A 71,347-nucleotide genomic window follows, 5' to 3' on the forward strand; every position below is an offset into this window, starting at 1 on the left:
GTTTCCAAGGTTCATTCGGGTTGTAACGTGTATCAGTACTTCATTCCTGCTTAAGGCTGAATAATATTCTGTCTTATGCTATGGCACATTTTGTGTATCCATCCATCGAGGACATGTGGGCTGTTTTCATCTGTTGACTGCTGTGAATAGCACTGCAATGAACATTCGTGAATAAATATCTGTTTAAATCCCTGCTTTCAGTTCTTCAAGGTATATACTCAGAAGTGGAATATCTGGATCACTTGGTAATTCTTTATTTATTTTTTTGTAGGAATCACCAAACTATTCCCTAATTTTTTTTTAATATTCCCTTAATTTCTCATGTAGCAGAAAGAAAAGAAAAATCCTTACAGATAAAATGATGGTCTCTTTTTGTCATTTGAGGAATAGGATTGATCTCTGTAGTAGAACTGTGTTGTTGGAGAGGACTCTTGAGAGTTTCTTGGACTGCAAGGAGATCAAACCAATCAATCCTAAAGGAAATCAGTCCTGAATATTCATTGGAATGACTGATGCTGAAGCTGAAGATCCAATACTTTGGCCACCTGATGGAAAGAACTGACTCAATGGAAAACACCCTGATGGCTGGGAAAGATTGAAGGCAGGAGGAGAAGGAGGCGACAGAGAATGAGATGGTTGAGTGGCATCACCGAATCAATGGACATGAGTTTGAGCAAACTCCAGGAGTTGGTGATGGACAGGAAAGCCTGGCGTGCTGCAGTCCATGGGATTCAGTCCATGGGATTCGAACAGGACTGAGCGACTGAACAACAGCAACTGTAGAAGATGGCTGTTTACAGAATGACTTTGATAGGACATGGCTGACTGTGAAAGGTGAGATCCCTTTCAGGTAATCATCAGGAAAAGGAGCTAGATGGTACTGGGCTGGTAAAGTTGCAAGAATATTGTCTTCCCTGGGTGGTGCTGAGACAGAGGTCCAGGGCCCTCAAAGCAGGAAGAGAAGTCTCTGGAGGTGGGTGGGGGGCAAGTTCTGCACCACCAGGGTCCAGATGTCTTAAGATAAAAGATGATCAATGAGATCTTTGCCAATGAACCTAAAATGCCTTGTAGTTGGCTCTGAATCGCTTACTTGGTCTGCCCTGAACTGTAATTCCCCTCCATTGTCTGAAAACCTTCAGCTAAAATCTGTTCTGTGCAACAGAGTTGCGAGAGTGGTCCTGTGAGCAAATTCGAGGGAGACAGAGGTGGAGGAGGGGCCCTCCAAAGTTGGGGGAGATGGGCTGCACCCCATGTTTAGTGGGAGCAGGAACTCAAAGTGTGGGGTGGCTGTGAGGCATGTCAGAAATCCCACAGAAAATGAGGCGGGGGCTGCCGCCACTTGGAGTAGAAGTTGAAGGAAAAGACAACTGCAGACAATGGGAAGACCTGGGGCTTTCTGGACCATCCCAAGAATATGATACCTTTGAGCAGAAAAGCCAGAGCCACCTGAGGTGAAGCCCCAGCCTCATTTGTGAGCAGAATCTCAGCGAATGTTCTACCAGGCCACAGACAGAGATTCACCCTCTTAGAGACAAGTTTTGGCAAAATGCACAGCCTGTGAAACAGCTCTGTGGCTTTCAGGGAGCTGGGTGACCTTGGAGCAGCTTCGTTTAGATCTAAATTCCTGTCACCATGAGGAACATCCCCTAGATGAGTCACTCCAGGGCGATGCGGAGCAGGGACTGGCCTGGGAAGGTGAGCTTGCTCAGACAGACACACCTCACACTGAGACGGGAACGTGCACAGGGCTGTAGCTTCAGCAAGGCCACCATGGTTATCAGAACCCTGACTCTGATGACTGGACTGGGTCACCTCTGTCCAGAGATGCATCTGTAGAGACACAAGGGAAGTTGCTTTCATCAAGACTGTAAGCAACGAAAGACTTGTTGCCGTGTATGAACCAGCACTCTGGAAGAAGAATGAGGTGTGGTTCTCATTCATCTCCAGTTACACTTTTACACAACAAACTGAGACAAATCCTGTGTTTCTCTTAGCTAAGGGTCTGGGGATAGGAGCCCATGTGATTAAGGGATTACCCTTGGGGCTCCTTGGACTGATCCCTCTTCTGCAAGTCCTGCCTTGTTCTCATCCCACATGGTCTGCTCCGCTCTGGTCATTCACAGCTGCATCAGGGCCCTTGCCACTAAGTCTCTGTCTCTGCTGATGTAATAGGAAAGGAAAACAAATGATACAAAAAATAAACCTCTGTAGGCGTGTGTCTGCATTCGAGAGATGGAGGGTGTGTGGACAGGGTGGGGAAGGGAGGAAGCAGAAGGTAAATGGCTTGATTGTTTAGGAAAACACCTGTTTGGTCATCAAAGGTGAGCCTCCTAGCATCGTCTAGGAGAGCTGAAGTAATCTGTATAATGAAGTGGCAGGAATTAGGGGATTCCCTCAGGCATCAGGGCTCCCCCAGTGGCTCAGCAGTAAAGAATCTGCCTGCAGTGCAGGAGTTGCAAGAGACATGTGTTCAATCCCTGGGTTGGGAAGATCCCATGGAGGAGGGCATGGCCACCCACTCCAGTATTCTTGCCTGGAGAATCCCATGGACAGAGGAGCCTGGCGGGCTACAGTCCATAGGGTCTCACAGAGCTGGACACGACTGAAACGACTTAGCACGCACTCATACCCCAGGCATCAAGGGAGACTTGTGTCCAGTTACCAAGAATAGGATAAAAGGGATCAGATTAGGCTCCAAAAATGGCCAAGATCAGGATTTAAGGACAAAAGCAATTCCAGTGAGAAACTCTCCATGCTAGGCAAAGCTGAGGATCCTCAGAATAGTGGTACCTCTCTCAGACTCTACTTTTGCTATTTAAATTGTGGTCCATAGAAGAGCAGTGTCAGTAGCACCTGAGAGCTTGTTAGGAATGCAGAATCCCAGGCCCCACCCCAGGCTTCCTGGACTAGACTCTCATTTCAAAGATCCCCAGGCAATTTATAGGTACACTGTTTTCATAAGAGATGTTTTAGAACATTGGTCTGCGGTATGGACAGAGGAGCCTGGCAGGTCCATGAGATCGCAAAGAGTCAGATGTGACTGAGCAACTAAACACACACACACACACACACACACACTGCAGCTTCAGCTGTGCACTGGAATTACCCAAGGAACTTTTAAACATGCTGACAGCCCACCACCAGAACTCTCAGATGATTCTAATATGTAGCAAAATCTAAGAACCACAGCCTTAGAGGACTCCAGTCTGGCTGTGCCCCTGTGCCTCGTGGGAGGCATCCAGGGGCCAGTGGTGCCCTGATAAACAGGCTCTCCAGGGAAAAAAGTTTGTTTTGTAGATTGAAGTGTTTGCCGGTTTCTATTGTGTAAATATTCCCCCACACAATAGCTGACTTCCAGCTACCAGTTCAATGCCCTGAAAGTGGAGTTAGGAAGATTTGAGTCTCAAGAGCCTGTGCTCACCTGTGCTCACTCCTCGGCGTGGGGCCAGTGGGGTATGTCCACACCAGGGCTCTCCCCCTCCTTTAGGACCTTGGAATTCCCTGGTCTTATGAGGCCAAAAAGGGGTAGTATAGAGTTTAGGGTAGTATAGAGTTTAAACATGGGCCAGAGTGTTCACAGCTGAGGTCCCTAGTGTGTGGGATGTAGCTGGTGTTAGGAATGATGTGAGAGACAAAGTGAGGGCTGGGCCTCCAATTCTTTCTTGCCCCATCCCTGAAAATGTGGGGGAGGGCCTGCAGGCTAGGCATGCCCCATTTTGAGTTTGCAGCTCTTTCCTGAGCTCTACTATGGCATGGTGACCTTCCATTATCACCAGCCATCCCCAATCCTTAAGAACACACTTAACATGCTGGTTTTGGCTTAGGTGTGCTTTGGGGAATCAGGGGGAAGATGGTGCCCTTGCCTTGGGTGAGGGAAGGGGAGAGAAGACCCCACATGCTGGAGGCAAGAGGACAAGAAGGATCACGAATTTAATTTAGGGAATATCCAGAAGGATATGACTCACCCTCCACCCCCCAGGAGCCCTTGGAAATGTTGGGGAGGTACTGGACTTCCCACCGGATGCGGGAGATGGAGTTAAGGCATTTTATTTATGTGTTACAGGAAGGCTGACTTCTAAAGTCTGGAAGACTTAGGAGGAAGAGTCCAGAGCCTGCAGTTGGATTGCAAGGGTTAAATTCCCAGCTCTACCATGGACTAGCCAGTGGCTTTGGAGAAGTGGCAGATATCTACCTCATCACCCCGGAGAGTGTTGGAGGAGCCAGTGTTCTCTCAAAAGGCAGAGAGTTGGCCAGATCTGGGGCAGGAAAGGGTCAAGGAGGGCAAAGGGCCAGGAGGCAGTCATGCTGGGAAGCCCAGAGGGGACAGCCAGGGAGGAGCTGAGACGGAACAGTCAGCAGCCTCAGTGAGAGGAGCCTCATGGGAAGACAGACCCTGAAAGAAGGGCTCCCAGACCTGACGAAGGGAAGTGTTTCATGAAAGGGGGCCAAAGACAAACATCACCTCCTCCCCAGGTTGCTAGCACCTGCCTTCTGCCTCTCACCCAAACGCCGAGCAACATTTCCTTTGAAACGGTCCAAGTGTGAGGGCTTGAGCCCCACCAGTTGCTGGAAACCAAGCCTCTCAAATGTCAGAAGGCTGATATTTTCACCATGTGCGCATGCGTGTGTGTGTGTGTGTGTGTGTGTGTGTGTGTGTGTGTATGAGAGAGAGAGGTTGTCTTGTGGGTTGTCAGGGTCTTGTGGCTTCCTTGTCAGCATCAGTGACAGTCAGAAGCAGGTTCTTTTTGCTTGTTTCCAACCCAGAACTAGGCCACCTTCAGGGAGTCCCAGCCAGCAACTTCCTCCCTTAGACTAGCTTCCCTCCCCTCAGTGGACGTGCCCCTCTCCTGGAGGGGCCCCCCGAGAGAGATTAGTACCCCATTCTGTTCCAAGGCCTGTCTTAGTCTTCAAATCCTTTCTATGGTTGAGCCCAGCGTGAACCTGAGCCTCTGTCCTCACCAATGTGAAGACCCACAGGCTCTCCTCTATCTCTAGACCCTATGCCTGAGAGAAAAAGGGATAAATGCTGAAATGCTCAATAATTCCCAAAGAGAGACTGAACTGAAAGAGACTGAATTACTCTCACTGGCAAGCATGTGGTCTCTTCCCCGTAATTTAGTGGGATGGGAGTTCATAAAGAGAGATAGGAAAGCTGTAGAAAAAAGGTTGTGGGTTTTTGGGGGGTTTTGGCATAATCTAAAAGTTAAAACTCTTTCCTCTCCCTCTTCCTCTCTCTTCCTCCCTCTCCCTCTCTCTCTCCCTCTCTCTCTCACACACACACATAAAATTTACTGGCCTATTGTTTTTAAGATGCAATTCTAAGAACATCTTTCTTACAGAAAGCACTGCTGTGCCTGTTTACACTTACTTCTATATGCAACCTGCCAACCAAGAAAAGCTGAAAGGGAAGATATTTTAAATTAAAAGAATACATAATTTTTCTCCTGCCTGAAAGGTGTAAGCATCAAGGCAACAAGCTGTGCGAGTGAGGATTAGTCTGCCTGTACAATATACGTAAGCTTTCATGTGGCCTGAGAGGTGAAGTGGTCAGTCTGTCCCCAGAACAGAGCCCAGAGCAGAGCTGGCAAAAGCCCTCAAGAAGTACGTGGTTTGACCTTTGGTTTTTGCTCAACTGGATCCTCACCTGTGGTTGGATTCTCTGATTTGCAGTGAATTCTCTAACATATAGTACACCCTTATTTAATTGTTAGCATAAGAATGTCTTATTACTACATACGCATTTTTAATATTATTTACTATTTTGTTGAGTTTTTTTCTTTTCCAGTATTGACTGATCACTGACTCCTGGTATACTAATTGAATGACACATTATTTAATATTTATTATTATAACAGTAGCTAATATTTATTGAGCACAATGCCAGACACTGCACAGAGATCACTTTATCTAATCTTCATAATAATCTCAGAAGGCTGCTGTATAGGCAGTTGGTGCCTGGCTGAGAAAGCAAAATCAGCCCTGGTCCCTATCCACTGAGCTCTGTGTTCACACCCCAGGAGGAAAGGAGATGTTTTCTTTACACAAAAGCAGCAGCCAGAATAGGTGCATTTGTTCCCTTGATCACCAATGAAAGAGATATCTTATCCCATTATCCAGATTAAGAAACTGAGGTGCAAAGAAGTTAGGAATTTCCCTGAGGTCACACAGCTGGCAGGAAGTGGTCAAGGGACTAGTCCACAGCCAGACTTGCAGCCCAGGCTCTTATCCCAATGCTGTTGGTGTAATGTCTCTTTCCACTCCCGGGAATGCTCAGTCTTAGTCTGTGAGTGCCCAGAAAACAGGTATTTACATCCCCATGGGCTGCCTTAGGTCCTACAGAATACACCATGTCAGTGAGCACATACATGCGGGGCATTCTTGACACTAAAAAGAATGATTGCTCAGATCTTTAGGCAGAGACCTCCAGCTACCACACCCAGTTGCTTTAGACTGGAATTTCACAATGCAACAGGAAGAGAAGAGGCAATGAGAACTGTCAGGGAGACAGTACCCTGAGGAAATCAACCCTCTAGATTCTCTTTTCTAAGGTGTGCCCAGTTCCGGTGACAAACAAAAGCTTAGAGCCTGGAGGTCAGGCAGCTGGATGGGAAAAGCTTAACAAGAACCGCCCAGCTATCTCCCTTGCATCCACACTTCACACCTTTGTGAAGCCTTGAGAGATCAGTCTATCCATAAAATACACCTGCCTTCTAACTTTGCGCCTACAGTTTCCACCATCTAATGCATTTCTCTGGGTTCTAGTGCTCCTACCCGCCACCACCGCCCTCCAGTTTCTTCCTGCTTGCTCCCTGATGCCTGAAATTCCTTTAACATGGAACAAAGGCTTTCATTTCATAGAGAGCGATGAGGCTTAAAATGCAAGCACCCCTCAGAGAAGGAGCACAATGATTTAAATTCACACCGTGTAACTGAGGTATAAATGAGTGATCAGGTTTTTTTTTTTCCTGAGAGCACCTTTTTATGAGGGAAAGGCAAAAGAAAGAAAAAGTATGCTAGAAAAAGCAGTGTTGAAGAAGGAAGGGTAGTCTAGAGAGGGTAAGGGGCATGAGTCTGTGGCTTTAGCATCCACCTGCCCCAGTGGGTTCTGGATAGCATGGTGCGGGGAATAGATGGGGCCTTCTCAGGGAGTTGGTGCTGGTTTGAAACCCAGCTGTGCAGCCCTAACATGCTACCCGACTTCATGCATCCTAATTTTCTCACCTGTAAAATGAGGGAAATAAAACCTACCATGCCCACCTGCTTTGGGTGTTATTTTATTTTATTGTGATGGAATAACATAACATAAAACTTACCATCTTAACCATTTTTAAGTGCACAGTTCAGTGGCATTAAGTACATTCATGTCATTGCGTAACCAGCATCACTATTTATTTCCAGAACTCTTTTCATCTTGCAAAACTGAAACTCTGTACCTGTTAAACAATAACTGCATTCTTCCCTCTTCTCAGCCCTTGATAACCACCATTTTACCTTCTGTCTCTGTGAATTTGATCACTCTAGGTACCTCAGCCAAGTGGAATCATACGGTATTTGTCCCCATATGACTGGCTCATTTCACCGAGCAAAATGTCCTCCAGGTTCATCCATGTTATAGTACATGTCAGAATTTCCTTCCTTTCCTAAGGCTGATTAATATCCCATTGTAGGTGTATGCCATACTTTGTTTATCTAGTCATCCATTGATGGACACTTGGGTTGCTTCTACCTTAGCTGTAGTGTATAATGCTGCTATGAACATGGTGTACACATTTCTCTTTCAGACTCTGCTTTCTTATCTTGAGGATCTCTTTGAGACCCTCACTTCTTCTGGGTGTATACCCAGAAATGGAATTATTGGGTCGTATAGTAATTCTATTTTTAAATTTGTGAGAAATTGCCATACTATTTTTTACAGAGGCTGCACAATTTCCAATTCCTGCCTATAGTGCCCATAGTTTCCAATTTATGTATATTCTCCCTGAAACTTGTTACTTTCTCTTTTTTTGTAGTAACCATCCTAATTTTTTAAGTTGAGATATGCTTGATTTACAATATTGTGTTAGTTTCAGGTGTCAGCAAAGTGATCTCTATTTTTCTGTTCTTTTTTCAATTCTTTTCTGTTACAGTTTATTACAAAATATTCAATATAGTTCCCTGTGCTATACAGTAAGCCCTTGTTGTTTATCTATTTTATATATAGTAGTGTGCATCTGTTAATACCATGCTCTCAATTTATCCCTCCCAGCTTCCCTTTTTGGTAACCATAAGTCTGTTCTCATGTCTGTGGGGCTATTTCTGTTTATGATACAAAAGAATTGTATCATATTTTAGATTCCACATATAAGTGGTATCATAAACTTGTCTTTCTGTCTCATTTCACTTGGTATGATAATTTCTAGATCCATCCATATTGTTACAAATGGTATTGTTTCATTCTTTTCTATGGCTGAGTAATATGCCATCACATGTATGTACCACAACTTCTTTATTTGTTCTTCCGTTGATGGACACTTAGGTTGCATCCATGTCTTGACTACTGTAAACAGTGGTGTTATGAACATTGGAAGGCATGTATCTTTTCAAATTAGTTTTCACCTTTTCCAGATATATGCCCAGGAGTGGGATTGCTGGATCATATGGTAGTTCTATATTTAGCTTTTTAAGGAACATCTATACTGTTCTCCATAGTGACTATACCAATTTATATTCCTACCAACAGTGTAGGAGGGTTCCTTTTCCTCCACATCTTCTCAAGCACTTATTATTTGTAGACTTTTGATGATGGTCATTCTGACCAGTGTAAGGTGATACTTCAATGTGGTTTTGATTTGCATTTTTCTAATGATTATTGATGCTGAGCATATTTTCATGTGCCTGTTGGCCATCTGTCTGTCTCCTTTGTAGAAATGTTAAATTAGTTCTTCTGCCCTAACCATCCAATTTTTTAAATAGAACCTGAATAAATTCCCCATGTACATATTCAAAAGTCAAACAATTGAGTAAATCCAACTAGAGAAGACTTGGAGAATAATGTAGGATTATTAATTACAGACTTCCTTGAAGGGTGGAGGATCCCTCCTGCTCTCTCACTACCACACTGAGTCTCCTCCATCTCCTCTGCGGACCTCATGCTACTTCCTTATCATCCCTTTCCAAACATCCCTCTCTCATCTGACTTGCCCTGCTGTGTCCAGCCTCCGCAGGAGGCAGAGTCTGGCCTCTATACACTTCTCTCTCTTGGAAAGCAGTTGTCTGGAGTTCTGATGAGTAAATCTCTTCATTTTGTTAGACAGATAGTGAAAATCACTTGGCACACTGTAAATAATAAATGGTAACTAATCTTCTAGTACGTACCTTATAAGGGTATTGTGAACGTTGAGTAAATAAATGCACACAGACTTCTTAAAACACTTAAGTGCTATCTGAGGTTAGCTGTTATTATTGTGTTGGTCATATTGGGCAACGAGGTTTGTCAGGACTTAATCTCTTTTGAGCAAGAGATGCTGCCAACAACTTTGGGTCCAGGTGACCACTTTGCGGAAAGTCACCTTGAAGCAGATAATCTTTGGCTTTTCCAGAACTTTAAAGTGTTCCCTTTTAAGTATGTAAATGTAAGGTGAATTTGCACCATCGCACTGGGGAAATGAAATGACAGAGGTTTTGTAGGCTGACAAAATCTTATACCTTTCATAGGAGAAGGTACAAGGGTATAAGAACAAATCTATACAGGGCTCAAGGAACCTTTATTTATTTTTTTTTTTTGCCACACGGCATGTGGGATCTTAGTTCCCTGACCATGGATCAAACCAGCATACCCTGCCCTGGAAGCACGGAGTCTTAACCACTGGACCACCAGGGAAGTCCTCAAGGAACCTCTTAGAAAGAAAAGGAGTGAGAGAGAATCCTTTCCTCATGAGAGTCTGTGTTACTAACAGGACCTCTGTGCTAGATTTGTGAGGTTCTGACTGAATCAGCTGACAGAATCTGAAATGGTTGTAGAGGGCAACTCTCTGAGAAGAAGGGCCCCCTGAACTGGTGGGACAGGGTCCCGGGGCTCAGTGGGGGTCGGGAGGAAGGCAGTGAAGAATTCTGGTTTCTGCCTGCCTCTGGCAGCCCCTCTGAACTAGAAGCATTCCACCACAGCAGTGGAGAAGAAGTAACCAGTGACTCTACAGCCATGTCTGGTGGCTAGTTTATTTGGAACTCTGTATTTCCATAGTTTTTCATTTCTGAAAGAGACACAAGAACCTGAGAATCTTTCAGTTTGCGTGCCTAGCACCCAGCACATGTCCGGAATGAGGCAGGTACTCACTGAAGATCGTGGGACTGGAGTAAGCCAGAAGGGCAGGCAGGACCAGGCGCTGGGAGCCGGGGTGTCTCTTCTCTTCTTGCCTCGGTCCTGGAACCGAGTTGTGGGGAGAGTCACCAGTGCTGGGGACTCTGTGAGTGAGGACCATCCTCTGGGAATGAAGGACAGGAGTTTTCTTCTCTTCCTCATGGTGTGTCATAATTTCACTCCGCCTTTTAAGCACTTCAAATCATAGCGTTTAAAAATGGAAAATCAAGGCTTATCCAAGGAATGAATCTTTTCCCCTTTGCCTCTCTTTTCATGGGTTAAAACCGTAGTATAGCGAGTCCTGAGCGTTAGCTCCAAATGATTTTGCTTACAAAGGTGGGAAGAGCTGGCTTTTATCTAATTTTGCAAGAATACTGAGTGACTCTAGAACCTGGCAAACACCAATCCTGCCTCCTGGACCAGAACAAGAGGGCTGGTCCGCCTCCTGAGTACTTTGCCTACTGTGTATACAGCAGCCGGCATCACATAAACGCAGCACCATGGTAACTGGCACAGTCTCAGATCCATCCTTTTATTACTTACACCTTTATTCCCCCTCTCTTAAATTGTCAAGAGTTGTAGAAAGAAAGAAAGTAAGTTCTGTATGCTCCACCCAAGCACATAGAAGGGCAGACTTCAGCAGGGTGACCACCTATTGGAGGTAACATCCACCTATCGGAATTCTTCTCCACAGACTAGCTGTGTGACCTTAGAAGTGACTCCCTGTCTCAAGCTCCAGATTCCTTAAAGGTTAAGTGGGAATGACAGGAGTAAACTCATCTCCAAGACTTTTTGGAGGATTAAATACACTAACAAGTACTGTATGGTAGTCGCTGGGTGAAGAGTTCCTCTTCAGCGGGGGCGGCCAAAGGGCAGTTTGTATCAGCCTGAGAACACCAGTGGGGTCTCCTGGGGGGCTAGAGGTGTTCATTTCCCAGGCGCTCCCTGACATTTCCCCTGTCACCCATATTTGACTAACTGCCACAGGCATGTTCAGACAGAAGTTTCTAGTGTTCAGGACCTCCTCTCTAAACAGTTTACATCCTCAGGCTGCTTTGCAGTGGGGCCCCAGCAAGGGCTCCTAAGTAGGAACCATTAACTCCTTCCTCAAATGCTGCTGTTCTGCTCAGGATAAACTGAGCCAGAGGAAGGCCCAGCTACCAGCAATTACGAGCGGCACTACAGTGCTTGCTATCTCCCCGCAGGGCCCTTTGGCTCACATCTAGGGAAACAGTTGGTGGGAGAACTAGAAAAAAAGATTCCTCTTGTTCTTTCTGATGGGCTGTATTCCAAAGGCAGTAGTTGACAGGAGCGTCTTCTGGGCTTTTCCCAATCCATTTAGAGGCATCTAAAAGAAATGAAAACTGTCTTCACCCCACCGTTTCTTTGCTCTCCCTCTTTTTTTTCTCCTTTTGTCGCTCTTTTCTCATCTCCTAATAGCGATAGCTTTCTCAAAGTATCCTGGTACCAATAGCTCCATACAAAAAAGCACTATTTTCCCCTAAACTAAAAAAGCCTATTATAATAATAATTTTGAGGCAGAAAACTCAAGGCCAAGGTAATAAGTGCAATTTTTAAATCTTTTTTTTTTTTTTTAATGAATGAAGTACCACACACTTGTGGGGGACGGAATCCAATATAGGTATGTGGGTGTTTGTGTGCTCAGTCATGTCCAGCTCTGCGACTCTATGGACTGTAGCCCACCAGGCTCCTCTGTCCATGGAATTTTCCAGGCCAGAATACTGGAGTGGGTTGCCGTTTCCTCTTCCAGGGGCTCTTCCCCACCCAGGGATCGAAACTGCAACTCTAGTGTCTCCTCCATCTCAGCTTTTTTACCGCCTTTTTTTTTTTAACTGCTTTTTTAACCACTGAGCCACCAGGGAAGCCTCCAATATATGTATAGTATACATATTTTATGCAATGAATAGGATAAAAGCCTTCTATTCTCACACATTCCCTTAACACTCTTCCCTGGAGGTGATCACTACTTAATAGTGTGATATGCATTCTTTCAGACATTTCTGTCATTTTTTGGTCATTTGGCAGTGATGTCGTGCTTGCCTACTATGTTCTGGGCACAGTGATAAGTGTTAGAAACAACAATGAATAAATGTATATAGATACACATACAAGTATTTATCTGTCATATCCATCGGCAGAAATGAGATGACCAGGCAATGGGCTGACCCTCAGGACCCAACTGGCAGGCAGAGTAGCAGGAGCAGGGTACACCTGCCCACACCCAGCTGGCCAATGGGTAACTGAGTTCACACGCTGGCCACCACAGCTCCCATTACAGTCTGCCGTCCTGGTCATCCTGTTTCTAGTGTCTCCTTCAGCAATTAATTCTGTAGGCACCGATTAAACAAGAAGGAAAGATGAAGAAATAAACTTGAGGACATGAAAAATGCAGCCAGAGGAAGACTGTGTGTGTGTGTGTGTTTTTCTTAAAAATAGTCACTTTTTCATGTCAGTGGATGGGGTAAGGAATGTGTGTGTTGGGATGGGGGTGGGGAATGGGCAGTGAGTCCTCCCTTTGTGAGTAAGAGCAGTAAATGCAGTTAGAGACAGTAAGAAGTTGTGCTCCATACTCCTCCCCACGATCTGCCCCACCCCAGTTTCCTGCTCTGGAGCTGCTAATGAATAACCCATCTTACCACCCCTCCCCGGGCACCGTCTCAGGCCTGGGTGCTTCGACAACCCTGAGGTTCAGGGGACATTCCTCAGCAGTTACTTAGCTGGGTGATGGAAAAAAAAAATGCAGCCTAATTGGCTAGTGGCCTTTTCTAGTGAATGAAGGAGGTTTCTGTTTTAAGAAGTAAAGTGACTTACTTCTCAGCGGCTGTTGATTCACTGCCCACAGGGAGATTTTTGAGCAGAGGCTTCCTAGCCTCGGTAGAAATTTGCATACAACTTCCACTTCCTGCTTCGGAGCCTGTTCCACGGCTTACCTGGGCCGGGAGAGGGTGGAGGGAGGCCTGGAGCCACCCAAGGTAGAGTGGCCCCAAGAAGGAGAGAGCGGGACCACCCGTGGCCGGTCTGTCTGTCCTTGGCGGCTCTAAGGTAAGTGGTTCAGTTGTCACCTGACTGACCTTACTTCTTAACTTCTGACCCATTTTCCAAAACACTGTTTTCTCCTTTACTGAAAGTGCCGTCTCACTTTTCCTCCGCCTGCCTCTCCCCACCTTTCATTTGTTGGTTCGTGTCCGGAGAGACAGCTCCGGCTGAGAACATGACAGCTACGTGTCGGCTGTGAGACAGGGCCAGTGGTTTAGTATTTCAGACGGGAGAGCGAAGATTAACTCTTTGAGGAATAGACACACACACACCCACACATCCCTGTGTTTGAAGACTTAGTGTCCCCACAAGTTTTGATGAAGACAAGCCTCCCCTCCCTCTTCCTCACCCCCCTTCTCCAGGGAGGGAGCCGGGGAAGGCAAAAAGGAAGACTTTGGCTTCCAGCCCCAGACGCGTCAGTGGCAGAGGTGGAAGGAGAACTCCTGAGTTTTCTTGATCCCTCTTTCACTCGGGGGAAAAAAAAAAACCAACACCCTGTTCTGAGCCAGGAAGTCCAGCCCTGTTTCGTGCTGGCTGTGGCTCTGCCAGCCCCTCTGCCCCAGCCCTCCACCCTCCCACACCACCCAGAAATTTGCTGGCACAGACAGCCGGCCTGAGCCTTTAGGAAAAACAAGGAGAGAAGTGCTATTATTTGATCTTAGAAGCTTATTGAGCTTCATGTGACTGTCAAGTTCAAGATGGTCTCTTAGTGTAGGGGGATATTTTTAAATGAACAGGAAAAAAAAAAAATAAAAACAGAGGACCTGAAATTTGGTTTCAGATTCTCCCTTCTCTGCTTGATGACTCTGTGACTTAGGCAATTTACTTTTTTTTTCCTTTGGCCTGGATTTCTTCATCAATAAAATGTGGGTGGGGGTGGTGAGCTAAGAAGATTATGTTGAAATTCACTTCTAAGAAAATAAGGCTAGGGTGATGAGAATCCCAGAGGGGTAGCCATAGTGGGCGGTCTTAGAAGATATGTGTTTTGTTTACTGATGATCCAAATATATTAATCTTACCTCTCCTACTAGATAGTCCCTGGAGGAAAAGGACTTAATCCTTCTTTACCCACTAGCACTCAGAATACTATCAAACACCTCAGGGGAGCTCAGGTTTCTTCTACATAAACTGCTCTGATTCGTTTCACTCATCTACAAAAAGTGAAGCCTTAGTCTGGGTGAAAGGCTGTGGGGGTAGGGGTGGGTACTGGCCAGCCACATGGCTCTGTGGGAGAGCTGCCTGGAATTTAGGTATTATTTTTGACTCTAGTTAAATAGGAGAACACAGGGGGTTTCTTGAATTAGTTTATGTCCCATTTGGGTTACCCAGGAAGAAATGGCCTGTGCACTTGCCCACAGAGTCCAGGCAGCACCAGAGAGCTGGCACACAGGCCTGGCTCCAGAAGGCTATGTTACTGACTTAGCTGGAGCTGGAAATGACTCCTTGGCTAGACCAGTCACTTTGTGTGGGGCCTTTAATGGGAGGTGAAAGGAAGCTGTGAAGCACATCCTGATACCATGTAAGGGTGATGACTAGGATCGGACACGTTATTAGATGGTGGACACCCAGAATTTTTAACCTTTTCCAAACCACTACTTTGTTTGAAAAAAAAAAAATCATTGTTTCTTTTGAGCTAATTCTCTCCCTCCATACAGTTCACATGGGCCCTGGTTTAATGGGATGGGCTGACTCAGGGCTTTTGGTATTGCTCAGCTGTTTCTGTGGAATATGAAGGCCCTGGTATGGTCCTCATCATGCTTTCAGATGGCTCTCTCTCTCATCCTGGGATGAGAGGACAGGAATTTCAAGATGTTTCACCTGTGATGTGTTACTGATTTTTATTTTCAAATAACATGCAGCATTATCTGAAATCAAGCCAATTGTAGTTTGCTGTCAGCCAGGCTTTCTTTGACCCAGAAAGACCACCCACAGACATTCTTCATCTTGTGTCATTTGTGATGGAGCAGCCCCTGCTTTGCTCCGTGCTTGGGGTGGGCTGACTAAGCGTGCAGTCTAGGCGTGTTGGGGAGAAGACTGTTAACTCAGGGATACTCACTTTGGGAAGGTTCAAAGATGGAAAATATTTAAGCCTGCTTCTCTCAAAATTAAGGAGCTAGTGACTTTCAAATGCTCTGAAAATAAGGAGAAGGCAGTCATAGCTGCAGAAATTCAGAATCATACTTGCAGGCACACAGAAAGATCAGCTGTGCGGGTAGTTTGGCTAAATTAAATCTATGTTTTGAAGAGTTGAAATCTCGGAAATATCCTGAATTCGAATCATTTTTCCACGACAGACAATTTTTGATTAGCCTTTCAAAACACATATGAATTGCAGGCAACTGCTGCATGGGAAAAAAGAGCACACGAATGAGGCATATTAAACTTTAAATTCCTTTCAGATTCAATGAAATGACCCCCAATGTTTGATCATATTTCCTTATCAAAACAACCCTGCAGTCCTTCCGTGAGAAAGCATCTGAGGATTAGAGTCAAGCAGCTTCCCCCCACCCCCCGCCCCCACCGGCCTCTTCTGTTCTTCTAGTGCATTGTCACCGAGGTATTTTTAGTTCATGAAGCCCAGGCTGTCCTTCTGCCTCAGACATTCGACATTCTTTGCGTCTCTTGCCCAGCAGGCCTCCTACTCACCCACATGTGTGTTGATGCCTGAGAGTTAAGCTCATTCTGTACCTCTGTGCATGTGTGTATGCATGTGTGTGTGTGTACACACAGAACTTCCTGGAGACTTGAAGCTATAAACTGGGTGAGGGAGGACGGTGAGCTTTCATCCCCCTCGTGACCTGTGAAGCTGTGCCAGTCTGGAGTGATTTCCTGATAAGGCAGCTGAGATCAAGTCGTTTGGATGGGAGCCCCCAGCCCACCTGACCCCCTTCCTTCACCCTGAAGACCCAGGCTGGCTGAGGTCTGGGCAGCTCCTCCAGTGATGATGGGAACTTGGCTTTTCCCACCTCACTGTTTCCTGCACTAACAGTCCCAGTGTTTTTCCTTCTTCCTCTCCCAGGTGGGGTTCCCAGGTCTCCCTCCCACCGCCCTCCCTCCTCTGTGCTGTAGGTCCAGACTCTTCCGGGCTCAGCAGCTCCCCTCCAACACTCTTGCCTTTTACCTGCACTCATTCTCTCCCTCCCCTTCCAGCTGCCCCTTGTCTTACCCAGCAACCTGTCAAAATCACAATTTAAGTGAGCCTCTGTCCTCCACCAGTAAAGGACAAATTTTTTTAATGTTTCCTTCAAAGTTTCCCACTCTTCTGGCTTCTCTTCCATTTTTCTTTCCTCCTGTCCATCCTTTCTTCTCCCTCCCCGGATTTTTTCCTTTCTGCCCCTTCTTCTCCTTCACACTGGGGTCTGGACTGAATTAAGAATCACAAATGTGTGTTTAGAGAAACCTTATCTGAAACAAACAAACAAAAGAACCCATGGGCTGGTTTGAGGTTGTTCTCTAAACGGTTTTTACCAGCTTCCAGCACGGTGGAGTCAGTCCATTCCCATTAGCCGCGTCAGCCAGCTGAGCAGCTCAGAGGAGTTCCAGAGCGAACTTCTAATCAAGTCGGGTCACGCTGCACTGCCTTCAGCCTGCTGTGAGCTGTACTGTGCAGGACACGAACAAGGGCCAGTAAACGTTCCCTCATCTCCAGCGCTCACCACTGCTTCCAGTCTTCTGGCAAGCCAAGTGGAAGAACTTCTCTGTCTGGGAAATTCTGCAAGTAAACTTGGAAATATTTACTCACTGGAATTTGAACCTGAGCCACACAGTTTACTCAAAACCAACTTCTACTAAGCCAACTGATGTTGGGAAAGTTTGCACGCATTTGGGTAGTAAATGAAGAATGTTAATGAGTTTAAAGTTTTGTTGTTGTTTTTTTTTTTAATCCAGAACTTTCAGACACTTATAAAAAAAAATTACTCCCCAGAGAATGAAGTAAGACCTTGAGTATCTGTGATTGCAAAGATCTGATCCAAATTGGATCTGAGGCTCTTCCTAGCTGTAAATTTATATATTTATTAATATATCCCCCCAAAATATTCATGCTGTCTGTCTCTAGGGCCCTTCAACCCTATGGTTGACCCAAAGAATGCTTTAAAAAAAAAATCCTAGCAGTTGGTAAGAGCAAGACTTGATCATTTAGGAGCTGGTAATGTGGTTTATTAATTACTCAGGCTGCTCACTCCTGCCCTTCCTCTGCTTCTTGCTCTGCTATTTGTCTTCTTCCAGGGACATAACACCTTCATTAAATCCCATCCGTCCTTGCCTCAGAGGCATCCCCTGGAAAATATCCCCTCTCTAGATGCATCGCCATTTATCATCACCCTTTGTTTGTGCTCTGTCAACAAGTTTTCAATTTATTTTGAATTCAGTTTATGATTAAAATTTAATGAGATCCAATCAAGTGCTTTTCTCAAATCAAGATGCCTCGGCAGTCTTACCCATCTCCTCTATTGCAGTGGCATGAAGGAAAGCCATCACAGGTTTCCAGCCTGGCCATTCTTCATAAAACACAGGTGGCAGGTATCCATGCCTCCTTAGCTTCAAGGTGAATGGTTCTGAAACCTATTTATTCCAGAAGCTTCTAAGATTTACTCAGCTCCTGCCATCCCCTTTCTCAAAGCTGTGAAACTCCATGCTTCCAACCAAGAATCAAGAGGGTTCAGTGCACAGGCTCTGGTGCTGAACTGCCTGGATTTGAACCCTAGCTCTGCTCTTTACTAGCTCTGTGGCCTTGACAAAGTCACTTAAGCTCCCTGTGTTCCGTGTCCCCATTCTTAAAATAGGGCTGACGCAGTGCCTACGAATAGGGTGTCTGTGAGGGTGAGTTAATACATCCAAAACACCTGGAACAATATTTGACCTGTAGTAAGCATGTGACAAATATTAACAATCATTGTTAGAAAGGGTCAGCTTTCTTAAGTATATCCATTTCATTAAGTTTGTATTGATTTATCAGCATAATCTATATCAGAGGTTGATAAACTACAACCCTTGAGCTGAAGGTGGCCCATGGTCTGTTTCTATACCTGTCTGTTGCTAAGAATTTATATTTTTCAAGGATTGTGTACAAATGAGCTAACTAAAAAGCAGAGTATGAGACAAAGACAGTTTGTGGTCCACAGGGTATGAACATTTACTATCTGGTTCTTTACAGAAAAGGTTTGCCAGTGCCTGATCTATGTGGTTTAATGGAAAGAGTTTGGAGATCTATAGGCTGGAATTGGCTGTGACTTTGAAAAAGCTACCTAATGTGCCTAAGGCTCTCTATAGTAGGAATGGTAGTGATACCACATATCCCTCCTCTGACCCAGCTGTTTCAGGACCACATGAGATAATGTATACCAAATCTGTATACCGAATCTGCCGGAAATACACATGTTGGTTAAAAAGATACAGATTCCATACACTTTGTTGTTGCTGTTCAGTCACTAAGTCGCGTTTCTTTGCAACCCTGTGACTACAGCCCGCCAGCTTTATGTAATAGTTTTAGCATCTAAGTATAAAAGAAGCAAACATGGTCTAGAAAAACAGTTCCAAAGCCAACTATTTGTTGTAAAAATAATAACAAAATAACCTTTGTTTTTGGAGAGCTTGATATGGGCCAGACTCTACAGTCAGAACTTTATTTACACCTTCTTCTTTTGCGAGGGTATCTTCTATTGCGAGGAGAAGGCAATGGCACCCCACTCCAGTACTCTTGCCTGGAAAATCCCATGGACAGAGGAGCCTGGTAGGCTGCAGTCCGTGGGGTCGCTAAGAGTCAGACATGACTGAGCAACTTCACTTTCCCTTTTCACTTTCATGCATTGGAGAAGGAAATGGCAACCCACTCCAGTGTTCTTGCCTGGAGAATCCTAGCGACGGGGGAGCCTGGTGGGCTGCCGTCTATGGGGTCGCACAGAGTCGGACACGACTGAAGCGACTTAGCACTTAGCGCTTCTATTGCGAGGGTATCCTCGCAATACCCTCCTATGGGGCAAATGCTGTTATCTCCCCTCCACACACTTTACAGATGAGAAAAATGAGGCCTAGAGAAGTTCAGTAATTTTCTCAAGGTCACACATCTAATCACGCCACTTCAGTTCAGTTCAGTTACTCAGTCGTGTCCAACTCTTTGCAATCCCATGAACCGCAGCATGCCAGGCCTTCTGTCCATCACCAATTCCCGGAGTTTACCCAAACTCATGTCCACTGAGTCGGTGATGACATCCAACCATCTCATCCTATGTCATCCCCTTCTTCTCCTGCCCTCAATCTTTCCCAGCATCAGGGTCTTTTCAAATGAGTCAGCTCTTCCCATCAGGTGGCCAAACTATTGAAGTTTCAGCTTCAGTCATGCCACTAGCAGAGAAAAAAATCTAATCATAGGGTGCTTGACTCTAGAGCCTGTACATTTAAGTCCTGCATATTTTCCATATCATAGAAATATGTATTGATTCAGGATAAGCCTGTCTGGATGGCAGAAGCCACAGTTAACTGTGAACATGGACATCAGATCTGAATATGTGTGACTTGTGTCCTATGCACAGCAGGATTAGGGTCTAATCAACAGACCTACAGAAAGAGAGGCGGACATGATGGGAGGAAAAGAAGTTTTGGATGAACTATGAGATGAGAAAGGCGTGACTATGAGATCAGACAGATTGATAATTGGAGGCAGGATGTGCTGGAGGAAAGAAAGTTTGCTGAGAACAGACGTGAGCAAAGACTTGGAGGCAACAAGAGAGAGAGAGACAGACAGAATGAATGGGAAATTCTGTGAATGGGACACCAGGGAGCATTGCCACAGGGGATGTCAAAGCTGCTGATGTCTTGATAATTATTTGTGAAACCGGGCTACTCAGGAAGGAGAGAAAGTAGAAAGGAAGCCAGAGAGACTGGGACAGAAAAACTGACAGATTTGAAGAAAGATGCTGGTCAGAATCTAAGGGCTAGAACCACAGCTCACAGTCCAAAGTGCAGTGAGATTCCAGAGAAGGAAAACTGCTGTCTCTTGGGTCAGATCAGATTAAGAACCAGACTTGCGTGCATCACTGGTTCACCTGGTTGTGTGCACCTGGCGGCAGGGAGCGGCTTTCCAGGTGGCACTAGTGGTAAAGAACCCACCTGCCAATGCAGGTAAACATAAGAGACTTGGGTTCGATCCTGGATTGGGAAGGTCCCTGGAGGAGGGCATGGCAACCCACTCCAGTATTCTTGCCTGGAGAATCCCATGGACAGAGGAGCCTGATGGGCAACAGTCCATGGGGTCACAAAGAATCGGACACCACTGAAGCAACTCAGCACACACGCATGTGGACCTGGGACTAGTCTTCCATTCCTAGCTTGTGCCACTCCAAGTCCACTCATCCCCACTGTGGACAAATGTCTTCACCCTCTGTTAAATGGTCTTTTGTATTTTAAGTAACAGTTGTACTCTCTCCTGGGTGGTCTCAGCGGTGCCTCTCTCTCACTGATTCTTAATCTTTGTGGACATCAGAATCACTGGTGGAGCATTTCCTTTCCTTTTTTATCTTGTAAGTAGATATACAGGCACTTGGTACAAAACTTAAAAGGTAAAAAATGCTCTGAAAAGCAAGTCTCCCGCTCGCCTCCGCTCCCAGTCACCCAATTCCCTTCCTGGAGACATCCTCTGTTCCAGCTTTCTGACCACCCAGTGTGGGCACAGACAGACTTAGATCGGACAAAGGGTAACTCTGCGCACTGTCCTGCTTCTTCCTTTTTTAACTTCACGATAAATTTTGGAGATAGTTCCAAATCAGTTCACACAGAACTTCCTCAGTCTTTTCCAAAAGATGCAGAGTGTTCATTGCAAGGACAGACCATGGATTTAAAAAAGCAGAAGCTTTTTGGGTGGGTGAATCATTTGCAGTCTTTGTTGTTACAAACCTTGCTGCATTGCCTATCTTCAGAGCCTCTTTGTTTTTACAAAATAAGTGCATCTCTCTATAGAGGAAATTCTTGGAAATGAAATTACTATGTCCAAGGACATTAGATTTAAAAATCCCAATAGTCATGGCCAAATCGTACAGATGACACTTCCCCTGGTAAAATATGAGAGGACCTATTTCCCTGTGGGACTTGGTGGTGGTGGTTTAGTCGCTCAGTCGTGTCTGACTCTTGCGACCCCATGGACTGTAGCCCGTCAGGCTCCTCTGTCCGTGGGATTCTCCAGGCAAGAATACCAGAGTGGGTTGCCATTTCCTTCTCCAACCTGCGGGACTTAGACAGAAACAAAAGGGAGCCCTGGCCTTACCTCAGAATCTCAAAGGGTGGGGCCTGGGCATCTGAATTGTGAGCCTCTTAGAAAGCGCTTTTGAGTCAGAAACTCTTCTGAGGTCCGTGGGTGGCCAGCCTCTCCCTTTCCCCAGCGATCTGAAACCATGAGCTAGACTTGTCTGTTGGCTGCCTCCCCAGCAGCCTCAGCCTCTCCCGGCTTTCCGAGCTCAGTGTCGTGCTGATGAGCTGAGACTGTCCAGAGCACGGCCACCAATGGGGTTCAACAGGCCCTAACTGGGAGGTCTTCTGTCCCCTTCGGGGTCAGAGACTTCTCTAGATCATGGCTAGAAAACGGCTTTTTTGCTTAAAGCCAATTTCCACCCTCTGAGCAAATCTGGAAAACTCAGCAGTGGCCACAGGACTGGAAAAGGTCAGTTTTCATCCCAACCCCAAAGAAAGGCAATGCCAAAGAATGCTCAAACTACCACACAATTGCACTCATCTCACACGCTAGTAAAGTAATGCTCAAAATTCTCCAAGCCAGGCTTCAGCAATATGTGAACCGTGAACTTCCAGATGTTCAAGCTGGTTTTAGAAAAGGCAGAGGAACCAGAGATCAAATTGCCAATATCCGCTGGATCATCGAAAAAGCAAGAGTTTCAGAAAAACATCTATTTCTGCTTTCTTGACTATGCCAAAGCCTTTGACTGTGTGGATCACAATAAACTGTGGAAAATTCTGAAAGAGATGGGAATACCAGACCATCTGACCTATCTCTTGAGAAACCTGTATGCAGGTCAGGAAGCAACAGTTAGAACTGGACATGGAACAACAGACTGGTTCCAAATAGGAAAAGGAGTATGTCAAGGCTGTATATTGTCACCCTGCTTATTTAACTTATATACAGAGTACATCATGAGAAACGCTGGGCTCGATGAAGCACAAGCTGGAATCAAGATTGCCGGGAGAAATATCAGTAACCTCAGATACGCAGATGACACCACCCTTATGGCAGAAAGTGAAGAAGTACTAAAGAGCCTCTTGATGAAAGTGAAAGAGGAGAGTGAAAAAGTTGGCTTAAAGCTCAACATTCAGAAAACTAACATCATGGCATCTGGTCCCATCACTTCATGGGAAATAGATGGGGAAACAGTGGAAACAGTGTCAGACTTTATTTTTTGGGGCTCCAAAATCACTGCAGATGGTGATTGCAGCCATGAAATTAAAAGACGCTTACTCCTTGGAAGGAAGGTTATGATCAACCTAGATAGCATATTTAAAAGCAGAGACATTACTTTGCCAACAAAAGTCTGTCTAATCAAGGCTATGGTTTTTCCAGTGGTCATATATGGATGTGAGAGTTGGACGGTGAAGAAAGCTGAGCGCCACAGAATTGATGCTTTTGAACTGTGGTGTTGGAGAAGACTCTTGAGAGTCCCTTGGACTGAAAGGAGATCCAATCAGTCCATCCTAAAGGAGATCAGTCCTGGGTGTTCATTGGAAGGTCTGAAGTTGAAGCTGAAACTCCAATACTTTGGCCACCTGATGCGAAGAGTTGACTAATTGGAAAAGACCCTAATGCTGGGTAGGATTGGGGGCAGGAGGAGAAGGGGACGACAGAGGATGAGATGGTTGGATGGCATCACTGACTCAATGGACATGGATTTGGGTAGACTCCGGGAGCTGCTGATGGACAGGGAGGCCTGGCATGCTGCAATTCATGGGGTCGCAAGGAGTCAGACACGACTGAGCGACTGAACTGAACTAAACTGAGGGAGATGGGAACACAGGCTGTGCCAGGGTTACAACCATCTGGACAGCGTATAGAAGAGGTCTGGAATAAAACAGGGGAAATAGAAATGTTAGGAGAGGTGGGGTACTGAGTTAATTTTTTTTAATGTCTAGTTATCTTTTTTATTACAATATTGACATTAAAGACCAAAAAATAAAACTGCCACTTCCGACCCAACCCACCTGATCTGCCCATGGCTCTCTGATGTGGCATTGTATTCTCTGTGACACCCTCAGGAGGGTGGCGGGGTTGTTCTATCAGTTCTGGCTGAGGTCTAGGGCCGAAGGGGCCCTTGTGGTGACAGCAGGCCTGTCCCCCCTGCTGCTGAGGATGTAGGAGGAGACCGGGTACTCCGTGTCTGAGCAGAGAGAGCAGACACCCCATCATGCTGTGGGGTAGGCTCACTGTTACTCTGCCAGCAAGGGTTCAGGTCAGTCCCGTCGTGAATGGGACCTCTTCAGGCCTGGCCTCAGGGCCTGACACTTAGTGGAGCTTAATATACATTTGAGAGGAAGAGGGAAGGGTACCCATATGGTCTAATTTCAAGAACTCTGAGGACTTGGCCCACCAAATCCTCCCGTCACCCTTCATGGACCTGACTTCCTCACAATCAGGGATCCTTCCAGCTACATGGATCTGTCTCCTCTCTAAAACGGGCACTGATCCTTCATTCATTCAACAAATAGTTATTGAGCACTTGCAAGGTACCAGGTATAATTCTAGATGATGGGAATACAGCTGTGAACAGAAGAATCGAAAATCACACCCTCATGAAGCTTACATCCGGCGGGGGAGAGGAGAGACAATACACAGGAATATTGTACTAGGTATTAGAATTGATAACGTCTCTTTTATAGTATATACAATGGTGACAACCACTGAGAGAAGGATAAAGCAGGAAAGGCAGACGGAGTGAGAGGAGCATGTAAAAATTTTAGAGGGTGACCAGGGAGCCCTCATGGAGAAAGTGAGAGCTGAGTAAAGACTTAAAATAAGAAAGAAAGAAAGCCATGCAGATGTGTAGGGGAAGAGTGTTCCAAGAAGAAGAAATGGCAAGTGCAAAGGCCCTCGATTTGTATTAGTTTGATTTCCTGTACTAGTCGTTTTCCTTCAGCTGGATTACAAACCACTTGAAGGTAGGAATAATGTTTTATGTTTCCAGAAATAATTTTATTTACCTTTTACTAGATACCCTCTTGGACCTCTTGAGTTATGTGTCACTTGTAGGTATCAACTGTAAAAGAATTTTAATTGATCTTATGCTTCAGAAGAGGGGGTTCACAGTACAGTGTCAGACATACAACAGGGTTCAGTAATCATTTGCTGTTTGAATATTTGTAGTGACAAATTTAAAACATCGGTGTTCACTGTGTTTGTTAAAAATTACTAATCCCGTAGTTTTCCTGAAAGGCTGTTCATTGCCATGCCAGGTTTATTCACTGTCATCCAAGGAACCACTTGTTCGTTTTCAGACCAGTTTCAATTCTAGAATTCCCTCCCTAGGACACAACTTCAGAATCCCAGTTATGTGACCACACTCAAGAGATGACCACACTTGTCACCCTTTTTATTAGCTTCCTCCAAGTCCTTGAAATCTCCTCAGCTGGAAGAGAATTTGCAACTTTTTAAATTTAATTTTATAATTTTTAGGGAAGCACTTCAGGGAGAATGTAAACAATTATACCTGAAGTGTAGAAAATGAAAATGAATCGCATACCAAGAAACAGCCGGCAGTATTTAGTTCTCTTGCTGGCTGGTTCTCTGGCAGCTTCTCCACCCTCCCCCCTGTCTCCCTCCCTGACCCCCATCATTCAGCTGTGGGTCCACAGATGCTTGCTGAAGATTATGTAACATGCAGCCAGTCCTTTGGAAAATACTTTTGCTTCCTGATCAGCTGAAGAGCATGTTGTATGGCATATCCAATTTCAGAGCTGTAGGAAAACTGTAAGAAAGAAAGGAAAACAATGGTGAACATTTTTAAATACTCAGTAGTTGAAATATGTGTGTTTGGGGTAGGTCTAATCAACTGATAGTAGTTGAAAGGTGTGTGTTTTTCCATGGTCTAATCAGTTTAGGTAATGAGGTCTCTTCTCTGCAGAGCCATGGGGCACGAAACACACCCAGACTAGACAGCAACCTAGAAAGCCCGCAGCAAGGAGGGAGGGAGGGCTGACAGGGATTTGCAGCCTGAGGGAATTTTCTCTTGTGAGAAAGTGGTACAAAGGTTGTTTGGGGCAGATGGGTAAGTTTGACACCAAGTGAGGGTCGGAGAAGTGTTAGCGGACATTCATTTGGCAGAGTGCAAGGAAAACTGGGGCTTTCCTGATGGGTCAAGTGGTAAAGGATCTGCCTGCAATGCAGGAGACTCAGGTTCAATCCCTGATCCAGGAAGATCCCCTTCAGCAGGAAATGGCAACCCACTCCAGTGCTTTTGCCCGAGAAATCCCATGGACAGAGGAGTCTGAGGGGCTACAGTCCACACAGTCGCAAAAGAGTCAGACACACTGAACACACGTGGCAAACTGACATCTCTTTTTATAGGCCAGGAAGAAAAATGTGGGAAACCACTGATCCCACTTCTGCTCTGTGGGGCAGCGTTTTAAAATGCATGTGACTTCCCTAGTGGTCCAGGGGCTAAGACTCCAGGCTCCCAGTGCAAGCGGCCCAGGTTCAAACCTTGGTCCTGGTCAGGCAACTAGACCCCACATGCCACAGCTAAGACCTAATGGCAGCCAAATAAATAAAGATATTTTCTAAAGTATGTTGCTTAAAATGCATGCTGTCATGTTGCCATTGGGTCAAGAGAAGGGGAATTCCTATTTTTCCAACTTGTCTTAGAGCAGTAACTGATGGGCATTGTGCCTCGGGGCACAGTAAGCCCTCAGTGAGCGTTTGTGGTTGAAATTCTACATGGATGAAAGAGGAATTTAAAGATCCAGCCACCAGCACCACTCCTTTTCTCTGTATGGCATTTGAGGCATGTTATGTATGAGGCCTTCAGAGAACAGACCGCTGGGGTCTTTTCTTGTGACTCGTTCACTCCCACTGTCCCTGCTCTGGCTCCCCATCCTCACTTCAGAGACACCTTTTCCCCTGACCTGTCTCCTTCCTTCCCCTGGAGCCTAAGTATTCTGGGGCATCATTTCAACCAATCTAATGATAAGGGGAAGCCAATTTTCTTTCCCATTCTGTCATGTTGGTTGAGAGTTCTATTTCTATGGGTAAAACAGTATTCCCTGGGCTGTGGGCTGACTGCTGTGGGCTAAAGGCTAGTTTATTGAGCCTTGTTCATGGAGCTGCTACATCACAGGCCAGATGGTCGTGCAGGCATCATGCAAGAGGGAATTAAGTCCTCCAAATAACCTATAGCTGTAATTGGAAAATGTCACTGTGACCTTTTTTCCAGCGCTTTTTAAACTCAGGCTTTAAAATTCTTTTTTTATTTTATTTTTTTAATTAGGCAATAGGTCACATGGAGCAATAGTTTAAAAGTTCAGAAGGTGAAATTTCTCCCTCATCCTCCTCTCCCTCAGCTTAGCCCCATTCTCAAAGGTAACCAATGCACCAATGTCTTGTGTGTCCTCCATATACATTTTATACGTGTGCAAGATGTGCACGCACACACACACATACTCACACATTCCCTTCTCCTAACTTTTTCCCACAAAATAGCAGCACCATTCACACATTGGTCTGCACCTTGCTTTTTTTTTTTTCTTATCACTTAACTGTATATTTTGGAGGTCATTCCACATCTGTTAATGATGTTTCTTTCATCATGGATTCCAAACACACACGAAGCAATCCACGTTCTGATCATTTCTCTTTCCTCGGAAATTCACCATTGCTTTTCATCTGTGTCTTCCCCTTGCTGCTGTATGACTTCTACCACACGATGATCCAGTCACATTCTTTGAACAGCCTTCCAGAAAAAATTATCTTAATAAGTCTTAGTGCCTTTCCCTGGAGGATAAGCGAATGATTTTACGTGACTGGGGGCTCCGCCAGCATATTGGTGTCACACTACTATTAATTTAAACCACATCTTGAATGGGGTCCCTTAAGGTCATGAAGTGGGGACTCCAAGAACTGACCTGACTCGAGGTTGTGGCATGTTTTCTTTTGTTCCAGACACTAGAATGAACCGAAGCATTCCTGTGGAGGTGGATGAATCAGAACCATACCCAAGTCAGTTGCTGAAACCCCTCTCAGAATATTCCCTGGCAGAGGAGTCAGAACTGCCTGCTCCAGATGCAAGGAACACGGCACCTAACAACTTGTCTGCATCCCCAACTGCTCAGTCTTCGTCCAGAGACTTTCCTCAGGCTCACCCACCCCTGCAACTATCAAATCTCCAGCATCCTGTGTCCCCGAGGGTCACCTGCCTGCGCACTAAAGTCTTAGCAGAGGGTGAAGACAGCTTGTGGAGGAGACACCTGGACCCCAGCAAAGACTTGTCCTCAGGCTCCTCTGCAGTCGGGGAGCCCGAGACTCAGTCTGTGGCTGGAGCCCTCCCCCAGGAGCATCAGTTTTCCCTTACGGAAAAACGTAATCAGTGGCTGGGATCTTGGCTTTCAGCAACTTCTCCTGACACTGGCCATGACTCTGACAAATCCGACCAAAGTGTACCTAATGCCTCAGCAGACCCCCAAAGTGGTAGCCCAGAGATGGTGCCCCGGCCCCATAGGAGCCGAGCAGCCCCAGACCCACCTACAATAGACACAGGATATGATTCACAGCCGCAGGACGTCCTGGGCATCAGGCAACTGGAAAGGCCCCTACCCCTCACCTCCGTGTGTTACCTCCAGGACCTCCCCAGACCTCTCAGATCCAGGGAGTTCCATCAGTGTGAACCTCAGAGATACCCAGCGTGTGCACAGATGCTGCCCCCCGAGCCCTCCGTGCAAGCTCATTGGAACTATCACTACTATTGTCCTGGAGACCCCGACCACCAGGTGCCATGTAAGTGAGTTATCCTCCTCTGGATGTTGTGGACTGGGTAACTGAGTAAACGGGAATCTCGCGTCAGTGTCTCGCATCGCTAGACCAGCACGGGCAGGTCAGAAGGCAGGGAGGGCATTCTGCTTCCTATGGGGCCCTCCATGTGTGTTTGGATTTGCCAGGGGCTGTAGAAGAATGCTTTATCTTGGCCCAGAGCCCATCCCACTTGAAACCTGCCTCTCTAGGAAATGTTAAGAAAAAAACAGACTGCTCTCTAGGGTAACTGAAGTGAAGCTTACCTAGAGGCAGGGAGCCATCCCAAATGACTTCTAGAAAATTTTGTTGTCCAAATTCTTGGGCATTCTTTACATGCTTGTTCTCCACCTTAGATTTTTCAGAAAAAGAGGCCTTCAGTCAAAAAAAATCAGAAGGTGCCTAGAATGTCCTTGAGACTTCAAATTCATGGCATTACATGAAGGTCCCATCATTCCTGTATTTCTGTTGCTTAAAGCCCTTTGGAGGTTGAACCATCCACACCTACCCTATGATCTAGCCACGCTCAAGGACTGGCAGCCCCCTAACATGTCGAGCTATTTCATAGACTCCTGCATTGTCCACATTCTTCTCTCTACCTAGGATTTTTCCCCTTCTTGTATACATTTGGACCAGTTCTATACCTTTTAACTGTTTCCTCAAGTTCTAATGGGTATACTGTAAAGTTTGCCCTTCCTCATTCACTGAAGGGTAGTGTATTTAGTGTATGCAGCCATCACTACATACATCTTTTAAGACTTAGCTCAGGTGTCCCTCTGACAGCCTCCCCAGATCACTCCCTTCTTCAGGCTCTCTGTTTCCTTATGCTCTGCCTGTTGGCATACCTAATGCCAGTATGGCATCTACTTTGGGCCTTTTTTACTTCTCTTGTCAGACTGTAAGCTTTCGCACATCAGCAAATTATGTATTTTCAATCCATAATTCCCCAGCATTTAGCACAGTGACCAATATATACGAGACTCTCAACAAATTATGTCCAATGAACGAATAAAATGCGTCAGTACAGTAAGCATCTCTGAAAGCGATAAACTCTTAGACTGAGGTAAAAGGCCCATTACAGTTCTTGATGTCAAGTCTCCATGAGGCTGCTGGAAAATAGCAATAGGGCTTTACAGATGAAACCCTGGCTGGGAGGCTGGGAGATGCAATATTTTTCTTAGCAAATAAACACCGTATCAAAAACAGTTTGAAGAATCTGACCAAATCTGATGCCTAGCATTAAAATAAATTATGGAAATAATCACAAATCCTATAATCAGTCACAATTTATTTATTTGTACATGTACATTTAATATAAAACTTCCTAAAGCAAATTCAGCAACAGGGTAATTCATAGTTTAAAAAAAGAAAATGTGAGGTAAAGGAATTTAACTTAGACGATGCCAGAAAGAAAACAGGGAAGAATGAATGTGAGTTAAGAGTGAGGCTAAGAGATGAGGCAGCAGCAGGGCTTTGGGAGAAAGAGCCCCTGAGATCTACAACTGGGACTCTGGTGTTGGCATTGGTTGCTGGGCGGTCAGCTGACTGTGAAGCAAGAACACCACTGATGTTCTGAGTGCCCAGGAACAGGGTGAGTGTGCTGGTAAAGTTCCTTAAGCATAAATCACTGAACCTTGGCAGGGTCAGGATTTGCATTTTTTTCTCAATGATTTTCAGGTTAAAAAGGAATCCCACAATACTTTTTTTTTTTTAAGATTCTACTCCCTGCATTTAAAGATAATTTTTCTGATCATCATAATAATATTTATTCACTTTCAAAACTCAAATATGCCCCAAAGCCTAATTCATGTTTCTATCACCCAAATATAATTCCTTATTGGGGTTTGACATATTTACTGGGTTTTTTTGCATGTATATATTTAATATGATATTAAAATAACTTCAGTATAATTTTTTAGCATTGTTTCAAAATGTTGAATAGTATTTCATCAGATGGATCTGTCAAGTTATTTTTAAGCTATTTTCTGTTGTTAGATATTTTAGTTTCCCATTTCTGATCCAATCAGCAATGATACGATACATCACGTACCTACGTTTTTATCTGCATTTCTGGTTAATACCTTAGATTAACGTGTGTAAGTGTGAATACTTCATCAAGGGCTTTGTGATACTAAGTCCCAAGCAGTTGCCTTAAACCACTAACAAGAGAAAGCCTCACTGTGATAGAGAAAGCATGGACTATTATCATTTGAGGGTCCCAGGAAGGTCTTCCCACTTGAAGATGATTTTCCTGTTGAACCCTGAAATGTCATCATTAGCAATCTAGTCCTTGGAGGTAAGCATTGCCCTCCCTGGGCAGGCTCTGTTAAAATGCAAACTCTCCCAGTGTTCCTGCTGGGAACGCTCTTAGTCTCTAACACCTGCTTTCTTTATTTGATTGCCTTCCCTTGTTCTCCGTATTATTTCCTTCTATTGACTTGGGGAGGAAGGGAGGGCCCTAGGATCCTGGGAGTGAAGACAAGCGATGAAAGGCAGAGAGGAGAAAACTGGGACAGGAGAAAGGACTAATTCATGGACGGAGTATAAACAGCCAATAAGTGTATGAAACCAAGCTTCACATTACTGAATTTAAGAAATGCAAAATTTTTAAATATATATTTTTCCTAATTAGATACACAAAAATAAAAAGTCTGGGACAATATCTAGTGTTAGTGGGGTTATGGGAAAATGAACGTTCCCATCTACTCTTTTTTTTTTTAATATATTTTGTGATTTTATCTATTTACTTTTGGCTGTGCTGGGTCTTCATTGCTATGCTAGGGCTTTTCTCTAGTTGCAGTAAGCAGGGGCTACTCTCTAGTTGTGCATGGGCTTCTCATTGCAGTGGCTTCTCTTGTTGTGGAGCACAGGTTCTAGGGCACTCAGGCTTCAGTAGTTGCAGCTCCCAGACTCTAACAGGCTCAATAGTTGTGGCTCACAGTCTTCGTTACTCTGCGGCATGTGGGATTTCCCAGATCTGGGATCGAACCCGTGTCTCCTGCATTAGCAGGCAGATTCTTTACTGAGCCACCAGGGAAGCCCCCATCTACCCTTGATAGGAGTATAAATTGGTACAGTCTTCCAGGAGGCAATTTCACTATCAAAATTTTAAACGTGTCCTATTTGGTCTAGCATCTCACTTGTAAGAATCTACTCTATAGACACATTCAACTAGCATGTAAAAATACATGAATGAGGACATTTATTAAAGCATTGTTGCATTAGAGTAAGAATAAAAAATCTAAAATGCCTATCAATAAGGGGAAATTATTGTAAATAATCATAAATAATTATAAAATTATGTTATAAAGGATATAAATTATTGTAAATAAGTTGTGATTTATTTATACAATAGAGTATTAGGCCTGTTACTACACTTTGACATAAAAAAGATTAAAGGAGAAGCATGCTATGTGGATCCCATACATGCTATTTTTTTAGCTATATATGTTTAAAAACGGCATTAAAAAGACTGGAAGATGGCCACAACCATTAACAGTGATCGTGACGGGGAGGGGAATAAGGAATTAGGAGAGACAGGGAGATTTTTCTTCTCTCTATACTTTTGCTAAATTAGTTATAGCAAACAGGCATTACTTTTATAACGTAAAAAATAAGTAAAAGTTGAAAAAAGTAAAAGGAAATGAGAACATGTGGGCTCACCCTAAATGACCCCGCATGTGCCTTGGCCCTGGCCTCCAGGGGCCTCTAATTACAGGGAAGAGGGTCAGGGTTGGGCTGGTTTTGTCTGGGAAAACCAGTGCTTATATTTTGTCCTCAGGGCACTGCAAACCCAGAATATTTCTGAAGCCTCCGATAGCAATGGCTCCCAAGAAGGTTGCTATGAGGATTAAATGAGATAATGTATTAAAGACACTAGGAAAGTGGCTGGCTTGTAGTAAGCTCTCAATAACTAGCAGCTCCTAGTTATTATTGCTATTATTTAAATAGATCCTGCAGCCCAGCCCTGTAGAGTGCCCCTCTGCTTCTAGATCCCTCTCCCTGGCACAGATTTTAAGCATTCAAAGCAGGTATACAAATGCTCAGTTTTGTGTCAGGGCTATCACTGCACTTAACTGCCAACAAAACCGCTTCAAAAGAGCTGTTCACCTAAGTGATGCTCTTGCAGTTGGAAACCATGGCTACGTGATTCTGCTTGGCTTTAGAAGAGCATTACTTCCTCATCTGTTAGTGAAATATAAATAAACGCTCATCATGCAAATGGCACAGCTTAGCCCCTGCAAGTTAAAGCACAAATGGTTACTAGTCACTCCTTTCATGTAAAAAAAAAAGTTATCAAAGCAGGTGAAAACAAAAAGTGGAAAAGTCTATTTCTTTCCTTCCCCGTCATCCCCCAGAGAAGTCAGCCTCTTACTGCCTCAAAATCCTTCCTCTGAAGGTCACCAGAATGGAGGTCATGGCTCTGCAATCAAATAAAACCCTTGACGCAAATAAATTGGAAAAAAAAAGAATGTATTTAATCTAAAGTGCTCTTATCTTACTGTAAAATTCTTGCTTTCTATACCAAAGAGACTGAATAAAATAAACCCGTGGACACATGCCCACTATTGCTCATATAGACCCCCAAACATGATTATTTGTGTGCTAGAATGCATGCACAGTTAAAAGTAAGGAAAAAACAAAGCAGATGGAAGAGATGATAAAGAAAGGCAGTCCCTTTCAGGAACTACAGCTGTTTACAGCTGGGGGAGTTCCTGTAACAGTTTATGTTGGCCATCTTGTCTTCCTGGATAAACTGATTGTGTTATATCATCATGTTTTTTTTGACAACTTAAAAATCACATTTTATTTTCTCCCTCATAAATTCTTTTAATATCATTCTTAATAAGGAAGAAAAATGTTGAATGTTTTGACTGATAAGTGGAAAATCTCGTTTAGGATTTGGTTTACAAATTCCAAGTGGTCAAAGCCCAGTAACACGAAGACCATGTGTAATTCAAGCCAAGAGGATCATAAGGTTGACGAGTAACACACAGTTCTGGGCACCCATGCATGATTGTGCAAGATTTGTATTTTTGTTCTGTGATGAACACTGCGTCAGAATCTAGGAGTTACTCTGCTAACAAATCACTTGTCTATCACATCCCCCACCATCTTCTAGTCTCCCTCTTCTACAGAATACACTCTCTTGATGTACAAGTGTTGATGTACAAGCACAAGTCTCTGGGGGAGATATCTTGGGGAGTGGTTCTTAAGTCTACCGTGTAGGTGGCTGATGGCTTGCATGTCTCCTACTCATACACTAACGAGTGTGGGTTTATGTTTCGAAACAGACATCCACAGACAAACAGATTTTGTCTTTCTCTCCTGATTTATTTTGAGCTGCTCAGGAGAACTAGAGCCTATTTATCTCTAGTCATTGCATGCCTAGCCATAGAAGTTCAGTAATATTTGTTGAATGAATGAAAAGAAATCTGTTCCCTACTTCCTAGAAAAAGAAGTGATTCCCTAATTATGAGTAGAGGCTTTGTGATTTCAAGCCTATGAAAGGCCATCTCTTTACTTGTCTTATGGGAGGGCAGAGGAAAGAAAGGAGGTCACTGGGATTTGGAAACAGACCTGCTCATTTGTTCATCAACTTATCCAAATATTTGCCCAGTTCTATGCTAGGCACTGAGTGTACAGTAGTGAATACAACACCCTGTCCTTGTGGAGTTCAGAGACTACTGGAGATAAGTCTACTGATAAGTAGAAATCAGCAAACAAAATAACAAAGAGACGGGTTATAAAGAAAATAGCCAGGTGTTAGAGCAAGCATTAACAGCACGGTGAGAGGAGGCCTCTTTGAGGAGGACACATCTGAGCTGAAATCTAAAGGATGAGAAGGTCCAGGAAACAAGGACTTTAGTCTTGTTAATGTACTGAAAGCCAGTGAGTAGAGATAGAGCAGAGTGAGCAGTGAGAGAATGATATCCTAGAAAATGAAGGAGGCAAGAACAGTGATATGGAATTTGGATTTTTTACTCAGTTTAACTTCATCTTCAGGAAAGCAAAAAATTGAACTCTATAATCTTGAATAAGGAACTCAGAACAGTACTTGGCATGTAACAAGTACTCAGTAAATATTAGCCATTATTATATATACCATACCCAACTAAACTAGCAAGCCTTGGTCAAAATAGTAGAAGGAAACTATCAAAACTTGAGCAATGAAAAGACGTTCATTTATCTGAAAATGTAGATTTTATTTAGCAACTTCTTCATACAACCAGCAAAATTCCAGTGGAACCAGTCAAGTTCCACTTAAAAAGGAAATCTTACATTTGATTGACCCTCTGATATTCAATATTTCTTTGTTTTAAACAATCAAAAGACAGCATAGAGAACTATTTTGTCAGTACCCTAATTTCAAAATTGAGGTGGATCGAGACACCCTCCGGCCATGGTGGTAGCTGCCCCGGCGCAGAGCCCGGCCGCCGGGGCCCCTAAAGTACTGCTTTTGTCGGGCCAGCCCGCTGCTGCCGCCGGAGCCCCCGCTGGCCGGGCCCTGCCGGTCATGGTGCCGGGCCAGCAAGGGGCCAGCCCAGAGAGGGCGAGCGGGGGGCCGCCCCAGGCGCTCAAGCGACAGCGCCTCACACACCTGAGCCCCGAGGAGAAGGCGCTGCGGAGGAAACTGAAAAACAGAGGAGCAGCTCAGACTGCCGGAGACTGAAAGGAAGCTCGAATGAGCGAGCTGGAGCAACAAGTGGTAGATTTGGAAGAAGAGAACCAAAAACTTTTGTTAGGAAATCAGCTTTTACGAGAGAAAATTCACGGCCTTGTAGTTGAGAATCAGGAGTTAAGACAGCGGTTGGGGATGGATGCCCTAGTGACTGAAGAGGAGGCAGAGACCAAGGGGAATGGAGCGGGCCGGTGGCCGGCTCTGCTGAGTCCGCAGCGCTCAGACTACGCGCACCTCTGCAGCAGGTGCAGGCCCCGTTGTCACCCCTCCAGAACATCTCCCCGTGGACGCTGATGGTGTTGACTCTTCAGTCTCTGAGTCTGATATCCTGCTGGGCATTCTGTTCAACTTGGACCCAGTCATGTTCCTCAGATGTCCTTCCCCAGAGTCTGCCAGCCTGGAGCAGCCCCCAGAAGTGGACCCAGAAGGACCCAGTTCCTTACCAGCCTCCCCTTCTCCATCCCTAGGGACTTCATCAGCCAAGCTGGAAGCCATTAATGAACTGATTCGTTTTGACCACGTATATATAAAGCCCCTAGTCTTAGAGATACCCTCTGAGACAGAGAGCCAAGCCAATGTGGTAGTGAAAATTGAGGAAGCACCTTTCAGCCCCTCAGAGAAAGATCACCCTGAATTCATTGTCTCAGTGAAGGAAGAACTTGTAGAAGATGACTTCATTCCAGAGCTGGGTATCTGAGATCTGCTTTCAACCAGCAACTGCCTGAAGCCATCTTCCTGCCTGCTGGATGCTTACAGTGACTGTAGCTATGAGGGTTCCCCTTCTCCCTTGAGCGACATGTCCTCCCTGCTTGATGCAGACCATTCTTGGGAGGACCCTTTTGCCAGTGAACTGTTTCCCCAGCTGATTAGTGTCTAAGGAGTGATCCAATACTGATGCTCTTTTCTTGACTGTGACACTGCCTGGAGAACAGCACAGAGGCCCTGTGCTTCATCCAAAAAGCCAAAGTAGAGGGGGTGTGGTCCTAGAGAATTCCTCCAAAGTATTTGTTCAAGCCTCCTGCTGCTGCTAAGTCGCTTCAGTCGTGTCCGACTCTTTGCGACCCCATAGACGGCAGCCCACCAGGCTCCCCCGTCCCTGGGATTCTCCAGGCAAGAACACTGGAGTGGGTTGCCATTTCCTTCTCCAATGCATTAAAGTGAAAAGTGAAAGTGAAGTCGCTCAGTCGTGTCTGACTCTTTGCGACCCCATGGACTGCAGCCTACCAGGCTCCTCTGTCCATGGGATTTTCCAGGCAAGAGTACTGGAGTGGGGTGCCATTGCCTTCTTCAAGCCTCCTAGGTCACCCCAAGTATTGTCTTTTGACCTTTAGTGGTCCAGGGTATGTAGATACATTACTATGATCCAGAATTACAGCTTCTGAAGATGTACCTTTATCTTAAGGGCAGTGGTTTGCCCTGAAGTACTTACACAAGGGTCACGTGATAAATGTTTCAGACATGGAGTTAAGAATGGTCCTTTATCAATTTCTCTTTTCCCTTCTCGGCATCCCAGGCTTGCCTCCGATTTTAGTGCCCTTAGTTTGCTTCTGCAAGCAGAACTCCTACCTGAGGGGGCTCCTTTTCCCTCATGTACAGTTCAAGTAAAGATCAAGAATCTTTTTAAAATTACAGAAAACTACTATGTAAATGCTTGGTGAAATCTTTCCCTGCTAGTGTAACTTTTGGAAGGTACTTTCTCCATTTATTTAAAACTACCTGTGCAATTAAAAAGTACAGTGCAAAAAAAAAAAAAATTGAGGTGGATCATTTTCATCTGCTCATATAAACCAGTGTAAGTTTTTATCACAGGTGGCCATTTCAGAAACTAGAGTTACAGCTAATCAAACACTTAGTCCTCATGCCTTAGTGATTTTAATGATACGATTTGTTGCTATGAGACAAAAACATGTTGTGCGAGAAATAATCTATTTGAAATCATATGACCTTGCTTGAAAGGCTTTTGATTAACAGCACTAACATATACTTTCTGGAAAAAAAAACAAACCCTATGATTAGAGCTTGGTAGTCCTTTTAAAGCAAATAAAACCTTATTAGCCATTTATTAATGGATATGGGAAGCAAGAATGGCTCCAAGCATTAAAAACTTTCAAGGCCACTAGCAAAGTTGCTCCCCTTTTATCTTTTCTTTCTTCTTCCTACCTCCAAAGGAGACACTGAAAAATACCCTAGATGGATAGCAGAGGAGAAATAGACTACCTAGAAGACCCAAGACCTAGCAGACAGATTGTGCCATCCTATATGGCTTTGCTTGTGCGTATGTATGAAGTTGACTTTGTAACTCTTCAGTCTTCATTCACAGGTCGAGCATCCCCCAGGTACTGGCACTGTGCTTTGAGATGTGGTGGCAAACAGACACAGTGCATGCTTTTACAAAGCTTAGAGTCTAGTAGGCAAGGCAAGGTTGACAAGTAGGAGTCATGCTTACTTACACAAACATGAAAAGTGCTAGGAAGAAAGTGAAGTGATGAGAAGGGATAAGTAACTGGTGAATAGATGATATCTGAGCTGAGCCCTGAATGTCAAGAAGCTGATCTGTAAAGATACAGGACAAAACACTCTGAGCAGAGAGGATGGCAGACTCAGGCTCCCAGAGGTAGGACTAGCTTGGCGTTCAAGATGAAGAAAGACAACCAGAGTAACTGGGGCTTGCTGAGCTTTTGAGAGTGTAGCAGGAGATAAAATCAAGAAGGGCAGGGACCCCATTCATGCAAGGTGGATTTTAAATGCAATAGGAAATCTCTGGAGGCCTGTATCTATAGCTAGCTTTGTAAAGGGTCTATCCATACAAGACTCAAGGCTTTAGGGCTAGCCTAAAAATATGGCTATCCCTTGCCTAATGACCTGATGGCAATGGCACTTTTTGCCCTGTTCTAGCTGGGAAAGGGCCTTTTCTGGTGGCTCAGTGGTAAAGAATCCACCTGCCAATGCAGGAGACATGGGTTCAATCCCTGGGTCAGAAAGATTCCCTGGAGAAGGGAACAAACAGCAACCCACTCCAGTATTCTTGTCTGAGAAGTCCTGTGGACAGAGGAGCCTGGAGTCCATGGGGTCTCAAAGAGTCAGACAAGACTTAGTGACTGAACCACAACAGGTGGGGAAAAGAGCAGTAAAAGAGACCAGTCCTATAGCCCTGAAACTCCAGCTGGTGAGGTGGACCCCTTGGAACTTATCTGACCTGACCCAGGATGGCCATAAAAACAAAACCTTATTTTACCTTGTTCTAGACCATAGGGGTCTCTGTGGTCCTGTCTCCCCATTTTTAGAGATGCCGTCCAAGCCCTGATCTTTGTCAGCCAGGGGGTAGGCCCAGGCAGATCCTTTTATCCTCTTCCCCTTCTTTAAGCCCCAAATATCATGACCAGGCCTAAGCAAAAGCAGGGCAAGGGTCACGGTCAGGGCCACAAGACAAGCTGTATTCAGAAGGGTGTGGTCAGTTTTGCCAGAGGAAGCATGACCTGGTGTCACAGGTCAAAGCAGACAATAGACCGGATCCAGGGAATCTGACCAAGCTTGAAAGACAGGCTGGGGCACATTTCCAGGGTCACCCAGTCAAGTTTCCTGAGCCCACACAGTGGGGACCCAGTAGTGGTCACACTAATGAACACACATATTATTAGTCTTCTGTACTTGAGGCCATATTCCTCTAGACGGTTCTTGACTACTTAGCAAACCAAGAATAAAAATCTTAACCACATTCTCACCCTCCACATCCTGGTGCTGATGACCTGCTTTTTCTGTTATTTCTTGCTCGCTTGCAAGTTTTGTTTCACCCTTCTTCCCTGCAAGTATCCTGCCTACACTACAGGCAAATTGGTTATTACATTTATAATCAGAAGAATAAAGACCAGTAAAGATCTTTTGAATATCAAGGTTCCTTCTTGCCCTAACTAGCTGTGCCTGCTTGATCATCCAAGTTCTTACTTGGGCAGAGGTGGCAATGCTTGGATCCCCAGGATGTGCTCATGGGGCGATCCACGTGGCTCTTTTTGTGGGGTTATATGTGCCTCTCTCCAGTCCTTCTACAGGCTGAGCTCACCCCCAACGTGCATCCAGTCTTTCAGACTTCCCACACTCGAGCCCGTTGGATCTGGACAGTTCCCTCAGAGCCTTCCTTTCCCACCCTTCCTGGGTTCCTTGCATCCCTCCTCTGGCCCTCACTTCTCTTCTCTCACCGGGTCAGGCTGGTTGCCTTTAATCCTTTGGGACTCTGTTACTCCTGGGCCTGGCTGGGGCTAACTTTCTCCCAGGTTAGAAATTCATATAAGTTGATGTGATGACTAGCTTTGCTCTAAGACCTGCTCCAAGTGCACATGGCCTTTAGCAAGAGGGGACTGAGACAGTTATGAGGTATTGCCAACTGCTTGGCTACTTCCCAGGGATATGAACCAAGTTTTCATTCATTTACTTCTTCCTAAGAGGGATTGAAAAAGCTGACTTGAAACTCAACATTCAAAAAACAAGGATCATGGCATCCATTCCCATAACTTTGTGGCAAATAGAAGGGGAAAAAGTGGAAGCAGTGACATATTTTTTTTCCCCCCTTGGGCTCCAAAATCATTGCAGTAGGTCACTATAGTCATGAAATTAAAAGACACTTACTTGCTCCTTAGAAGGAAAGCTATGACAAGCCTAGATAGCACATTAAAAAGCAGAGACATCACTTTGCCAACTAAGGTCCATCTAGTTAAAGCTATGGTTTTTCCAGAAGTCCCGTACTAATGTGAGAGTTGGACCACAAAGAAGGCTGAGTGCCAAAGAACTGATGCTTTCAAACTGTGGTGCTGGAGGAGACTCTTGAGGGTCCCTTGGACTGCAAGGAGATCAAACCAGTTAATCCTAAAGGAAATCAATCCTGAATGTTCAGTGGAAGCACTGATACTGAAGCTGAAGTTCCAATACTTTGGCCACCTGATGCGAAGAGCCAACTCATTGGAAAAGACCCAGATGCTGGGAAAGATTGAAGGAGAACAGAGAAGGGGGCGGCAGAGGATGAGATGGTTAGATAACATCACCAACTCAATGGGCATGAATCTGAGCAAACTTTGGGAGACAGTAGAGGCATGCTACAATCTATGGGGTCACAAAGAGTCAGACACGACTTAACAACTGAACAGCAGCAAAGAGGGACTGGTATGTGTGTGTGTGGGTGTGTGTATCCAGGGAAGGAAATGAGCAAGTAGTGATTCTGTAGCTATCATGAGGATAATTTCTCCTAGCCTTGGGTTTTAAAACTTGGGGAATTATGGTAGGAATAGTTGTGATCTGGACCCCTTGGAATGTATGTGACCTGACCCAGGAAGGCTATAACAGCAAAACCTTGTGGTATAGCTCATCCTAGACCAAAGTGTTCTCTGTGTTCCTATCTCCCCATTCTTAGAGATGCCCTCCAAATCCTGGTCTTTATCAGCTGTAGGGCTGAAACCAGCTCAGTTTGGATTGTTTTAAGCATCTTATTTAAATAGGGATCTATGTGGAGCTCTGTTCTTCCAATTTAAAACATTAAGCTTATGATTTCACAGATGTTTTTGTTTAGGAAAACAATAAAGACAATGACTCAGTTTAATGAAAACTATCAAGTAAATAATACAGAAATCGTATAGAAATGTGGCAAACATTTCAGAGGTGGTAAACGGTATATAGAACCCTCAGTTGGTATCAAGACAAAAATTTGCACTGAGCTTACCTCTCCTTTCATGCAAAGGAGCCACAGTCAGTCTTCCCTGTTTTCTTTGCTGTCTTCACCTACAGATGGCCATGACTACCCTCGAGCAGCCTACCAGCAAGTGATCCAGCCGGCTCTACATGGACAGGCCCCACCTGGAGCCCATGTGAGAGGCCTGCACCCTGTGCAGAAGGTCATCCTGAGTTTTCCCAGCCCCTGGGACCAAGAAGAGAGGCCTCCACAGAGAAACTACTCTCCCCCAGGCCTCCCCAAGTATCAGTAAGTACAACTGATGGGGCCAAATTTCAGACAGATTTTACATGAAAAAGAATGATGCCAATGCAATCAATATGTAGCAGAACTCTATTCCTTTGTCACCTAGGCTGGTGACCAAGTCACACAGTGGAACACCCCACATAGACTTTTCAGGTCAGGAGGAAACGGAAGCTGTGCGATAAGAATCTGTTCACCAGACACATGAAGCCACTGATGACTAGTCAAAATGCCCTTGAATTTCCTTCTTAAGATGCTAAGTCACACCTGCTTTTACTTCCAGATCTCTTGGCCTTTTGGATCAAGAGATAGGTTTTCATTTTCACTATGACTGACTTCCAAGGCTACAAAGTTCTTTTTTATATCCCTAGTCTCTATACCTGTTTAAGTCCATTTCTTACTTTGAAATTTTAAATTCAATTGGTTCTCAACAGAAATTTAAAACAACTGTTATTTTGTAATAAAAGCATTCACTCATGTTTAACACCATTATTATGTCTTTCCAATATTTCTTCCAGAAAAATAATTTTGGCTTTTCTTGACTTTTATTGTCTAATCTTTTAATCATATTTCTCTTCATTGTTCTTTTTTGACTCCTCAAGTTTTTGGGTTTTTTTTCTCTCTTCATTTATAGATCTAAAATATACAGGGAAACCTCATGTAAATGGAGCTTCCTAATTTATGACAAAATTGGAAAGAGGGTAGATAAAACATTTGCTCTTGCTCAAGCACAACTTTTATCTATCACTCAGAGTAAGTCTATATTCCATTTTGAGAATGGAATGAGATATGAACCTCTTATTGAAGCAATTTTTTTTCAGAAGTGGAGAAATAGGTAATCAGCTCAAAAAGTGTACTGAAAAAAAAAGCCCACTCTATTTACAATGGCAAATAAGGTGCCTTTCCTCTTCACTCAAAAGCCAACAACCCTCAGATTTTCTTTGCAGACAGATGCCTAATTTTTTTTTTTTACAAACAAAATTGCATGGAATTTAAGTAATGGAATTAAGTAATGATTTTATAGTCAGATCAGCACTCTTGCAGAAAGCAATCTAAAATTCCAAGAAAACAAACAAAATTTGAGCATCTCTATGTATAGTGTTGAATAGGAAAGGCAATAGTAATTTTTAAAATAAACTTTTATTTTGAAATAATTTTGGATTTACTTATTGTAAATAGTACAGAGCAATTGCTTTTGTAACATCAGTTAAAGCCTACTATGGTTTCCTAGGATTTATCATTTTAAGATAATGAAAACTAAGTTCAGGTAATGAGGTTAATTCTCTTTTTACTGATCTTTAGAAGGAGAACCTTAATACAGAAAGATTACTCTGTCATTACTCTCCATTATATTGTTTTTACATGAAAGTTTTTTTAAATAGTATCAAGGCCTTAACATATCTTTGTCAAATAAGCGTGTGTGTGTGAAGTTGCTTCAGTTGTGTCTGATTCTTTGTGACTCTATGGGCTATAGCCCTCCAGGCTCCTCTGTCCATGGGATTCTCCAGGCAAGAATACTGGAGTGGGTTACTATGACCTTCTCCAAGGAAGAGCATGGTACTATACCATGCTCTTCCCAACCCAGGAATCAATCCATGTCTCAGGTTTCCTGCCTTGGCAGGTGCATTCTTTACCACTAGCACCACATGGGAAGCTTCGTCAAATGAGCAATCATCTTTTGTAAACAACTAAGTAACTTTGGGTACAAAGGCACTTAATGCAAAAAGAATATGGAATTGTATCCTCGTTAGATGAAGGCATATAGTGTAGAAAATATTTTCTATATTAGTATAAAATAAAAATAACTTCCTCAAATACCACAATTAGAAATATATTAATAGCATAGTTGAGATTTTGTATAATTTTAAATCTTGTTACATAGGACTTTCAGAATTTTTTGATTACTCTTTTGGGTAAAAATACAAAAGCATAAGCAATAATCCACTAAAATTAGGCATATACACATAGATATTATATTCAAAACTTTTTAAAACTTTGTAATATAAAACAATTGCAAACACATAACAAGTAACATTCCTGTTCCCGCTACCTAGATTTTTTAAAATGTTAACAATGCCACATTTACTTCATATTTTTTTGAAGAAATAAAATATTACAGACACAGTTTTAGTCCCCCCTAGCAGTTAGAATTCAGTTACAGAAAACAGAGACAACTCTAGCTGTTGTAAACAGAGAGGATTTAATATAAGGAATTGGGTGCTTATGACATTGGAGGTTGGAGGTTTTAGGTTGGGCTTCCAGGAATGGTCTCAGGGCAACATCACAGAACTGGGGAACATATGGGCTGCTTCCTCTGGCCTGGTCAGAGAGGCAGAAGCCCAGAAAGCCACCACAGGGCTCTCCATTCTAGGCCATGCTGCCAGCACCATCCAGAATCAGGAAGCTGCCACCGCAGCTACTGGAAACATTCCGTGCCTACAAGATCTGCACTGGCAAAATACCGATGCCCATGCCCTTCCCTTGACACTGTGAAGCTGTAATGGAACACTGGGAGGCCTCCTCAGCACCCCATGACAGCACTTACCAACAGAAACCACAGAAGTAGCAGAAGCATGGCCTGCATGTCCTTCTACCTTCCAAATCTCACACAAGTGCATCTGATCGTTCTTCTCAGCAGACTGTTCATAGGAACACTGGTGACCAAAATAATAATAAAGACGCCATATGATAATATGGTAGAAATGTGTTTAGTAGGTCTTCAAAACTGGATTTTCATTTGTGAAATATTAACAGCATAGATACTTTTTTTTTTTGGCTGTGCCATGCAGCATGTAGAATTTTGGCTCCTGGATCAGGGATCAAATCTGCGCCCCCTAGAGTGGAAGCAAGGAGTCTTAACCACTGGGCCAGCAAAGAGACCCCACAACATAGATATTTTAAACCTACATGGTCTTTTCTATCTTTTAATACATAAGTAAATGTTATCTGTTGTTGTTGTGTTAGTTGTGACTCTTTGAGACCCTATGGACTGTAGCCTACCAGGCTCCTCTGTCCATGGAATTCTCCAGGCAAGATTATTGGAGTGGGTAGCCATTCCCTTCTCCAGGGCATCTTCCAGACCCAGGGAGTGAACCCACACCTCCTGCATTGCAAGCAAATTCTTTACTGTCTGAGCCACCAGGAAAGCCCAAATGTTATCTACTATGAGCTTAAAGTTCTATCTTTTTATCTGAATGCCTAAACATCAAACCTTCTATGTCACCCATTATATTACTTTGTTTTGTTGGTGGTCTTGTCTGACCTGAACATAAGAATTATCTTCCCCATTATACAGTCCTTAAATTCAGAAATCAAATCCTGCTTCCCTCTTTGACCCCAAGCACAGGTCCTTACAAATGCCAGCTGGCTGAACTGCTTATTGACAAAACTCTGTGGAAAAAAACAAAACAAAACAAAACACCAAACCCTTGTCCTTTTGGCTCAGAAAAGAAATGGAGGCAGAAGAAAGATAGCTCACTGGAATTACCCACAGTCATTAAACGCTTTCTGTCCCTCTAGGTTTGCCTTTATGCAACATGAACATTTACTGTGTATTCCTTTCCAGGGACCAGCAATATAACCAGCCACCTAATAGAGGTGGTGCTCCTGAGGGGTCCTTGGAATGTCCTGCTGAGTTGAGGCCACATGATCCCCAGGCTCCTTTGCCAGCTGCTGTCCCTAGACCCCCGAGTCACCCTCCAGCCAGAGGAACTCTGAAAACAAGCAATTTGCCAGAAGAATTGCGTAAGTTGTTTGCAATGTTGTTTTTTCCTTCTTGGTCATGTCTTACACTTTGAGAGTACTTGATGATTCTTCATCTATAATCTTGGATATTTGTCACATACTACACAGTGAAATGAAATGTTCTTTTTTGCTTTTGGTTTAAAAACTAACCAGGATTTTGTGTGTTTGTAGTGATTCTGACACTACCTGCAATACTCCCAAAGTGCTTAACACTAGATTTTCTACAACTGTACTCCAACAACAAATAACCCCCATGCTTTCTCCCTCTTCTAAATGATTCTCTTGAGTGGACTTGTCCCTGGATAAATTGATTGGATGTCCATGTGGTATTGGCCAGGGACCTAGTGTCTCACCATAAATTAGCAGCAGCCTTCAAGAACGAGGTCATTTCCTGTAGGAATGAGCAATTGTGTTTGGAAAAACCAGTCTCACATTCTCCACACTGCTGTACGACCAAATGCAAACTAAGCCTTTTATTTAAAGAAACATTCGACTAAGTGTCAGGTGATGATGCTTTTTCCACATTTTGCAGCCAGAACGAGAAATGTTGAAATATCACCAAAATGTTCTCATATGAAGGTCAGTTGGGACAGTAAGTTCCAGAAATCTTAAGAAAACAGTCACCACTTGTGAAATTGTTATGTTCTGTTGTGCTTGCCGTAATTCTAATAAGCCCCTTCCAAATCTAGGCACTGCTTTGAACTAAACTTAAAATTAAGCCCTTTGCGTTTGTTAATTCCAACTGGGAATTTAAGTCATTTAAGGTGCTGAAAGATTTCTATGACAATTGTTTTTTATTAAAAAAATGTTTTACTGGTGCACTGGGATGACCCAGAGGGATGGGATGGGGAGGGAGGTGGGAGGGGGGTTCTGGAAGGGGAACACATGTACACCCATGGCGGATTCATGTCAATGTATGGCAAAACTAATATAATATTGTAAAGTAAAAAATAGATAAATAAATGAATTAAAAAAAATAAAAAATGTTTTAATCTTAAAATCTTAGACATTAAAATTTTGAGCATTTCTGGAAAATGGATAATATTGGGATATAGTCTGGATATCAGTGTATAGAGCATATTCATTTTACCTTAACCTATAAAGGGAGTTCTAAAATTCTTACAGAGGAATTGGTTGAATATTACGTGTTGAGGAGAAAATATATTGAGTGCCATCAATATGCCTGGCTGCTTAAATGAGTCAATATGACCATCGAACATCTTCTCATTTGAGAGATGTGCTTCAAAAACAAGAGCCTAGGTCCCCTGGATTAGGGAACGGCTAGTCACTCCAGTATTCTTACCTGGAGAATTCCATGGGTATAGGAACCTGTGTGCTACAGTCCACGGGGTTGCCAAGAGTTGGACATGACTGAGCGACTAACACTTTCAAGCGTAGTAAGTAGGTTCTCTCCAACTCCGCCCCCACCGTCTTCTCCACCCTCTGCCCCAGAGCTTCCTGAGATGTAGCCAGTTGATTTCAGACTAAATGCCAACAGAGAGAGATTATTCATCTACTACGTTAACACGCTAGCCAGATAATTTCCCCAAGATGTTAGCCTGGGATAACACTGGTTCTCATCCTGACTGGGTTAAGCTTGTGGGCACAATGCCATCTGCTGCTCTAGACTGACTCACGGATGAGTAAGGGAGTCAGTGATGCTGGACTGCCCAGAGGCAGGGTCTCTGCTTCAAGCTACTGAAGTTCTTAATAACATTTCTGAGCTGCCCTTTAGTCTACTCTAACTTCCTGGCCAGTCCCTGACCAGTGAGTAGTGAGGGGAAGGAGGCAGTGGAGAACCACTTTCTCCCTCCCCTCACTTGCTCTCATCAAGTTCAGGGTAGCAGAGAGCATCACATCATGAGATCAAAAGAGGACACAGCTGGGTGGCCTCTTAGCAGGGCTCAACTTCCAGGCCTGCTGTGAGAGTATTTTCTTGGGCACAGTGCCAAGTGCGTCTCATATACCCAGGGTGGCCTGATCTTAAGGCCTCGCAGGTTCTGGATGATGGATTCTTTTGTTTGTTTTGTTAATGCATCATGTGGTTTTTCAGAAGACCTCCTCTGCTTGTCTCAGCCTGCCAGCACTCTCTCTGATGCACCCTGAGCAGTCTGCACACCCTGGGACGGACCCCCTGCCCCTTTGGGCCTGCAGATCTATGTCTTGAGGACAGTAATTCACCCTGCTGCAGCCATAAGCCCTTAGACCGCCCCCTCATTCTGAGGAGTCCCTTCATTGTTCTAGAAGGCCGAAAGACACTGCATATGATTTGCAAGTGTTGTTTAGAGTGGAATGATTTGACTAGTTTCTAATAATTGACAAAAATCTCTCTTTAGGGAAAGTCTTTATCACTTATTCTATGGACACAGCCATGGAGGTGGTGAAATTCGTGAACTTTTTGTTGGTAAACGGCTTCCAAACTGCAGTAAGTATTTTATCCAAAGAGAAGACTGAACAATTAAAGTGAGTATAATGAAAACAAAAACCAAGAGAAACATGTAAAAAGTTGTTGATGGCTTAAACTCTATTATTTGATTTATGTGATCATGACCTAAATGCTTATGGATTTAGGTAATTGTTTTCTAGAATGCAAACTATCCAAACTCTCCAGCATGTTTTTCCTGCATGCCTTTTGAGTGACCCCAAGTGCCTCTGAGGACTTCCCTGGTGGCTCAGATAGTAAAGAATTTACCTGCAATGCAGGAGACCAGGGTTCAATCCCTGGGTTGGGAAGATCCCCTGGAGGAGGGCATGGCAACCCACTCCAGTATTCTTGCCTGGAGAATCCCATGGACACAGGAACCTGGTGGGCTACAGTCCATAGGGTCACACGGAGTCGGACACAACTGAAGCAACTAAGAAACAGCAAGTGCCTCTGAACAGCTAGCATGGTATTAATGCCCAGCGTGTATGCAGCTGTTGCTCAGCCTAAAGGAAAGCCAGGCTCTCACTGCACTTGGCATCTTTGCCCTTCCTCACCAATCATGCCCACTTTGGTTGTGCTTCTTGTGGTGCAGGAGGCTCACCAGGTCACCTGCTCATTTGACAAGATCCTTTCATTCTGCCCTGGGTTGCACGGTTTGCAGTGGAGGCCCGGAAGCCTGGGGCCCGCCACCCCACTGTGTACAGCTGGCAGTCCACACTTTGCTGCTGCAGCACCAACAATTCTGAACAGGGACCCAGGTTCTGCAATCCAGGTCCAGGTTCTCAGTTGTTCTAAGCTAGTTCAGGAAGGTAGACACCCCATCCCTGCAGTCCCCTGTAATCTTAGGCCAAGAAATTTCAGGAAGCACACACTCTTCAAGTGCCCTGCAGTGCCTTGGAAAAGCACAGCTTACACCCATGTAAGCCTTCCTTAGGATAAATAGAATACCACAGGAGGCTACTCGGAGGACTAGCTTTCCTCAAACACTGATATCACTTCTCTTCCTTCCCCGAGGCCTCCTCTGGGTATTTAGTGACAGTGGATTCTAAAGAGTAGTGAAAAATTAAGGGAAATATCTACGAATACAAATGTTGAAGAATAAAGAAAGAATATTTAGTAACTATATGTCCATTTTAAGGGTTATTTAGCATTTCTAATAGGAGTTTTATTCAAATATTTCTTTAGTCTGTAATTATTTTTAAATGGAAGTATATGAAAAATTTTACAAATATACACTCTACACCCCAACCTCATGACTATATAGATATATGAATATATAGAGATCAACGTTTCAATTTCTTGTTTCTGGGATAAGAAACACTGGGGCAACTCATATAAAATCAAATTACAGGACATAAGGCCAACATTATAGAAAAGATCTTACTTTTAGTCCTTTCCACATAAGCATACTGATTGCCTCCAGAGAAGAGGACGGGTTTTTGTGACCTTAACAATTAGGGGCTGCTTAGGCCCAATTTAAATTTGTCCCTAAACCCTAATCCTCATCATTATGAAGTGAAAAGTGAAAGTGTGAGTAGTTCACTCATGTCGGACTCTTGGTAACCCTGTGGACTATAACCCACCAGGCTCCTCTGGGAATGGAATTGTCCAGGCAAGAATACTGGAGTGGGTTGCCATTTCCTTCTCCAGGGGATCTTCCCAACCCAGGGATAGAACCCAGGTCTCCTGCCTTGCAGGCGGATTCTTTACCATCCGAGCCACCAGGGAAGTCCTTAAAGCCTGTGGTAAAATCCCAGAGCCTCATCCTGGATAGCTAAATTATTGCATCAATACATCAAGATCCCCTTAGTGGATAAAAATTAATTTAATGGGTAATTTAATAAATGGATCATTTTCAATGTTCTAGGTGAGTCTTAGGAAACCCATAGAGAATGAGGAGTGCAATATCCCAGGACTAGCAAAAGCAAGGAGAGTCTACCACCCTGAGGCCTAAAGAGGCAAGGGAACAGTGACTCCTACAACCTAAAGGGGGCACTGTATTGGTTTGCTGGGTCTGCCACAGAGTACCACAGGCTAGGGAGCTTAAACTGTCCTTTATTTTCTCAGTTGTGGAGGCTCGTAGTGTAAGATTAAGGTTTCAGCAGGGTTGGTTTCATTCTGAAATGTCTTCCTTGTCTTGTAGAGAACCATCTTCTCCCTCTGTCTTCCCCTGGTCTTTCCTCTGGTCTTTCTTTATAGTCTCCTCTTCTAAGGACCCCAGTCATACTGCATCAGGGCCCACCCACGAGACCCCGTTTTACTTTAATCACCTTTTAAAAGCCCTATATCCAAATACAGTCATAGTCTGAGACACAGGGGGTTAAGACATATATTGAAACATGAATTTGGAGGGACACAATTCAGCTCATAACAGTAGCTGGGTAGAAAAGTTGGCCTGACAGAAGCTGTGAATTTTAGTAGATGTCTGGAGAGACCAGTGGAAGATCTCCAGCACATTGTTCCTTCCAGAATGTCTAGTTCCATAGCAAGGAAGAATTTAGGTGCTGGGATAATAATAAGAATGACCATTTATTGAGGACTTACTTTATGCCTGGCATTATGATATGCCTTTTCCACTCTAACTCATTATAATCCTCACAAGCACTCTAGAAAGTAGGTATATTAACCACATACTACAAATGAAAATAGTAAGACTCAGAGAACTTTGGGAAGATTTTCAAAGTCTTCCAAGTGGAAAGAGGAAAGCCACGCTGCCCATCTCTTGTCAGCCCTGGCATACATTGCTTCTCTCTCGTAAAACAGAAACAGATAACTGATGCAATCTCAGAGAACTGCAAAGCCTCTGTCAAGTTTACCTAATGTAGTCATTGGCCATTGAACATTTTAAAGCATGAATCATCCAAACCAAAAGGAAAGCCATTCCAGTTTTTATGTTCCATCAGTTTAAAAGTACATATTCTGAATTCATATTCTATACTGTATATATCTGAGTTTGGTGTAGAGCAGGATCTTGTTCCATAGGAAGCTTAGAACCAGGCTCAAGAGATAAGCCAGACATCCATGAGACATTCAGTAAATGAAAGAATGCCATAATAATGTGTTCATTGTCCAGTACCTTCAGTAGTCACAGTGGGGTAGAGTTCATTAAGGGGAGGAGGAGGAAGTCAGTGTGTGGGGAGGATTCACAGAGCAGGGGGGCTTGCACTGTGCTTTTATGGTGCTGCTGCTGCTGCTAAGTCGCTTCAGTCGTGTCCAACTCTGTGCGACCCCATAGACGGCAGCCCACCAGGCTCCACCGTCCCTAGGATTCTCCCGGCAAGAATACTGGAGTGGGTTGCCATTTCCTTCTCCAGTGCATGAAAGGGAAAAGTGAAAGCGAAGTCGCTCAGTCGTGTCCGACTCTTAGAGACCCCATGGACTGCAGCCTACCAGCCTCCTCCATCCATGGGATTTTCCAGGCAAGAGTACTGGAGTGGGGTGCCATTGCCTTCTCCTTTTATGGTGCAGGGAACACAAATGTGGAGAGTAGAGTAGACAGGGCATATGTGGGGAAAAGAGGTGACACTGGATCATGGACGGCATGGCAAGCTTGCTGAATGGCTGGAACTTGACTGGCCCTAAATGGCAGCATGACATTGAGGACAATTGACGTGGGAGCAGTGTGGCTGAATCAAATCACCCCTCTTCAAGGACTCTCTCCCTGCATCACCCATCCCTGTACATAATCCGTCTTCCAATCAAGAGCACCTTGTGCAGACACACACTCCTCTCTAGCTGCAGGACAAGCCTGAGCCCAAGAAAGGTCTTGTTTGGGCTTCTGTAAAATGGAAAATAACTGGTTTTTCTCCCCTTCAAAGATTTGATATTTAATACCAGTCTTTTCAAGGACCAAGAGTTCTACTTCTCAACTTTCATCATAAACCTTTCCCCCACTATCTCAGTAATTGTTTTTGTGACTGTTTCTTGGATTTGCTTCAAGTTTCACACAATCCTTTTTAAATATATAGGTCAAAACTGAATATAATACCATAATAATGACCTGGCTAATGCAAGCAAAGTACTATATTGTATCTCAGTACTTGCATACTACACATCCATTAAAATCCTCCAGAATCATGTTTGCCTTCAAATTACAGATATATATACATATATACATATATATATGCATATGTTTTGTGTATATTATGCATATGTTGCTGGCTTACATCCAATTTGGTGGTCTACTATGTCTCAAATTTTTAAAACATAATTACAAATATTAAATACTCAAATGCCTACTAATCTTGAAATCAGGAAACATTTTAAGAAAATTACTTCTTGATTTTTAGACTTTCAGGCTCTTCTTTGCAAAAAAGCATTAGTGACTTTTTCAGCCCTAAATGTATACAGCCTCTTGTGCTTTCTCTTGCTTTGCATCTAGACAGAGCTTCTCATTAAGAGCCACTTTCCACATCTTTTTTTCTTGTAGATTGACATATTTGAAGATAGAATCCGAGGCATTGATATCATTAAGTGGATGGAACGCTACCTTAGGGATGTAAGTACATTCCAAAATTCTGAGCTTGTTTGCTGGTGAGAAAGACAATTAGCTCGTGGAGTTATTTTATGAAAGAAGCACTGGCATACCCACCAAGGCCAAAGCTGACCAAGTCCCAACAAAGCTTCCCTTGTTGGCAGCCGTGCAAAGACTTGGAAAGGAAGGATGGGGTCACCCTCCTGGACATGCACAGGCAGGAAATAACTGTCGAACCAGACACAGGTGGTTGATAATAATCAGAGCAAACAATTTTTCGACCAGAATAGGAAAGGAGGAAATGAAGGCGGGGAGTAGGGAGGGAGCAGCAGAATTCAATTTAATCTGAGGCCACCACCAAGTGTTTTGCAGGATCAGACTGAAGAGGTTTCCTGGGCAGCCTCACAGGCAGGGCAGCACATCGCCCGCCCCCACCCCAGACGCCCCCTCACAGCCTTGTGATTTGTTTTTCACTGACAGAATCTATACCGGCCACTGGGACACGTTGTGCTTTAACAAGATAGAAATTGATTGCTGCCAGCCTGTCCGCGTCAGCTGGTGGGGGATGGAGTCTGAGCTGGCTGGGGTTTTGAGGCTTTTCCTTTTGTCTGCAGCCTGATGTTTGCTTTGTGCTGAAGGGTCTGCTCCTCCCGACTGGGCTAAGCGTCAGCGGCAAGCAGGGCAGTCAAGGGTGCAGTAACTGACAGCTTAGATCCTGTTGCCGGAGGGAGGCAGAGCCTCGCTGCCACAATGCAGAGTTACTTAGTCATTCCGATATTCATTAGACCTTTATTAGTGATGGTTGTGGAAGACGGTGGGCAGAACCGTGTCCATTTAGGAGAGCCACTGGCTCTTGTGTTTGAAGGGAGCTGGGGAGAGAGACAGGGCTGGGCCGGGCAAGAGGGTGGGGAGCCAGGAGTCTGCCTGCGTTGGGGCCTTGCCTTTCACTTTCCGTGGATGGGGGCTGGCCCTCCACCCTGCAGTGTATCAGAAGATGCTCACAGTCTTGCTGGCCGGTTTCCAGCCTGCCTTCCCCAAATGGACCACACGCCACACTTCCATAAACATGCTTTCTCCCTCTCATTAACAGAAGACAGTGATGATAATCGTAGCAATCAGCCCCAAATACAAACAGGATGTGGAAGGCGCTGAGTCGCAGCTGGACGAAGATGAACATGGCTTACATACTAAGTACATTCATCGAATGGTGAGTGATGAAACCACAGCACCTTGCCAGCCCTCGCAGTCGGGCTTCTGCTTCTGTATAAGTCTGTCCTTCACTGGATACCCACTGAAGGCGGGGGCTGATGGTTGAAGAATGAGGCAGGAGAGGCGGGTGTTGGTTCTGGCTCCATTTACCTTGGGGACCTGGGGCAAGTCCCCATACCTCTGGGACTCTGTGTTCCTTCTCAGTAACAGGGAGATTAATCTGTGATCTCTAAGTTTCAAGATTCGGGAAAGCAGAACGCTGCTGGTTTAATTGTTTACCCACAGATGTGAAGTCCTGGGAGGGCAGGAGACAGGGCTGTGAGGAGAGCAGTCTCCCTGCATCTGTGTCCGGTTCTGTCCTCTGCCTATTCAGAGAGTCAGAGTAGCACATCCGAGAGGACACACAGTGTAGTGTCAGATAGCCCGTGTTCAAATCTGGCTTCCTCCTGTATAGGGTGTGTGACCATGGAAAGTGAAAGTGTGAGTCGCTCCATCTTATCCAACTCTTTGTAACCCAATGGACTGTAGCCTGCCAAGCTCTTCTGTCCAGGCAAGAATACTGGAGAGGGTTGCCTTTTTCTTCTTCAGGGGATCTTCCTGATCCAGGGATCAAACCCAGGTCTCCTGCACTGCAAAAGATTCTTTACCACTAAACCTCTTTGTGCTTCCATGTCACTATTCAGAAAATGGGTCACTAACAGTGTTGTTGGAAATAAAGTCTGTAGAGCATAAGGCATAGATCAGATGCTCAGTCAAGGGAAGGGATGGTTCTAGTTCATGAGAGATAGGCAATACCCGAACTCCGGGGGCCTGGTCAAACTAACACCAGCAGAGGAAACTTACAGGAAGTTAGACTTAGAGTCTGACAGAACATTCTGGCTGAAAATATCACCTAGCTTTGAAACGGACTGTGTTACGGGCAAGCAGCCTCCCTGCTTTCCATGATCATACCGACCCTTGAGGAGACGGCGCCTGCTTGACTGGGATGCCAGACTAGGCTTGTGAGAGTCACACTCTCCCTTGAAGCTGCCCTGGTGCCCATACCTGCTGGGCACCTCCCCCAGAGCTGTCTGCCTTTCTCGGGCTTGTTTACCAAGGATCCTGAGACTTAAAAAGGCTTGAAACTCACTGGACTAGAACTTGTAAGCTCCATTTCAGCTTGAACATTCCACAAGGCGGGGAAGGCACCTGGAATGGGCATAAAAGGTCCTTGATTAAGACAGGAAGATGGGGCAGGAAGCAGAAGCGGCTCAGTTGGGATAAGTAAGCAACACAGGGCATCAGGGGGTCAGGGGGGCAAGGACATGCAGCTTTACCTCAAGGGAAGTGGACTGAAATCCTGTGGCTCAGGAGCAGCACAGGAAAAAGGCAGGCTGGATGCGTGGATACCCCCATCCGGTTCTTCAGAGTCTCTGGTTCCTCTTCTACCAAGTGTTGACCCCTTACTTGAGCTCACAATTAACCCAAAGTAAAAGCCAAGGCAAGGTGGGGAGGTCAGAGAGTGAGGCCAAGGAGTACGATGAGTATCCTTCTTATTTCATTCTTACCCAGCCCGGCAGCCCCCGGGTGGAGCCTAGAAAGGGGTACTGTTTCTGCCCTAAAAGGTCACAGCTGGCTCTAGGTGCTGTCCCCCTCCACTGTCTGCCACAGCACTTCACGGCCCCAAAGCACTCCGTCTCTAGGAACTGCCAGTCCCCAGGCTGTCAGCTCGTGTGTGTGTTGAGGGCCCCAGGTCGCTGCCACTTCCCCAGGAAACCTGTCAAGCTCTGCTGGTGTGTGGTGTCGCCTGGCAGTAATAGGCAGCTGAACCTTGGAGCTTGTCTGACGGTGTCCGGCCATGAACCAGACTGTCTCCAAACTCCGTTTCTTGCAACGACAGTGTCTCAGGCCCTTTCTCATCAATGGAGGGGTCGAAGAGACCAGATAGAGAAGGGCCTTTCTGCCCAGCTGGCTGACTTCCTGGTCCCCTCCAAGCAGCAGAAAACTCCAGGGCAGAGGGATCAAACAGAAACCCAGGAATAACTACATCCTAGAGCCAACAGCTTCCCAGAAGGTCCATCTCTGAAAACATGAGAGAGAATGAAAAAGCACTGTTGCTGGGGTAGCCTAGTAGACAAGCAAAATTTTATAGGATGCAGTGTCCTGGGAGTCAGAGACTGAGTCCAGTTCTTCATGTTTATCTTACAAGCGCTATTCCCCTCCTCTCACCCATTTGTACTCGTGTGGTTGGTGCTTTTAGGTGCACTGCTCTAGGGCCCTTTTAAAATAGGCTTTTGGTGTTATCTTCTGATTTTTAACAGAGGTGATTCTGAGAAAACACCTCATGGAAGATGTGTGTGTGTGTGTGTGTGTGTGTGTGTGTGTGTGTGTGTGTGTGTGTTTATAAGGGGGTTTCTATGGTGATTTCAGTCGTTAACCACTGTCACTTTCCTCTCTGTTTTGTTTTTATTCCCATGCATGGTGAAGATTTCTCAGTTAAAAAATTCAGTTGTAAGATGAGACAGTTGGGAACACATAATTCCTCATCTCCTTTGTCATCAGATGACTGAAAGCTTTGTGCTGGTCACAGGATTTGGAAGACTAACTTCTCTCCTGCTGAAATTTCTGGTTTTGATCGAGTTCTTGGCAGCTAAATCTTTTGGGGGCCTCTGCCATGTCAGCGTAAATCGGAGGTGGTGTGGGAAACCTAAAGCTTGGCAGATGGAGCTCATCTTATTGACCTCTAGCTTCACTTCCCTCACCCTCCCTGGCCCCCCTGCATTTCTAACCAGTCCCAGCCCCGAAACATTCCTTCACACCTCCAGACATTTGCTCATATACTGTTTCCTTTGCTGAAGCTGTCCTTCCCCCACTTCCCTCCATTTTCCCTACCTGAGCAAATTCTTCTTTTCTTTTAGTATCCAAATGACACCTCCCTTGTAACTCCTTCAAACCACTGATGTAGAAAAGGATGGCCCCCACTGGGCTACCACAGCAATTTGTTCATACTTTTCACACTGCACTGTGGTCGGTAGTTTTCCTTTCTGCCTGCTCAGTAAGCTGCTGGCTTTATAGCTGTGATACCTGGTAAACTGGTCCTCAAAAAAAAAAAGGATGGGGAATCCTGATTTGTAGCATTTGTCCATTTCCATGGTACCAATACACTCACAGGGCTGACATCAAACTACCACTGTGAAGTCACTGAACACAGACTTCGGAAGAGATGCACACGAGTGGCTTCTGTGAACTGCTGTGCGGCAGCTCAGCACACCCTGGAGAGCATCCTAGTCCTTGAAACCCCAAGTCTAACACAGAGCTTGACTCTTAATGGGCTTTCAATCCATGACCGATAAATGAGCAAAAGGCGTGGATGTGTGATGGGCAGTTTAAAATGAGGAGTGTGTGGCACTGACGGAAATCAGAACAAAAATCCTGTGTGGGCTTCCATGATTGTGAGAACCATTAATTTCTCATCCTCAGTCCTGAAATTAAACCTTCAAGTGTGTTCTTTTCCAGATGCAGATTGAGTTCATAAAACAAGGAAGCATGAACTTCAGATTCATCCCTGTGCTCTTCCCAAATGCTAAGAAGGTAAATAAACAAACAAAGTTTGTTTTAAGTCTTTAAGTCCAGCTTTGGTTTAAAATCTCCAGGATTTTAAGTGGAAAACCTTGTCAGCTCTTTATCAATCCTTTGAGATAGCAGTGTTGCCAGAAAGATCAACAAGTTGTACCACTCAGTGCAGAAGCCTGAATCAGGAAGATTTTAAAGCTTTATCTGATAGACCATCGCTGTCCTAACTGTTCAAACAGCCATCACACACAAAGAAGTAGTTTGTGTTTTCAGCCCATGAGAGGAAAAGAGGCTGTTCATCTGATACTTCTTATCTCTTGTACAGAAAAGTCAAGATGTGAGCATTTTCAGCTGGCTGTCGCATGGAAATATTTTGTTGAACATAGCTCAGTGCTCAAAGCTGTAGAATACAGGAATTAAACCTACACAGTTACCAAAGGGAACTTTGCTGTGGCTTGTAGGAGGGATTGCGTTCGCTAGAAGGACAGGCCAGCAGATTTGGAGAACAGGGATGAAAAACATCTGAGAGCCTGTGCCAGGCTTGGAGAAGTAATGGCAGCTCTGTAGTGAAGGTCTTGGGAGCCAGATCCCAGCACCCTGAGCTCAGGCCCAGCCCTACCCTGGAGCATCCCTGGATGACAAGACTGCATTGAGACTTCTGTCCTGGATGAAGGAGCGTCCAGTTTATGGGACCAGGACCCCTGGGCTTGCCCAGTTCACAACCTGCCCAACAGTGTGCTTTCTGTCCCTTGCCCAGCCTCTGACTGCTCTCATGGCATGATCTCCTTCTGGTTGTGCTGTGTCCACTTTGATTCTGTACCAGCCATCCTCTGCTCTGCCATCAAAGAGGAACATCAGAAATGTAGATCTGATCTATCTGTCTCCAGCTTAGAAGTTTTGTGGTGGGTTTCCTACCGACTACAGATCACATTCATCTTCCTTGTATGATATACGAGACCCTTGAGAAGAGGGCTCTGCCTGCCTGCTCAGCTTTCTGCCTTGCCACTGTACACACAAATGACACTGTGCTCTGGTCACTGTGTACCGTTTCAGGTGTCCTGCCACATGCCACACTCTTACTGTGTCTTTGCACTTGTGTTCTCACTGCTTGCAGCGCCCTTCCTCGACTTGTCTGTCTGGTGAGCTCTCACTTAGCCCTCTAGCACCCCATCTCTTAGCCTTTCCTGACCGCTCCCCCTTCATGCCCCAAATATTGAATAGTCCCTCTCTTGAGAGTACCTGGAGTCAACAACAGTATGCGGCTGGGGGTGGGAGAGTTGGGAGTAATTGTTTAGAATTACTGGAGCGTGGTGACAGAAAAAAGCAGACCCACTTTTAGTTGGTTTTGTTAATGTTTTTTAAACTTCTTCAAACACTCCCCTTATTACCCACACTCAGGGCAGACTGCTCCCGCCTACCTGTCCCCTTGGCATGCTACTGCCTGGAGAATAGTTACATTTTGACTCCATCATAAGACTATGAACTCCTCAAGGCAGTAACTGTGTCTTTTAAAAAAAAATGTTTGTTTGGCTGCATTGAGTCTTAGTTGTGGGCTCAGTAGTTGCCCCACGGCACGTGAGATCTTAGTTCTCCGACCAGGGGTCAAAGCTCGCTCCACAAACTTTCCTCATTCTACTCTTTTACATCTTTACTTGTTTTCTCAGTGAGACCTTTCCCTGTGTGTGTTCATTCTCTCGGTTGCATCCAACTCTTTGTGACCCTTGAATCCCAGGGGAGCCTGGTGGGCTACAGTCCATGGGTCTCAAAGAATTGTACACGACTGAGCGACTGCACACATACAGGGAAAGGTCTCAGTGAGAAAACAAGTAAAGATGTAAAAAAGTAGAGTGAGGAAGCTTTGTGATCTTTCCCTAATGCCTGACTTAAAACTGCAGATGTTTCATCCCTGCCCAGCACTCCCTGCCCCTTTTCTCTGTTTTATTTTTCTCCACGGCCTGCATTGTCATGGAACACACTATACCTCTGCATCATCTGTCTGCCCCCAACAGAAAGTCCACTCCCTAAGGGCAGTCTGAAAATGCGGTCTCTCGATCCCTGGCTGACAGGTTAGGCTTTTGCCAGATCGCTGGGATGTGGGGTGGGGGAACCTCCTTCTTCTGAGGGTCACACCTGGGGCTGGAGTGAAAGGATAACGAGTTGGATGAACGCCCACAGCCTTGGCACACTTCTGCTGGAGCCCCTGGGGAATTCACATGGCTCTGTGTGACCTCTGTCCTACCCCTTTTAGGGGAGGGTGGTGAAAAGCATGCTGAAAGGCGAAGGGCAGGTAGCCTGGGAGACTGATGGGACATGCCGTGCACATGTGCTTTCTGTAATGAGCTACACAGCTGGCACCCGGAGCCAAGAGCATTTCACACGCAAACCCCTTCTGAAAGCAAAACAGCACAGCCCCCAGGAGAGTTTAGCAGGAGATGCCTGCGAAGGGAAAACCGAGGATGTTGGGGAACTGGGCCCGGGATCTGGAATCCAGGTTTTTCTCTAATGGCTTTTGCTTCTGTCATTCTCTCTCTGCCCTAGGAGCATGTGCCCACCTGGCTTCAGAACACTCACATCTACAGCTGGCCCAAGAATAAAAAGAACATCCTTCTGCGGCTGCTCAGAGAGGAGGAGTACGTGGCTCCTCCCCGAGGGCCTCTGCCCACCCTTCAGGTGGTCCCCTTGTGACCCCGTACTCCCACCCCCAGATTACAGCTCTTATGGCTGAGGCTGGCTGGCAGCGTTCAGGGCTGTTGTTTTCCGTCCCTCCTTGAGGCGCCTTCCAACCCCAGGAAACCTGTTCTGCGGGGGCTGCTTCCTCCTGAGACCTTGAAGGATCTTGTCTTTGAGATGGAGGCCATGACTGTTCTTCATTCCCTGCTTCTTAAACCCATTGCTGTGCACATTCCCCCAACACTCTGAGTATCCAGAATGGCCCTCAGCACCTAGCACGTAAATAATACAGGTGACGTTACTGTAAACACCAGCAACCACAAACACTCTCCGCTTAGGGCAACATTTCTGAGTTCACCAGATGCTGTGTGTCCTCAGACCAAACTAATTCATGTACAAATAATAAACGGTTTACTCTTTTGTAAATCTGTGTTTCACTTATCTCAAAGGAGATAGATATATATTAATTTTTACGGGCAATTGCTTCCGAGGACATCGATAAATCTACTTCAGTAAAACATTAGACAGATGTAACAGACTGCTTTGTATTAAAAGATTAAGGCCAGATAGTTAAACATCCCCTTTTAACTTCATCTTGAAAGTTTTATTCCTTCAGTAGAACTTTATAACAATATAACTTTGTACCACACACTACCGTGATCCTAAGTAAAGTCATAGCTCTTAGGGCCCGGGCTACATATACCAAAATGTCTGTGAATTGTATGAAGAGATGGGGATGTTCAGTGCAGGCTAGAATTGTGGTTTGGGAGACCTGAGTTATAGTCTTGGGTCTGCCACTAACTAGCTATTGTTTCATGCCACATGGCCTGAGGGATGGTTCCCTGTTCAGGGATCAAACCTTTGCCCTCACAGGGAAAGTGCCAAATCCTAACCACTAGGCCACCAGGGATCTCCCCTGACACTAACTAGCTGTGTGACCTTAAGCAAGTACTTTCACTTTTCTGAAAAACCAGAGATTGACTTCTATAATTATGTGGACAAAAATATTCCTAATGATCCTAAAGGTTTAAGGCCTTTAGAACCTAAGTTATAAATACTCTTGAGGAGTGACTGAGTTTTCATTTTCATAATAATCTCCTAGGGGACTGAAATTACATTTTCTCAACAGGGACATTTTCTTCTTCTTTTTAAAATACCTTCAACCGTACCTTCACATTAATAATATCTTGCTCATCTGGTCTCCACAGAAAACATACACAAGCACACCCTTATATGGAATATATATATACACATATATGTATGGGTATGAATATATATAGTATATATATTCTACTACATAGAGCAAGGTGTAATTAATTATGGTCCAAGATAATAAGTCGATAGGGAGACTTGGCAGGGCTGAGAGCCACTGCTTCCTCTTCTCTGTCTAACCTCTTTGTTGCTCTTCTTTAGTCGCTTAATAGTGTCCAACTCTTTGCAACCTGTGGACTGCAGCACACCAGGCTTCCCTGTCCTTCACCATCTTCTGGAGTTTGCTCAAACTTTGAGTCGATGATGCCATCCAACCATCTCATCCTCTGTCATCCCTTTCTCTTCTTGCCTTCAATCTTTCCCAGCATCAATGTCTTTTCCAATGAGTCAGTTCTTCGCATCAGTGGCCAAAGTATTGGAGTTTCAGCTTCAGCATCAGTCCTTCCAATGAATATTCAGGGTTGATTTCCTTTAGGATTGACTGGTTTGATCTCCTTGCAGTCCTAACCTCTTAAACAAGGCTAAACTGTATTACAATATAGTTCAACCCTTATATGTCACCATGAAGGTCGCTCAGTCGTGTCCAACTCTTTGTGACCCCATGGACTATATACAGTCCATGGTATTCTCTAGGCTAGAATACTGGAGTGGGTAGCCTTTCCCTTCTCCAGGGAATCTTCTCAACCCAGGGATTGAACCCAGATCTCCCGTATTACAGGTGGATTCTTTACCAGTTGAGCCACAAGGGAAGCCCAAGAACACTGGAGTGGGTAGCCTATCCCTTCTACAGCAGATCTTCCCGACCCAGGAATAAAACCAGGGTCTCTTGCATTGTAGGCAGATTCTTTACAACTGAGCTATCAGTGAAGCCCTTATGTCACCATAGGAAAGAAAAATACTTATCAATTAGAAATAAGGAATTTTGCTGATGAATTGCAAAGAACACTAGTTTTCTTTACATTATAACCTAGATGTCTACTGTGTACAGTGAATGTCTTTGTTTTCAAAACTAGGAAAAGAAAAGCTCATATACTGGAAGTCCTCATTCCTAAGACTCTATGATGAGTACCTTTAGCATCATAGCATTTGAGACCTGATAAAACTGATGTGCTTGTTTAATTAACTCAAATTGTCTGGAAAACACCCCCCACACAAACATTAAATCTTTCTCTCCTTTTATTATCTTTTTTTTGGAGGTGACAGCATCATCACGGATTCTACACACAGTTGTAAAAAAAAAAAGGCATCAGCAAGGATTACTCTGAAATGTTTCTAGTTTGCAGAGGTTAATAATGTGATGTTATTACCTTTCCCTCTCTTTGAAGACCTGTCCTGAGCCCTCAGCCTCTATTTCTCTCCCTAGGTGAATGATGAGGGAAGGTCCCTCGTGTTCCACGAATAGTCATTAAAGTGTTACAGCTGGTAGCACTGGTAATGAAAACAAACACACACACACACACACACATAACAAAAAGGACACACACACACACACACGCAACACCTAGCCAAGTGATAGATATTTGACCCCTGGAGTTTCTGTGAAATCTGATGACCATGAACATCAGAGGAATTACAGCAACTATTTTAGAGCACCGACGCAGAGATTAACACTTAGTTTATTTAGACATTACCCTGGTCCTCTTGCATTCATCTGCAGATATTTGTGGGGTGGAAGTGGGGTAGGTCTGACTCAATAAAAAAACCTCTTAGCCTCAAGGCTTTGTTCAGACCTTACCTGAATATTTAAAATGTAATGTTTAGGGAGTTCTCTGGTGATCCAATGGTTAGGACTCAGCTCTTTCACTACCGTGAACCCAGGTCCAATCCCTGGTTGGGGAACTAAGATCCCACAAGCTGCACAGTGACCAAAAAAACAACAAATTTTTAAATATTTTAAATGTAATTTTTAATTTCAGTGACTAGTTCCAAAGCATCTGTTTAACTTCTGTATTATTCAAAGACATCTCAGTTCATGGCTATAGTCAAAGTATTAGACTACAAAGTCTTTCTCAGCTCAGTGCTCAGAAAAATTGTTGATACCCTTTTTCTTTGCTTCCTATTAAATAAATCACCTATTTAAAGACTGGGTTTTTCTCAGAGTCATGTCCGCAAGAGAGGCAAGCTCTCCATTTTGAACATTCCAGAACTTGGTTCATGATGTTTTGCCAATAGCGTTCTTCTTAACCTCAGTCACTTCATCAACCACCTCATCCATTTTGCCAAATGCCCCATTGTCACCATCATGTTTGCCAAATGAATTGCAAAGCCCTGTGATCACTGGGAAGTAATCCAGAAAGTCTCTCAAAACACAGGATCTTTCTGTTTCTTTCTAATTAACCAAGAAGAATCAGTGAGACCCACCCCCTAGGGGCAAATGAAAGAGAAGGAAGGTGAGAATGTGGGAAAATGTCCCACGAAGAACAAATGCCTCTTCTCTTGAAGAATCATGCAGTATTTTTCAAGATAAATAGTTCTGTCCAGGCCCACCAACCAATAAACACCACCCAAACCAAAAAGGATGAATGAAATCACCAATATAAATTTAATTCTTGTATCATTTATTTCTGCCCTGGAGTCTTCAGTCTGGAAAGGACCTAGAACTCACGCACCTCTACAGTTTTGTTTTATGCATGAGAAAAATGGGGTACAGAGAAACCGTGGCTCCGTCAAAGCCTCATCCTCGGGCTAGAAGCCAGATACCCTGGCTGCCCATCTGCAGACATTTATTCTGTGAACCTAGAACTTTTCTGGGGTTTGAAGGTAGATTTATTCAGCAAATGACCCAGTGTCTCCTGGAGGTAAACTGAGCCTCATGAACATAGGAGGCCTGAGGGAAGCTGCGCCTCAGTGGCTGAAGGATTAAATGATCACGTTGCAACTTGTTCTGTGGGAAATTCTTTGGGGGATTAATTATGGTTGTGATTACACGGAGTGTGACTTTTCGAAGTCGTTTGGCATATTTATTTTATCCTGCTAGTCCAGGAAACTGAGGCACAGTTGACAAGACCTTGACACCTTCCAGAAGCCTACAGACAAAACTTGCTAGGAGATTGGTTTCTTTTTGTTGTATCTGTCAACTTCCAAAACAACAACAAAGCAAAGGTTTTTATTTTTTAATACTGTGATAGTCATCTTGCCCTCCCTCCTTTTTTATTTTTTTTTCCTCTCCCCTCTTCTGATTCTATAAGAGTGGCCCTGGTTGGAGTGATACATAGCTGTTTGGAACACCTGGACTACCTTTCAGATGAAGCAATGAGAAATGGATGGGTCTGGCTACCTCTCCTGTGGGTAGGGGGGAGGCTTTGGGAAGAGATGAACGTCAACAACATAAAGGAGCCCAGCTCATTCAACACAGCTGGCGTTTGGGAAGGCCTGGTGCCCAGGCAGGACAGCATGTTCCTAACTTCATACTGATTTGTTTCATTTTCTATTGCAAAAGGCTTTCAGATAGAATCATGAGATGCTGGTGGGAGGCTTTCAAAGACCCTGGGCAGTCACGTGCTGCCAACCCATCCACGTGTGCCACAGCCCCTCCATCTGTGCCATGCTTTTGCTCCCAAATCTTTAGCCTCAAGCCAAGCAGGTGGGACCTGCAAGGGGAACGCTCAGAGTAGTTCAGTTCTCTATTGCATCTCCCAAGGAGTGTCTGAGTCAGTTACACTTACACAGCTGTTTAGGAAGTGATATTTGAGCCTTTGCTAAACAATGGAAGTCTTGGATCGGCATGTACCTGGGCAAAGGTGACCATGGTCTGGACTTGCCTTTTCCAGAAACACTTGTATGGAAGGAGTAATTGCAGCCCTTGTGTCTCCCAGGACCTGTGAACTAAGACCAGGAGGGCACACACTTCTTGTCCTTTGCCTGACCTCCCTTGGCTCCCTTCACCAGGAAGGTGCTGATGGTAGATGGCAGCGGCGGAAAGAGAGAGGGAGGGCGAGAGAACTCATGCCTGATGGATCCCATTAAGCTTAGTGTGCAAAGCAAGTTGAGATGAAGTAGCTGCTCTGGTATGCGGCCAAAACTGCTGTTCTATTTTTAGTCCCTCCCGCGTGCTTCTCAGCCCCGCATTGTACTCCCAGGCACCTGGATCGGCAGCGAGACAGGGAACTGTGCCACTCGTTTGTAAAGCTGGAAGGAAGGAGGCCATTGATGCGGGGCTTGTTTATTGCTGACAGGGAAGGGGGACCTGGAATGTTAATGAGGACGGCTCTCTGAAGCATGCCTTCATGGTGAGCTAGGAGTTCAAAGGAGGAGGCAGGCTCAGTCCTGTGCCCAGAAAATGTGAACTGTTGATAGAGGGAAGGAGAAATCAATTATGCTGTCGCAGGCCTCATGTCATTGTGCTGGAGTTGTTAGGAAAGGTAGGACAAGGACCAGATCTCAAAAGGAAACAAAGCCACATGGCCTTGAAGTATAACGAGTTTGCCATGGCAACTGATGGAAATGAGCCTCCGGGGCCCTGAGCAGGTGTGTTATCTTACAGAATAAACAGACTTCTCTCACTCCCAGGTTTTTATAATAAAACCTGTGTTTGGATTACTTTCCCCTCCTCTTTGTTACCGGGAAAAGCTGGCTGTTGCTCAATCAGCCCAAGGCTCTGGTGAGGGAAATGTAATCAGTGTTATCAAAAGGGCTGTTTTTGAAAAGCTGGCACTCGGCTTGTCCGCCAGCCTCATCGCTGACCAGCAGCTGGGCTACAGGTACCTGTCTGGCCTTTACCACCTTCCAGGTGATGCCCGGCCCAGAAATCCGCCTGCTCACGCATTCAACGGTGTGATGGAGAGGTGGGGTTCTCATGCTGGCGGTGGTCAAAAGCTGCATTCTTCCAGGGAGAGGAGAAATGTGTTTAGGTGAGTCTGGGACCCGACCAGTTTTCAGCGTCTTGCATTATCTGGGACATGGGCCAAGGGTTCCTTGAGTTCAGGGATTAACTGATTCTATCTCCCAGTCTGTTGCTATAACAAAGTTCAGTTACTCAGAAACTTGCAGAGAGCTGCTGTTTCTCTGAGCTTTAAATCCATTTGAGATGGGGTCTGAGGTGACAGATTCTCATGTCCAAAATGTACACAAAATATGGAGATTTTGTAAAACCCTCCTAAATCAGAAAGAAAAGTTGACACTGTATTGTTCCAAGGCCAAAACCAACACAGCAGGATGGTCCTATTTTCATTGCTCTCACTTTGTGACTAAAGGAAAACCTCTACTCTGGCTTCAAATTGACTTTCAAAACAAGATGCTCATTCATAACAGGCTCTTAAGACAGGGACAATTCTTATTGAAAGTGAAGTTAGTTGCTCAGTCGTGTCTGACTCTTTGTGACCCCATGGACTGTAGCCCACCAGGCTCCTCTGTCTACGGAATTCTCTAGGCAAGGATACTGGAGTGGGTTGTCATTTCCTTCTCCAGGAGATCTTCCCAACCCAGGGATTGAACCTGGGTCTTCTGCATTGCAGGCAGATTCTTTACCATCTGAGCCACCAGGGAAGTCCAGTTTTACACTAGGTTTGGGCAAAACATCCAACCCAAGAAGAACTGTGCCGCCAGCTGTGTCCAAAACTCAGGCAGCAGTTACTGCTCTGCAGCACTACCCTGAACCCCCTGCTTCTCTCTTTCCTCCAATAAGATGGCCCACATCAGCTCCTGCCCCTCTGTAGAGACCTATCCCCCCAGACAATGCCCCAGCCACCCCTCCATGCATCGCCTGATCTTTAAGCTCAGTAAGAAAAAATGGCCTGAAGAATGGATTTAAGCTATGGTGTCAGTGTGGAAACGATTTCATGCACTTCATGCACAAACCCTCTCAGGCAAAGTGGCATCACCAAGGCCAGGCACTAAACCAGGCTGTGAGGTAGGCTTAAGGGTGTGTGTGGGGGGATTCAAAAGTGGATGGGCAGGGGCTTCCCACACTCAAACTTTTGAAATTCAAGATTCTAAACTAGGTCTTTGGATACCAGCATATACTTATTCTTTGAAAAGACACACGAAGCCGAAGTTTCTGATAACCCAGTGTGAGCATGAGAGTTCTGATTCATCATGGTACCATTTCTAATGAAACTGTCCTGCAAAAGCTAAACCAGAAGGGTCAGGGGGGCGGTGGGGGGATGCGGAGGTTTAAGCAACAGTCACAGACTGGCAACCAACCTCCAATTACTTATTAAACGCCTACTATGTGCAGGGGGCTCTGCTTGGCACAAGGATTGGTGAGATATGCTGTTGCCCTCCAACTATTTAAAATCTAACTGAGGAGCTAGGCCATCCTGTGAGAAGAGAAAACCCAAGGCAGCATATAGTAGAAGCTAAGCAAGTTGGGCCAGCTGGTCCCTTTTCCCTGGTCCTCATATTACCGGGGACTGAGCTCTCGTTTATGCAGTTTCAAGGTCAGATCTTCAAAGCAGTGTGAGATTGGAGATTTTTCCTAATAAATAGGAGATGTGCTCACTCCTCCTAAACACATACACCTTTTAGATTATAATATTCAGAGTCCCTATAAATCACCATGTAAATGAGATCTGAGTTAGGAGACAGAATGTAAGAAATGGGAAAGTATAAAAATGCATCACAGAGTGTGCACATTAAGCCAATAAATGACAGTGCAGTCCACAGGGCATATATCAGTCCTCTGTAAAGAGCAGCCTAGACACACGCCTCAAGAAGGGCCAGGCAACACTGTAGGTAGTGGCAAGGGGAGGAAGTGCTATTTACATCTGGGGGTCAGGGGAGAGGCCTAGCTGGTGCTGGAATCACCTCAGAGAGAGCAAAGGGATTCATGCACTCTGTTGGGTAGGGTGTAGAGAATGTTTGAAGTTGATCCTATCAGCTAAATATACAAGTAACTGAGCCAGAGAGCAGAGAGTGATAACGTGCTGGAATGGACAGAGAGACTCTCTCCATGAATGAGTACAGGCATTGTCTAACATGCTCACAACATCTGTGGCAGAAAACACTGACCAGCTTGGTCTGTGATGTGTCTTGACATGTTTTGTACTTGAGTGAGTGGTAATCAGACACACCTGAGTTTGAATCTCGGTTCACTTACAAGTTGTGTGTTCTTAGACACAAGTTATTTTACCTCTCAGAGTCTCAGCCATTGTAATGGGGACAACAGAACAACTCCTAGGGAGGTTATCAGGATAAGGGAAGATGGATGATACAAATATTGTAGAACAGTGCCTGGCATGTAGTAAATAATAATCCTTCATTTCTTGCCCTTTCCTTCTTGTTTTCTACCTCATAATGAATGATTATTTATGGGAACTTTGAATCTTTTCTTATTTCTAAAAAGTCAAATGGCAAATCCTAAAAACAGACTTTCAGTTTAAAAATGAAGCCTCAGGAGAAGTCAGCTTATGAGCTTCTAAGTTGAAAACTTCCATTTAGCTTTTTTTTTTTTGATTTATTTATTTTTTTAAATTTATTTGACTGGGCCGGGTCTTAGCTATGGTACATGGGATCTTTAGCTGCAGCACGTGGGACTTTTAGTTGTGGCATGTGGGATCTGGGCTTTCCCCGTGGCTGGGACAGTAAAGAATGTGCCTGCAATACAGGAAACCTGGGTTCAATCCTTGGGTCAGGAAGATCCCCTGGAGAAGGGAAAAGCTACCCACTCCAGTATTCTTGCCTGGAGAATTCCATGGACAGAGGAGCCTGGTGGGTTACAGTCCGTGGGGTCTCAGAGAGTCGGACACAGGTGAGCAACTAACACACACATACACAGATATATTGGATCTAGTTCCTTGAGCAGGGATCAAAGTCAGCCTCCCCCAACCCTCAGTGACCACTAGACCGCCAGGCAAGATCCTTCCATCTAGGTTTTCAGAGAAGCTCACCAGCACAGTTTGTTTTAATAAGACCTGCAAGAAGTCACAGCAGACCCAGAACAACCACGGCATCTGGAGACAGACTACTTCCCTCCAGTATCTTGCTAAGGAGCAGGGCGCCAGCAGCCCTGGCTTGGATGATTAGAGGTATAACACGTCAAACTTGGCAATGAGGTTTGACATGAAAGGAACTAACTTTAGAGATTCATAATGGGGCCTCAAAAATAGGATAATGGATTTGAAACTATTTTAAAAAGTAATTTGAAAGGCAGTTTTGTGTTCACATTATACCTATTACTTGAAAAAGGAAGTTTTGAATTTGGATTGGGATAACTGCTATGCTTTCCTCTAGCTCTGCTTTTCCAAGAAATGAGCCTGCTGTGAACTATCTAGCCAGGGAGGAAAGCGGGGGTAGGGTGCAGCAAACATTTAGATTGAAAGATAGTTACCACATTGATTCAGTTGTCGCTCAGCTCAGTCGTGTCAGTGTCTTTGCAACCCCGTGGACTGCAGCACGCCAGGACTCCCTGTCCGGTGATTAGCATTTCTTAGACCTCCTCCTTTTATTTCCAAAAGGAAAAATTCTCTTGAGAACTCCCCCATGCTGATGTAAATAATTTTCACTTAAGGAACATATGTGCCAATATATAGATATAAATGCTTTTTACATAGATCTCTTTAAAAACTATAAGAACAGAGTGAAAAAGTTCTAGGCATTTGTAGTACACAATGTGTGAGGACATTCAACACTACCAAGCTGTACACTTAAAAATGGTTAAGATGGTAAATTTTGTATTATGTGGGGTCTTTTCAACCACAATTAAAACAAACCACCAGAAAAAAATCAAATTTAACAAGTTAGAGGGAATTCCCCGGCAGTCCAGGGGTTAGGACTCTGCACTTGCCCTGCAGGGGGCATGGGTTCAACCCCCCCCATCCCCCCAGCTAAGGTCCCAGAAGCAGTATGGTGTTGCCAAAAATAAAATTTTTTTAACAAGTTAGATATAAACAAGATCATCAGATAAATTAAAATAAAAAACACTAATTTAGTATAAAAGTAAAATTTTGCTGAAACTAAGTTGCCAATGTTGGATTTAATTATAGTTTATACACATAATTATAAAAGTATAATAAGATGGTTTTATGCATTTTGTGTTTCAGTTGTTGACTTAAATATTTGATTTTTGAGCAGAATGGACGGTCCTTTGATTCATTACCATTACTATATCATTACTATAATTTTTCCTTCTATCAGGGTACTCATTTGAAACCATCAGTTGATTATTTTACTTGGTCCAATCCATCTAAAATGGTTTTCTCCAAAATATAACATTGATAATTATTTTTTTAATGCTCCTAAAAAAAGTTCTTCACAGAGAATATTTGCAAGCTGATATGTTGTATAAAATAAACACAACACACACAAACACATCTGCCAATAATCTGAATAAAGTGGCTATTTTGCCTAGCTTCTTTTGAGTTCAACCTATGATACCAAGAGACCTGTAATGACTCAATTTTCTCTCCACTTTCCTTTATTTGAACTTCTGTAAAGCTTCCTTTGTAGTGGTGCCATGATTCATTTGGCCTTCACTTTGCATAACGTATCATTTGTGTATGAAGTCAGCCAGCCTGGTTCCTTTCTCATTAGCCTGTGACAATTAAAGTAGCATGGTTATTTTTATGATGGAAAGTCAAGATTAATTTATTAAATAAAAGAAGACACAAATCTTATCACTGAAAAAGAGCAGTTTTAGCTTTTTAATTGGTAGGATAACTTGATGTAATTTTTATCAAACAGAAACCAAGATGGTTTTTGCATTTTGATGCCAGAAATGCCAATCTAAAGACTACCGACACTTTAAAAGTTAAATATTGCCACATTAATAATCATGTGGTACCAACACAATTTTAAACACAAAGCACCAACACTAAATGTGGTTGTAAAATGAACATCCCAGATATGCTTATATTTTTTAATATAAGTTTTTTTAGATCATCATTGAAATAAAAATAAGTTATTACCGATGGATCATCCATAATACATACACAGACCTCTAGTTTGAGGAAACATTTTGATTATTCACAGATAATACTAATCTTCATAGAATGAGAGCACCAGAAAAGCATGTGGGAGGAGAAGGCCACTCCTACAGAGGCTCGGCTTAGCTCAGTGTCAGAGCCACAGCAGGCTGAGAGGGTGGCCCAGCATGGGATGGCCCAGGTGGGCTGAGGATTGAGGGTGGGAGGGATAGCCCAGCAGGAGGTTTCAGAGCTCACGTAGGGTGAGGGGAGTGTTCTTGCAAAGGGATAGCCTAGTGCAAGATGTTGGCATCCAGGCAGGCTGAAGAGGATATTTCAGAGCCCAGGTGGGGTGAAATGAGTATCTGTGTAGGAAGGTGATCCAGTGGTCCAGCACAGGTTGTTGTACAAAGCAGGTCTGTTACCTAGTAAGGTACAATAAGCAGAGAACATAGCATCACTTCTGTGTGGTATTGCTGATAAAGACATAATTGTGAGAAAACATCATATACAAGTTGAGGGACATTGCATGAAACAACTGCCCCATATTCTTTCAAAGTGTCAAAGATATTAAAGTCAAGGAAAGATGAAGGAACGAACTAGTCCAGACTGAAGGAAACTAGGGAGACGTGGGGAATAGTTGCATGGTATGGTTCAGAACTGGAATCCTTTTGTTACAAAGTATGTCATTGAGCCATGGAGAAACTTGACTACTGGAGTTTTAGGACTAGATCCCGATGTACCAATACTAATTTCCTAATTTTGCTGTTTGCACTGGAATTGTAGGGGAATGCCTCTGAGTCAACATACACTATGATATTCAAGAGTGATAGAAGAATCAGATTAACAGCTTCCTTGCAAATGTTTTAGGGGAGAAAAGGTCTTTGTACTTGCAACTTTTCTGAAAATGTGAGATTGTCTCAAAATTTAAAATTTAATGAGATTGAGGAATGTTGTTTCTTTTTTTTTAAAAAAAAGGATAAAAAATGCATGTATGAAGTTTGACCAACACTGTAGGAATATCTTGCAAAATGGTACGAGTTCCCATATTGAGCACTTAGTATGTGTAAGATGTTGAACTAAGCAGTTTGTATGTCTTATCTCATTTAAATTTCACACCAATCTTACAAAGTGGATATTACTAGTATCATTTTACAGATGAGGAATCTGAGGCTCAGAGAGGCTGAGTAACTTGACCAGGCTCT

At 44.4% G+C, this 71,347-nt stretch overlaps 1 protein-coding gene, 2 long non-coding RNA genes and 1 pseudogene across 8 annotated transcripts; 2 read left to right on the plus strand and 2 right to left on the minus strand.

Annotated features, from left to right (window-relative positions):
- Nucleotides 1-10,854: 10,854 nt before the first annotated feature.
- On the minus strand, nt 10,855-13,584 carry LOC145521720 (uncharacterized). The gene is made up of 2 exons (XR_014065627.1): nt 13,169-13,584; nt 10,855-11,684 (listed from the first exon to the last, which is right to left on the minus strand). It is a non-coding gene; the product is annotated as an uncharacterized LOC145521720 (long non-coding RNA).
- Nucleotides 13,274-59,517, plus strand: TRAF3IP2 (TRAF3 interacting protein 2). 5 transcript variants are annotated; one of them, XM_081530578.1, is made up of 9 exons: nt 13,274-13,399; nt 27,537-28,367; nt 40,831-41,023; nt 44,583-44,761; nt 47,098-47,186; nt 51,616-51,684; nt 52,751-52,867; nt 56,365-56,439; nt 58,960-59,517. In XM_081530578.1, exons 2-9 carry the CDS (start codon nt 27,545-27,547, stop codon nt 59,104-59,106), a joined length of 1,692 nt encoding a protein of 563 aa, XP_081386704.1. In that variant the 5' UTR covers nt 13,274-13,399; nt 27,537-27,544; the 3' UTR covers nt 59,107-59,517. The 5 variants fall into 5 exon arrangements, with proteins under 5 accessions (XP_081386704.1, XP_081386705.1, XP_081386706.1 ...); XM_081530579.1 differs by having other exon boundaries at nt 52,754-52,867; XM_081530580.1 differs by having other exon boundaries at nt 40,831-41,017.
- Nucleotides 24,236-55,949, minus strand: LOC145521719 (uncharacterized). 2 transcript variants are annotated; one of them, XR_014065626.1, is made up of 4 exons: nt 55,741-55,949; nt 54,186-54,930; nt 53,999-54,057; nt 52,434-53,315 (listed from the first exon to the last, which is right to left on the minus strand). It is a non-coding gene; the product is annotated as an uncharacterized LOC145521719 (long non-coding RNA). The 2 variants fall into 2 exon arrangements; XR_014065625.1 differs by lacking the exons at nt 52,434-53,315; nt 53,999-54,057; nt 55,741-55,949 and adding exons at nt 24,236-25,347; nt 27,135-27,327 and having other exon boundaries at nt 54,186-54,512.
- LOC145521714 (uncharacterized) lies at nt 34,783-36,030 on the plus strand (annotated as a pseudogene).
- Nucleotides 59,518-71,347: the final 11,830 nt, after the last annotated feature.

The sequence above is a fragment of the Giraffa tippelskirchi genome, chromosome 9, assembly GCF_054371585.1.
Source record: "Giraffa tippelskirchi isolate mGirTip1 chromosome 9, T2T-mGirTip1v1.2.pri, whole genome shotgun sequence".
Taxonomy (NCBI): domain Eukaryota; kingdom Metazoa; phylum Chordata; class Mammalia; order Artiodactyla; family Giraffidae; genus Giraffa; species Giraffa tippelskirchi.

Excerpts from the sequence above, each read along its gene's own strand:
- TRAF3IP2 (XM_081530578.1), top strand. The coding sequence starts at position 27,545 with ATGAACCGAAGCATTCCTGTGGAGGTGGATGAATCAGAACCATACCCA. Across the intron at positions 41,024-44,582 it reads CCAGGCCTCCCCAAGTATCA|GGACCAGCAATATAACCAGC; the intron begins GTAAGTACAACT and ends ATTCCTTTCCAG. Across the intron at positions 56,440-58,959 it reads TCTTCCCAAATGCTAAGAAG|GAGCATGTGCCCACCTGGCT; the intron begins GTAAATAAACAA and ends TCTCTGCCCTAG.